At 39.9% G+C, this 60,948-nt stretch overlaps 3 protein-coding genes and 1 non-coding gene across 5 annotated transcripts in view; 2 read left to right on the top strand and 2 right to left on the bottom strand.

Moving 5' to 3' along the window:
* The first annotated feature begins 15,656 nt into the window (after nt 1-15,656).
* On the top strand, nt 15,657-15,781 carry LOC131250457 (U6atac minor spliceosomal RNA). Its single transcript, XR_009173383.1, has one exon. It is a non-coding gene; the product is annotated as a U6atac minor spliceosomal RNA (small nuclear RNA).
* A 4,145-nt stretch (nt 15,782-19,926) lies between these two features.
* On the bottom strand, nt 19,927-30,885 carry LOC131248161 (uncharacterized). Of its 2 annotated transcripts, XM_058248249.1 has the most exons (8): nt 30,676-30,885; nt 29,457-29,589; nt 23,291-23,373; nt 23,097-23,175; nt 22,899-23,008; nt 22,008-22,072; nt 20,972-21,063; nt 19,927-20,239 (listed from the first exon to the last, which is right to left on the bottom strand). In XM_058248249.1, exons 1-8 carry the CDS (start codon nt 30,772-30,774, stop codon nt 20,163-20,165), a joined length of 738 nt encoding a protein of 245 aa, XP_058104232.1. In that variant the 5' UTR covers nt 30,775-30,885; the 3' UTR covers nt 19,927-20,162. The 2 variants fall into 2 exon arrangements, with proteins under 2 accessions (XP_058104232.1, XP_058104233.1); XM_058248250.1 differs by lacking the exon at nt 20,972-21,063 and having other exon boundaries at nt 30,676-30,880.
* A 24,079-nt stretch (nt 30,886-54,964) lies between these two features.
* LOC131248160 (glycine cleavage system H protein, mitochondrial-like) lies at nt 54,965-58,713 on the top strand. Its single transcript, XM_058248248.1, has 4 exons — nt 54,965-55,171; nt 56,374-56,462; nt 57,512-57,682; nt 58,308-58,713. Exons 1-4 carry the CDS (start codon nt 55,063-55,065, stop codon nt 58,434-58,436), a joined length of 498 nt encoding a protein of 165 aa, XP_058104231.1. The 5' UTR covers nt 54,965-55,062; the 3' UTR covers nt 58,437-58,713.
* A 2,179-nt stretch (nt 58,714-60,892) lies between these two features.
* The window catches only part of LOC131248159 (ent-kaurenoic acid oxidase 2-like), a 7,716-nt gene continuing 7,660 nt past the window's right edge, over nt 60,893-60,948 (bottom strand). Inside the window, exon 8 of the mRNA XM_058248247.1 lies at nt 60,893-60,948. This exon is cut by the window's right edge and continues 316 nt beyond it. The gene's annotated coding sequence lies outside the window, so the exon portion shown is untranslated.

The raw sequence follows: 60,948 nt of genomic DNA, 5'->3' as shown, positions 1-60,948 counted from the left end.
AGCATCGCATTCATGTCATATGAAATATTTAATATTTTGATTCATGTTTTGGAATTTCAGAAAGTACTTTTATTATTTATTCGTTTGATATAAATCTAGAAATTTCATATTTGGTTGGATAAGATCCCACGAGCGGTTGTGCTCATACCCAAAATAACAGTGTTTCAGGGCATCAGAGTTTAGTCAAGGGCAAAGTGGAGTGAAGATCCAATCATCAATTTACTTATCTTTTATTTGTACCGATGGAAAAAAAATGTATAATAGGAATTTAGAAGTGAGTTTAGGCTGTAATAGTTAAAGATTGTATTTGATGAATATTGTTTTAATTAAGTGTGGTTGTGAATGTTTAAAATTGAATCATGACCTGAGATTCGGACCTGGGTCTAGCCAACTCGAGTACCGAATTTCAGAGCGTGACAATATGATTTTAGTGCTCGGTCCAAAAAAACGATTCAAATCCGAAGCTCAGGTGGGCAGTAGTGCACATTGAACCCATGCCCTTCAAATCGTCATTTTTTTTGGGGTTAGTTTGTTACGGCACACCCATGTCAGTACACACACTCCATGTTAGCCACCCCCTTCAAATCGTCATTGGGCCACTACAAAATTAGATAAAGGACAATTACCAGTGTTACGTTTAGCCCACTGTAAATGGCATTCTAATTGGCTAGAAATATTATTTTAATGGTATATATGTGGCCTGAAAATATTAAAACTGAACTATATATTGATAGTTTCAACCATAGTAATAAGCCACATATCCACATTTTCATGTCGTGGGACCCACCTTTATATTGAATCTGCTTGGGTTTTGGGACACGGCCTAAAATGTGGTGGTGAAAATGGTAGATGGTTTATATTTACAACAATCATAACCGTGGTTGCTAGAAAACTTCACTAGTCAAGCTTGTGTGACATATAGGTGTGAGATGGTCTTGCCTTATTATGTTGAGGTGTTAAAATCCCTTGATATACATTAATACACCATACTTTGAAAGCTTGCTTTTGAAATAAATAGTTATTTGACATGGTATTAGAGAAGAAGGTCCTATATTTGAATATGGAGAGCAGCAAATATGCCTTGCTAATATATTATTTTCTCATGGGGGTCCTGAAAATCAAGAATATCCCTTCACCCTTATCAGTATGTTCCCGTACAAAATAGTTGTTTGGCATATCATATTGTCCGAGGTATCCACCATTTTTTTCATATGATTTTAAAGCTTGGGCTAAAAAGTAATATAGATCTAAAGCTTAGGTGGCCCACATGAATGATTTTAAAGCTTGGGCTAAAAAGTAATCTAGATTAAAACTCAGGTGACCCACATGAATGATTTTAGAGCTTGGGCTAAAAAGTAATCAAAATCTAAAGCTCACGTGACCCACATAACAGATAACGGTTGATACTAAAGCCATGCCTCTCAAGTCTTCGTGGTGTCACAAAAATTTTAAATTAATAACAAAAACTGATGGTTGCGTAGGAGATACATTCTAAACAATTAAAAATGACATTTCAACCATTTGAATAGCCTAAAAGCATTAAAAATGGACTATCAATAGTCATATTGGTTGTATGCAATAACCCATTTTTGTCTTATCATGGGACTCACATGTGCACTAGATCCACCTGAATTTGGACCCATGCCCTAAAAATGAGACAGTGACAATGGTGGATGGTCCAAATTTACCATAAGTATCATGAAAGTCTACCCTGGACTCATTTCTTCGACCTTTCAAAGGATATGTTAATTAAAAGAAAAATTTTCCAGTTGAAAAGAGAAGGATAATTTCTTCAATACGTAAGTACTCTAGTCAAAGCGTATAGCAAGCTCATGAAAAGGTGTTTTAGTACTAACGGTGTAAATCAAAAAGTAATTTTCAAAATATAATTTAAAAGTAATAAAATTTCAATTCATAAATTAAAATTCACATAAATGAAGTCCAGTCATTTCACACTAAGGGCCTGTTTGACCAGCTGCATTAAGTAGGCTTAAGGTGAATGGAATTGTAAAAATTACAATAAATGCATATATAATGTATTGTTACTGAATTAAGCTTATCTCATGTTATCTAAAACTATGTTTGGAATGTATGCATTAAAAAATAAATTCGTGAGATTTACTTTTAAATTGCATTTGGATTAAACTTGGATGAAGCAAAAATCGATCATTAATAGGATTACTAATTTCATCTCATACTTTTTAAGACAAGACTCATTTTTCAAAATTTACAAAAATCTTATCTCACTCCTTCCAAACATGTCATTTCAAGTTTTAAAGTGAGATTAGTAATGCAATCTCATTTAATACAACTTAATAGGACTTTCCAAACAGCCAAAGGTGTGCCACACACATCAAGACAAACAAATGGTTAGAAAAGAGTTCTAACTGCCTATTTACATTGTAAACTGTGGCCCACTTGAGTTTTAACCATTATCATTTCCAACCGTAAAGAAGGCTCGAATGAAATCAACGAAGGAAAAGCGTATAATTAAATAGTAAAAAGCAAGGTTAGTTTAGTTTTATTTCTCCCCAAACCGAGTCGGGAATGTTGAAAAGACATCTCTTTTAAATGTAGAGTTGGCTAATTCAACGCGCGTGTGGGAGTCTGCCCATCTTCACGCAGGCACAATTGCCAATATGGAATACTTGTACGAGATCTGATCTTTCCAGTAGGTCACTGCTTATATCATATGTTATAAAGGCGAGGCGATTTCATACATCACGCAGGACATAGCATACGAGAAAAAACGAACGGCTAAGAAATTTTGTTAATCGTCAGATTTCTTTTTATATTGTGACCCAAATGAGAAGTTAAACCGTTTAATTTTTTATGACGGAGATCTAAGAGTTATTTCCAACCAGACGAAAAGCTCAGATTTTGTACACGTATTCCATATTTACACGTGTACCTGCATGTGCATGAGCGGGATCTGCACGGGCGTGGAATAAGCAACTTTTAAAAAACGACAACGTGAATGGCCTATGATGATTTGGAGGCCTTATCTTATCTCCCTACTGTTGGCCGTACGCTTTGTGTCCATCTGTCGACGGACCAATGTATCACCGTTCATCGTCACTTGGGAAATGCCAAGGAAATTCGCACATGAGAAGAGATGAACCGCACATGTGTGTAAGATCCAGACGGCTTGTCAGGTGGGTACCCACAGTAAATGTGCGCTGGCTAAAAAATCTAGCTCTTCCATTCATCAGATGGCCCACACATGTAGGTTGAATGCAGAGCGCAGGATCTGTGACAACCCATTCATCTGATACACGGCTGGCCTCCAATATGAGATCCCTGGTCAGATTCATATACTTGGTATGTTCGTAGTGAGTCCCATTTCAACGTCTCGATCTCTCACACGCATATCATATAGGTACGTGCGTTACGAAGTGGTTCATCGTCCGCTCCTCGCGCGAATCGGCCGCGTAGATTCTAAATAGATGATCTACGAGCCGCCCCAACATCGTAAGCAAAAAGACAAAAGCCATTCATTCCGAGGGATGCGGATTGCGTGGGCCACCGAGATGGCCCCATCGAGTACGTACTCTGCCTAACTCCTTTCAAACGCGCGCTGATTGCGCGGTGAACCCAACACCACGCAGTTCCTTGGTGTGGAGATTCTGTGGGGCCCACCGTGATGTATGTGTTTTATCCACGCCGTCCATCGGTTTTTCCACCTTATTTTAGGAACAAGCCCAAAATTAAAGTATATATAAAGCTCACGTGGACTGTGGGAATTGAACACCTGCCGTTGAAAACTTTTCATAGGGCACAGAAGTTTCGTATAAGATGATATTTGTTTTTTCCCTTCATACATGTCTGTGTAACCTTACGAACAGGTTGGATGGCAAATACACTTTCTTACCTTTCCTATGGAGATTTCAACAGTGGACGTCACAATCCCCACTGTTTTCTGTGGTGTGGTCCACCTGAGCTTTGAATATACTTCGATTTTGGGCGAATAACAAAAAATGAGCTGGAAAAATGGATGGAGGCCGTGGATGAAACACTTACACCACGGTAGGCCCCCCATAGTGTTCACACCAAGGAGGTACGTGGTGTTGGGTTCACCACACAGTCTGCGACCCAACCAAACATGATTTACATGGGCATCTGAAGTGGGAGCGGATTAGGTGTTGCCCCGGCCTCACCCAAGACAATGCAGCCCTCACCGTGGAGTCCACCTTGATATATATCTCTTATATCCACACCGTCCACCTGTTTTTTCAGTTCATTTTAGGCCATCGGATCAAAACCGAAGTAGATCCAAATCTCGGGTGTACCATGTTATAAGAAACGGTAGTGATTGAACGCTCTACCATTAAAAACTTCCTAGGGCCCACCGTAAGGTTTTAATAACATTTATTTGTCATCCAACCTATTTATTACCTGTTGATAAGGTCACATAAACCTGGATGAAGAGATAAAACAAATAACTGCTTGATCCAAAATTTTTGTGGCCAATTAATGGTCAATCATCACTGTTTCCCATGGTATGGTCCACCTGAGGATTGGATCTGCTTCATGTTTTGGCTCATGGCCTAAAATGATCTGGAAAAACGGATGGACGGCGTGGATATATAATACATATATTAAGGTGGACCCCACGGTAAGGACCGCCGTCTTGTGTGCGGCCCCTAATTAGCCCCCAATCCCCATCTCAAGTGACGGGTCTGTGCTTGTTTTTCAGGACCCGTGAAACACGCGTGGAAATATTTCATGGCAGGAGGTTGGCGTGTAGGAAACTTGCCCACCACACGTGCAATTATCACACACGAGTATGAGATCCATGCTCTCCATCTAGTTGGTTATAATGAATACATCTCTTGCTTCAAAAATTCATTCTGTTCCGCTTCTCATATGGGCCACATCTTCCTGATTAAACCGACGGTTAAAAGGGATTTTTTAACCGCTCTGTTGGCTTTAATGCTGTGATCCATCTGATGAGTGGAACTGCCTGATATTTAGGCCAGACGATGGGATCCGATCAGGCACGTATGCAATCATAGCACATGTGCTTGCGTGTGGATGGGAAGCGCTCACGCGCGTAGGCCTCGCAAACAAACCTCGTTTAACGTTACATCTCATCACATTAGAGCTGCGACGAATCCAATTCTCGGTAATTTATCGGCTCGGGAATATTTTGCCTTTAAAAAATTACGGATTTTCTAGGAAGATCTTATCGGAAAATCTCGCAAAAATTAAAATAATAGAAATATTTATCATAAAGCAATAAATACTTGCTTAATTCTAATATATAATTACAAAATGAATTAGTTATAATTATAAATTTTTACATTAATGTCAAGATATTTTCACAATAAAATTATCAAAGATTGACTGTATTTTGAAAAATGCCGCTGTTATTGTGATAATATCATTCATTTGATTTATAACAATAGTATCGTGGGAATTTTTATAACAATAATACCGTGGGAAAATAACAGTGTTTCAGAGCATCAGAGTTTAGTCAAGGGCAAAGTGGAGTGAAGATCCAATCATCAATTTACTTATCTTTTATTTGTACCGATGGAAAAAAAATGTATAATAGGAATTTAGAAGTGAGTTTAGGCTGTAATAGTTAAAGATTGTATTTGATGAATATTGTTTATTGTAATGAGTTTTAATTAAGTGTGGTTGTGAATGTTTAAAATTGAATCATGACCTGAGATTCGGACCTGGGTCTAGCCAACTCGAGTACCGAATTTCAGAGCGTGACAATATGAGTTTAGTGCTCTGTCCAAAAAACGATTCAAATCCGAAGCTCAGGTGAGCAGTAGTGCACATTGAACCCATGCCCTTCAAATCGTCATTTTTTTTGGGGTTAGTTTGTTACGGCACACCCATGTCAGTACACACACTCCATGTTAGCCACCCCCTTCAAATAGTCATTGGCCACTACAAAATTAGATAAAGGACAAATACCAGTGTTACGTTTAGCCCACTGCAAATGGCATTCTAAATGGCTAGAAATATTATTTTAATGGTATATATGTGGCCTGAAAATATTAAAACTGAACTATATATTGATAGTTTCAACCATAGTAATAAGCCACATATCCACACTTTCATGTCGTGGGACCCACCTTTATATTGAATCTGCTTGGGTTTTGGGACACGGCCTAAAATGTGGTGGTGAAAATGGTAGATGGTTTATATTTACAACAATCATAACCGTGGTTACTAGAAAACTTCACTAGTCAAGCTTGTGTGACATATAGGTGTGAGATGGTCTTGCCTTATTATGTTGAGGTGTTAAAATCCCTTGATATATATTAATACACCACACTTTGAAAGCTTGCTTTTGGAGTAAATAGTTGTTTGACATGGTATTAGAGAAGAAGGTCTTATGTTTGAATATGGAGAGCAACAAATATGCCTTGCTAATATATTATTCTCTCATGGGGGTCTTGAAAATCAGGAATATCCCTTCACACTTATCAGTATGTTCCCGTACAAAATAATTGTTTGGCATATCATATTGTCCAAGGTATCCACCATTTTTTTCATATGATTTTAAAGCTTGGGCTAAAAAATAATATAGATCTAAAGCTCAGGTGGCCCACATGAATGATTTTAAAGCTTGGGCTAAAAAGTAATCTAGATTAAAACTTAGGTGACCCACATGAATGATTTTAGAGCTTGGGCTAAAAAGTAATCAAAATCTAAAGCTCACGTGACCCACATGACAGATAACAGTCGATACTAAAGCCATGCCTCTCAAGTCTTCGTGGTGCCATAAAAATTTTAAATTAATAACAAAAACTGATGGTTGCGTAGGAGATACATTCTAAACAATTAAAAATGACATTTCAACCATTTGAATGGCCTAAAAGCATTAAAAATGGACTATTAATAGTCTTATTGGTTGTATGCAATAACCCATTTTTGTCTTATCATGGGACTCACATGTGCACTAGATCCACCTGAATTTGGACCCATGCCCTAAAAATGAGATAGTGACAATGGTGGATGGTCCAAATTTACCATAAGTATTATGAAAGTCTACCCTGGACTCATTTCTTCGACCTTACAAAGGATATGTTAATTAAAAGAAAAATTTTCCAGTTGAAAAGAGAAGGATAATTTCTTCAATACGTAAGTACTCTGGTCAAAGCGTATAGCAAGCTCATGAAAAGGTGTTTTAGTACTAACGGTGTAAATAAAAAAGTAATTTTCAGAATATAATTTAAAAGTAATAAAATTTCTATTCATAAATTAAAATTCACATAAATGAAGTCCAGTCATTTCACACTAAGGGCCTGTTTGACCAATTGCATTAAGTAGGCTTAAGGTGAATGGAATTGTAAAAATTACAATAAATGCATATATAATGTATTGTTACTGAATTAAGTTTATCTCATGTTTTCTAAAACTATGTTTGGAATGTATGCATTAAAAAATAAATTCGTGAGATTTACTTTTAAATTACATTTGGATTAAACTTGGATGAAGCAAAAATCGATCATTGGTAGGATTAATAATTTCATCTCATACTTTCTAAGACAAGACTCATTTTTCAAAATTTACAAAAATCTTATCTCACTCCTTCCAAACATGTCATTTCAAATTTTAAAGTGAGATTAGTAATGCAATCTCATTTAATACAACTTAATACGACTTTCCAAACAAGCCAAAGGTGTGCCACACACATCAAGACAAACAAATGCTTAGAAAAGAGTTCTAACTGCTTATTTACTTTGTAAACTGTGGCCCACTTGAGTTTTAACCATTACCATTTCCAACCGTAAAGAAGGCTCGAATGAAATCAACGAAGGAAAAGCGTATAATTAAATAGTAAAAAGCAAGGTTAGTTTAGTTTTATTTCTCCCCAAACCGAGTCGGGAATGTTGAAAAGACATCTCTTTTAAATGCAGAGTTGGCTAATTCAACGCGCGCGTGGGAGTCTGCCCATCTTCACGCAGGCACAATTGCCAATATGGAATACTTGTACGAGATCTGATCTTTCCAGTAGGTCACTGCTTATATCATATGGTATAAAGGCGAGGTGATTTCATACATCACGCAGGACATAGCATACGAGAAAAAACGAACGGCTAAGAAATTTTGTTAACCGTCAGATTTCTTTTTATATTGTGACCCAAATGAGAAGTTAAACCGTTTAATTTTTTATGAGGGAGATCTAAGAGTTATTTCCAACCAGACGAAAAGCTCAGATTTTGTATACGTGTTCCATATTTACACGTGTACCTGCATGTGCATGAGCTGGATCTGCACGCGCGTGGAATAAGCAACTTTTAAAAAACGACAACTTGAATGGCCTATGATGATTTGGAGGCCTTATCTTATCTCCCTACGGTTCGCCGTACGCTTTGTGTCCGTCTGTCGACGGCCCAATGTATAACCGTTCATCGTCACTTGGGAAATGCCAAGAAGATTCGCACATGAGAAGAGATGAACCGCACACATGTGTAAGATCCAGACGGCTTGTCAGGTGGGTACCCACAGTAAATATGCGTTGGCTAAAAAATATAGCTCTTCCATCCCTCAGGTGGCCCACACATGTAGGTTGAATGCAGAGCGCAGGATCTGTGACAACCCATTCATCTGATACACGGCTGGCCTCCAATATGAGATGCCTGGTCAGATTCATATACTTGGTATGTTCGTAGTGAGTCCCACTTCAACGTCTAGATCTCTCACACGCATGTCATATTGGTACGTGCGTTACGTAGTGGTTCATCGTCCGCTCCTCGCGCGAATCGGCTGCGTAGATTCTTAATAGATGATCTACGAGCCGCCCCAACATCGTAAGCAAAAAGACAAAAGCCATTCATTCCGAGGGATGCGGATTGCGTGGGCCACCGAGATGGCCCCATCGAGAACGTACTCCGCCTAACTCCTTTCAAACGCGCGCTGATTGCGCGGTGAACTCAACACCACACAGTTCCTTGGTGTGGAGATTCTGTGGGGCCCACCGTGATGTATGTGTTTTATCCACGCCGTCCATCGGTTTTTCCAGCTTATTTTAGGAACAAGCCCAAAAATTGAAGTATATACAAAGCTCACGTGGACTGTGGGAATTGAACACCTGCCATTGAAAACTTTTCACAGGGTACAGAAGTTTTGGATCAAGATGATATTTGTTTTTTCCCTATATCCATGTCTGTGTTAACTTATGAACATGTTGGATGGCAAATACACTTTCCTACCTTCCCTAGAAAAATTTCAACGGTGGACGTCACAATCCCCAATGTTTTCTGTGGTGTGGTCTACCTGAGCTTTGAATATGCTTCGATGGGCGAATAACAAAAAATGATCTGGAAAGACGGATGGAGGCTGTGGATGAAACAATCACATCACATCACGGTAGGCCCCACATAGTGTTCACACCAAGGAGGTACGTAGTGTTGGGTTCACCACGCAGTCTGCGACCCAACCAAGCATGATTTCCATGGGCATCTGAAGTGGGAGCGGATTAGGTGCGGCCCCGACCTCACCCAAGACAATGCGGCCCCACCGTGGAGTCCACCTTGATGTATGTCCTTTATATCCACACCGTCCACCTGTTTTTTCAGTTCATTTTAGGCCATTGACAAAACCGAAGTAGATCCAAATCTCGGGTGTACCATGTTATAAGAAGCGGTAGTGATTGAACTCTCTACCATTAAAAACCTCCTAAGCCCATCGTAAGGTTTTAATAACGTTTATTTGTCATCCAACCTATTTATTACCTGTTGATAAGGTCACATAAACCTGAATGAAGAGATAAAACAAATATCTGCTTGATCCAAAATTTTTGTGGCCAATATAAGTCAATCATTACTGTTTCCTATGGTATGATCCACCTGAGGATTGGATCTGCTTCATTTTTTGGCTCATAGCCTTAAATGATCTGGAAAAACAGAGGGACGGCGTGGATATATAATACATATATTAAGGTGGACCCCACGGTAAGGACCGCCGTCTTGTGTGCGGCCCCTAATTAGCCCCCAATCCCCATCTCAAGTGACGGGTCTGTGCTTGTTTTTCAGGACCCGTGAAACACGCGTGGAAATATTTCATGGCAGGAGGTTGGCGTGTGGGAACCTTGCCCACCACACGTGCAATTATCACACACGAGTATGAGATCCATGCTCTCCATCTAGTTGGGCATAATGAATACATCTCTTGCTTCAAAAACTCAGTCTGTTCCGCTCCTCATATGGGCACATCTTACTGATTAAACCGACGGTTAAAACCGATTTTTTAACCGCTCTGTTGGTTTTAATGCTGTGATCCATCTGATGAGTGGAACTGCCTGATATTTAGGCCAGACGATGAGATCCAATCAGGCACGTATGCAATCATACCACATGTGCTTGCGTGTAGATGGGAAGCGATCACGCGCGTAGGCCTAGGAGACAAACCTCGTCTAACGTTACATCTCATCACATTAGAGCTGCGACGAAACCAATTCTCGGTAATTTATCGGCTCGGGAATATTTTGCCTTTAAAAAATTAACGATTTTCTAGGAAGATATTATCGGAAAATCTCGCAAAAATTAAAATATTAGAAATATTTATCATAAAGTAATAAATACTTGTTTAATTCTAATATATAATTACAAAATGAATAGGTTATAATTATAAATTTTTACATTAATGTCAAGATATTTTCACAATAAAATTATCAAAGATTAACTGTATTTTGAAAAATGCCGCTGTTATTGTGATAATATCATTCATTTGATTTATAACAATAATATCGTGGGAATTTTTATAACAATAATACCGTGGGAATTTTTGCCGTACTGTTGTCAAGGCTTTCAACTAGTTGTTCTCTATGAGTCAAGGCTTTTAACTAGCCGTCGTATATAATTAATTTAACATTTTTCATCCTTCACATAAGAATGATTTATCAAATAACAAGTTATATTGATAACTTTGATTTATAAATTTTGTTTAAACTTAGTTGAATTTAACATACTCCTAGCATGATCAATAATGGTGAGCCCCGCATGAATGGTATATGATGGACAATCTACATCAAAGGTACGTGTGTTCTTAGTGTGTTCTTATTGATAGACAATTAATAATGGTGACCCTACATGATGGATGATCCACATCAAGGTGGGCCCCACGTGATGGACAATCCACATCAAAGGTCAGCTCTAATGATGAGTAGCTCATATCCAAGGTGAGCACTGAATTTTGATCAGCTCTAATGATGAGTAGCCCATATTCAAGGTGAGCACCGAATGATGGACGATCCATAATAGAGGTGGTGCCCACATGCTGGACAATCCACGTAAAGGGTGGGCTCCACTTGATGGGCGATGGATATTGAAGTGGGCCTCACATGATGGACAATAATAACATTGATGGTGGGCCTCACATGATGGATGACCAACATCAAATGTAGGCCCTACATAATGGATAGTACACATTAAAACGTAGCATCTAATGATGAGTTGCCCACATTCAAGATGAGCCCCGCATGATGGATGGTGTGTATCAAAGTTGGGGCCCACACAATGAATAGTCCACGTTAAAGTTGTCCCTACATGGTGGATGGTAGATGGGAGGAGGACCAAATACACTCGAGAGATAAATACCCGTGTGATGTGAGAAACCAAATATGCTTTTCTATTTTTTTCAAAAGACTTATATGCTAATTAAGTAGAAACTGGGACATAAATAATTTTTCTAAAGTAACTTACCATCCAAACACCCCTTTAATTGACAAATAATTGAAGGTTGAAATATTTCAATGTAAGAGTTCATCTAAAAAACGGTTATCAACAGGGTGGCCCATCTTGTAAATGGCTTAGATCATTGAGATACCTTTCCAAGATTAAGATCAACGGGAGCTATCTTCTTATAATACTTCAAAATGTATTCTACCAGGATTGCAAAGAACTTTGATACTCCACCCCGTGATGCATGATACACATGCACTTAGAAATTGCATCTGCACTTAAATCAGCTTATTTCTTTACCTTGCCATGGATTGGTGGACATTTATGTACAGTTAAAAATAAAAATATTCAATGGTCCTATTTCAACAAATAAGATTATAAACTACAGGTATAAGATTTTTCAACTAATCTGATTTTGGGACCGTGACTTAACAATATTAAGTTCTACAATCTATTCCGTTTAATTTGATTTAATATGCACCACGTGTACAATTTCTTAGTGCCTGAGTATCATCTACCACCCTCTGCTGGAGTATCAAAGTTGGTCTCTTCCAGGAAGCAGCAAACCTCTCATCTCCCTCCCTTTTCCACTACGAATGCATGTACCTCTCCCTACATCATGCATGTCTCTGTCAAGTACATCCCTGATAAAGATCTTATTGTGGGGCCCACACGCTCTCACTAAAGATTCACGGTTCATATGGAATGCATGAGTCATGCAATCCCTTTCTTTCCATTCCACACACGGTTTAATCCCTTTCTTTCCATGCCACACACGGTTTGTACGCTTTTACACGTCGCCTTGAGGTGCCATGCATCACTGCTGGCACATTCTCCCCGACATGCGCGTTGGATCTTTTCAGACGAGCCTGCGTCAGCCGTCAGGGGTCGAAAGGCGATTTGTATGATACATAGCGGGAGTCTTTACACAGTGTATGCCGGCTTTCAATTCCAACAAATAGGGGCCATGTTTCAGTAATCCAGACCATTTGTCTGTCGTGTCCAACTGTAGAAGGAACGATATCATGCCCAAAACATCTCAAGTTGAGGATCCTTACGATCAATCTTGGGACTTTTTTTATTGAATGGGAGCCTGTTGATTTATTTTAGGCCTATTTTTAATGGTTGCAATTGAATTATTGAAAAGATCCTGGTGGCATAGTTCATCCATGGTCTGGATTTAGAAGCATGGGTCCATCCAGATTCCACGCCCTAGTTTGAATGGTGGCATAGTTCATCACATGAGGCATTGCTGCGCGTCCATACGGACCATCCAGATGGTGGGTCCCATCATGAGTGCGGCATATATCTAAAACTATACTGATTAAGTAATCCAAACGATCAAATTGATGCTATCAAATGGATGATTATAAGTAAAATAGTGAGTGGTTCAAATTCCAACATGAGTGCCTGTGTGGTGTGGGTGTGTGTAAAAAAAGAAAATTTATTTTATAAGTGGTCCAATTTCAAAGGAAATTCAAATCTTTGTTATCATGGTCTCCGTGCAATTTTTGGATCATTCTCGGTGGTTTACACGGACTGAGCTACCTCGGTTAGCACGACTCGGCTTGAAAAAGCCCGATTCAACTCGGTTGCTGATTTTTTGTGATAAAAAATGAGTTCAAACTGAGTTCGAGCAGCCCCAGCTCAACTCGACTCAGATTGAATCTAGCTCGAATCAAGTTCAGATCGAACCAGTTTGGTGACTCGATTACTTTGCATTGATGTTGCTCACCAAACTGTTTGATAAAATGACTCAACCAAATGTGGTGGGTGGCAAGGAAGGATTTGACGTTAAACAAATACCTTTTTTCTCTCTTTTTTTTTTAAAAAAAATTTTTTATGTTACTTAGAAGGTGTTTGATAAAACACCTGTAAAACCATTGCATCTGTTTTACAAATAATGATATTGTGAAGTTGCAGTTCAGGTGTTTGTGGAAATGCCTCGATGATGAACTCCGCTCGATCTTTGCTCGAACGCGGCCCGAGCTCTTGACCCAAACTGAGCCGAGCTGGCTAGTTAAGCTCAAGGACCGAGCCGAGCCAAGTTCGAGCCAAGTCGAACTGAGGCCAGCTTAACTCGGTTCGACTCGACGTACACCCCTAATCATTCTTTACCCATTGGGAAGTGGATTGGCTGGTGCACCACACACTAGCTACATAGCTGGTATATTGATGTTAGCAAGTTCTGTGGGTCTAATCATGACGTATGTCTTATATCCAAACTGTCCATCCATATGGCGAGCTTGTCTTAAAGCCTGAGACAAAAAATAAGATAGATCTAACTATCAACTGGACCACAATGAAAAAAGCAGTGGGATTGAACATCTACAATTGAAAACCTTTTGGGCTTCACAGAAGTTTTAGATCAATATAAAATTTGTTTTTCCTCTTCATACATGTCTTTGTGACGTTATGAACAATTTGAATGGAAAATAAACATTATGGTGGGCCCTACAAAATTTTTAATGGTAAAAATCATTATCTCTGCTACTATTTGTGGTGTGGTCTAATTGATCTTTGGATATGATTTATTTTTTTTCATAGAACTCTAAAGCTATCTCAAAAAATAGATGAACAGTGTAGATATAATAAATACATCATTGTGGGTCCCATGTAACATTGATCTCCTTTGAACCGTTCGTACAACTCGGAGCTCCAGGAGCGTCAGCGCTCGTGGAGATTAAAGTTACATGGCATCTAAAATGATGAATTTATTATATCCACACCGTTCATCTACTTTTTTAGATTATTTTAGAGATGATCCAAGAATAATAATCATATACAAATCTCAAATTGACCACACCACGGATAGCAGTGGGATAATGATTTCCACCGTTAAAATATTCGTAGGGCCCACAATAACGTTTATTTCCCATCAAATCTGTTCATAAGGTCACAAGCACCTCGATGAATAGGAAAAGAAAATATCATGTTGATCCAAAACTTCTGTGACCCCAAAAGGATTTCAATAGTAGACGTTCAATCTCCCGCTGCCTTTTGCTTTGTGGTCCACTTGATCTTTAGATCTTTCTTATTTTTCGTCCCAAGCCTTACATAGAGCTCGCCAAGTGGATGGACGGTCTGGATATATATAATATATACCTCACGATGGGAGCCACAGAACTTGCTGACGTCAATACAGCAGCTCCAATCCGTTTCCAGTTCGAGCTTTCATTTTGTGCGGACCCACCATTCAGTGATTCAAACCAATGATAGTGATGGTCCTCACAGTCGATGACCTATTTATTAAAAATCTTCTAGATTGGAGAATTCATATCATAATAGAGGAGCGTATCAAATTAACGGTCAGATCATTAAAACGTGGCCCCATTAGTATAAACAGGAGACCCGAACGGAAGGCACAAACCATCCACGCGTGCGTTGTATTAAAACTCACATTCAGTGCGCATCTGTATCCGGGAGTAACTACATCATTCTCCACCTAAGGATTAAGTGGGGCCCACGATTTGAAGATCACTACCATTGGTATAATGGACCACGTCCTGGATAAGCCATGCCCTCAAAATCTCTCCGTAAGAAAATCGTAGCCATTCAAAGATTGGCCATCGTTTTGAGATGAATGTGGACGGTTGCTGCGTGTGTGAGGGTTACGATTACCCCAACGGAGAGACGGTTCCGGGCACCGCCTATCCACTGTAAGACCCACCATATCAACAGTCCGGATGGCCAAACCATGTCCCCGGATGCTATGATAATCGGGTGTCGGGTCGGGTATTGTATCTCCAATCCAACTCATACGTACCAGAGTCCTGGACTTACCTCAGAAGGGTTAAACTCGTATGAAAGCAATGAATAGCCATTCAACTTAGACGAGTGGCAGGACTAATGAAATGGGTCTACTTGACTTTCAGGTCAGTTCACATGGTTGGTGGGACCCCCACCTGATGGACGGTTCATGTGGGTGCTAGTCATAACAAAAGTCCCACATCGGTAGTTTGCTGGAATATAGCTGCTTTTATATAGGATGTTTCGGCGTAATTGATTGTGTTCGTTGAAAGGAGAGACGGTTGGCATCTCCCCTGACAGGGACGGGAACAGCTTTCGGGCTTTCCTGTTACCACACATCCGGTTAAGGCTTCCCACTTCGGTGGATCTTACCCCAATTTTTTTTCTTTTTTCGATCCTGGCCGTCCATCCGTCCAAAATATCGATACAGGCAATCCAATTTGTGGGCAATATGCACTTCATCCAGGCAGTCCTAATCATGTAAAAAAAAAGAAAAAGAAAAAGAATCCAGGCCATCCAATTACCTCTTCCTTATCGTATTAAAGCTGTGTAAATCATGTAATATAATCCCATATTTCTTATTACAGTATGAGAGCATCACGGTTAGATCCTTTTTTTAAAAATGGGCCTTTCATTTTCTTCAGTTTGTTGAGGCCAAGGGCAAATGAATGGTTAAAATTGAATGGACCATTAACAATTCTAAAGTTATTACATGGATCCTAAACTTGGTGGATTTAAAATTGGGTTTTAATCTTATTCTAAGGCTGCTAAGATGAACGGTCTGGATTGCTGAACAATGTCCCCTCTTGTACGTAAAGGATTTCATTGGATCGATAATCCTATAATTTCTGGCTCCAACTGAACCCACACATGCTAGAATCAAAACCGTAGCCAACGAGGAGAGGTAGACGTGTATGAAAAGCAAAGAACAGTTTGGAAAGGGTTGTGAATGCTACACATTCAATATTAGACATGTGGCAGCCCTGATGAATGGGATCCACTTGATTTTTGGGTCAGGTCACCTCCATGAAGGGAGTAGGACGCCTACCTGATGGACGGTTTTGTGGGGCATTGGCAAAATTCCTAGAATGCAAGTCCAACAAGCCCTTTCATTTCATTCTCATGAAAGTAGCTAATTAGAGTGCCTTTGGTCCTGCTGGATGGAGCAACTTAGTCTCACATAGCTAAACCAATGAAGTCTTTGGCCATTTTATATGAGTATTAAGAGAAAGATAAGCTGCGTTAGCTGAAAATAGAGGTGTTTTTTTTTTTTTTTTGTATCCCTTCATCAGGATAGGAGTTTGCAAGCTTATCCATGCTATGGCCTTCATTGTAGGGCCAACTTCATGCGAGCTTCAGGTCCGGACATCCACCCTCCATTGAAACCTTCCAGGGCCAGGGAGATGTGGCTTAGATATCCAGCTACATCCATTGAATGAGGTGAGGATACCCACTAAATTGATGGCCCCGCCTGAGTTCTTGAATGAAGAGACCCACTAAATTGATGGCCCCACCTGAGTTCTTGAATGAGGAGACCCGCTAAATTGATGGCAGGGCGTTGAGTCTAGTTAGAGACTAGACGCAGAATCTAGCTATCATTCTAAATGAATTCTTCTTTTTGCCTTGTGTCTAAATACTTGTTATTTCATTAATACAATTGCAATATACCTCTTAAAAAAGAATAAAGATAAACACATAGATAAAAATGACTAAACGATGCCAATTTCATTAATTGAATATGTAACCCATTACAATTGATAAAGTATTGAAAGTAACTTGGAGAAATAAGCAATCGAGAGATAAATACCTAACTCATCTGTCAGAATATATGATTGAGGTGAATGGTCAATAGGAGATGTGACCGGATAGGTGCGATCGCCTGAGTAAGAACGCAATTAATTAGGATCCAATAACTTAGGGTTGTGAACATTTAATATAATCTTACGGTACTATAGCACTGGACAATGTACAGTAGTAATTTATAATAAAGGTAGGCTAGGTTATGCGAAGATAAAAGATGATAAATGAAAGAAAAAAAAATGAAATTAGATAGATGTGTTTGATGTGGGGCCTTGAGCTCTTTTTCGCATACTCTTTTTATAGCTTGTCGAGACAACACTGCCCTCATTGGATTTTCTTACTGATCCTGCATTTTCTCTCATTTACGACATGCATTTTGAATAGGAAGGACTCCGAATAGATTCGGAACTGCTGACTTCTCAGATCTTCTTCTCATAGCTGATCACCTCACGAAGATCTTTGTGGCCTACTAATCGAATTTGGGATCATTAAGGGGAACCTTTATCACCAACCCTAGACCTTAAATCAATCATGATCATGCATCTAGTTGTCCCAATTAAACCGCATCCTACATTTAACCTCCACTCTATGATTGTTTGGGGTACTGAAGAGATTAGATGGACTGGATCCACCTAATATTAATCTGTTATCAAAGATGGGTCTATCTCTTCACATTAATAACAGAATGTGTTTGCTGAGGGCATACATATATTCAGGCCCCAGTATAGTTTTCGTGAGTACCAAACCTGTAACATCAACACTTGACTGTTTTCCATTGGTCCACATTAGGGCACCAAAAACGGGGGTAAGCACTAAGCATGTGACCCATGGTTCATTTTTTAAAAAAAAAGAAAAAGAAGGAAGTCGGAACAAGTTGGCCTCATTCATAAGTTTAAGATCAGGATTTTTGCACCAGGGCTTGTCCCTGGTTGTATGAATGAATGGAAAGTCCAAATTATGATTAGGCAGCCCATGTATCCCTCAAAAGCTTTGGGAATGTTTAAGAAGGTGGGAGAGAGTCGGTTTAAGACTCTTCTTTTTCTCTCCCTTGGAAGCGAGCCGTATCTCAGCTGTGAAAGTGATCCAACGGCTCAGCTTGGAGATCGCATAAAGAGTATATGCCATCTGGGTGGCAGGAGAGTGCTAGTACGAGCGCGCGAACACACATGTATGTGTATATATATGTATGTTCTAAAACCTAATCACATTCTACACCCAAAAGGAGGAGAAAAAGAAGAAAGTAACCAGACAAATTGCAGTAAAGTTGTCCTAGGGAATTTATTCTTTTTTAAGTGGAACTTTGCTAATTCCACATGCGCACCACCCCACCATTCCGCATTCTACTATTATGTGCCCATATGGAATACAAACCATTTCACACCTCCCTCAATAACAGCCAGTCAAGTCCTTTGTCAGGCCCTACTCGATTTCCGGGCTCGGGTCGGCTGGCATTTCAGGCTAAGAAAACTGGGCCGGGTGTGTAGATGTCAAGCTAGTCCACCCATCAGGTGGCCCACGAAAGAATTCACACTTCACGAGGTCTTGCCGATGGTCTACATTCAACTACAGGCATGGCATACTAGCTGAGTGTGTAGTCGGATCCACCTCACGCACCTTGGCAGTTTGGCATACCAGCTGAGTGTGCAGGGACTAGCAAAAGCCCCACTGCCGAGGATTGGACGGCACAGCCTCGGGCCACACTAGATTCTAGTCTTTGTTGGGGGGGATCAAGTGCTGTCTTAAGGGCAGAAAAAAGGCCCACACAAGATTATTCCCACCATGAAAGGTTTGTTGTGTCAAATCGCTTTATCTTTTCCGAGAGAAACGATTCACCATGAAAGGTCTCACAAACATGTGCAAGTGGTTTTGCTAGAATACATTGGAACGTATTTCGGTAGGGTATGTTGTCACGTTAGATCTGGGACATTTCGCAATGATCCAAACCGTTTATATTAATGGCCTAACCTTGGACGGAAGATATCATAAACATAAAACTATTAAAACCTCTTTCATCAGAATGTTTCAACTGGTTAATCATTTCACTCTTTTCCTTTGAATATGGACTGGTCTGCTTAGCTGAAGCAATTTCAATATAAGAGGCTTAGACCCATCATATGAACGGTTTAGGTCACTGAAAATGATCCTGATCCGTTGGCTGATGTCCCAACGTATCCTTTACGAGCAAAATATATGAATGGTTTTCCAAGTCTCATGCATTGATTAGCAAGCTTACGAGCAGTGAAAATGAGAGCAATGATCCAGTAACAGTTTAACATCTTATTCCAGTGCAAATTCCTCAATGGGACCCACCTACCTTCACTGATGACTGTTCAGTAGACGGGGTCCACAGTGTATTGTACGCGGCCAAAATCACCATGACCCAACGATCAAATCCATCCATTTGATGGCATGCAAAGTGACTGATGAGAGAAATGGTTTATGCCAGATTTGATCGTCTGATTGGAACAACTTTTCAGGTCACATGCAATCTACCGTCAACCCCTCATATCTTATGGTCAATCAAACTGTAGGTGGGCCCACCTGGATACTGCATATTGATTTGCACCTTAATCAAGGAAAGTAAAATTGGTTTTGTATCATTTACCAATGAAATGGACACCTACTTTACGAAAAAGCAAATGCATCCATCAGTTGCAACTACACGATTCCTTTACAGTTATGAGAGAGAGAGAGAGAGAGAGAGAGAGAGAGAGAGCAACACCACATGTGAAAAAACACCCATGTCCGGTCTATATTTCCCTCAAATCTTACAGAAAAAGACTTGCAATTTTACATTGGACCGATTCACGTAAATGCGTTGTGTGAAACGGTAGAAACAAGTAAAAAAGAAGAAAAAGATGCCTTTCAAGAAGGCGCACAACAGGCAGATAATCCAAGACTGTCATTGTTTTATGCACAAGCCAGCTATCAACTATGATTAGACTGATCAAAGCTGACCCGCCCTTATGTCCCTATCAAGACGATCCGCATTGAGTGTGCCGGGAAGCTCTCTGAAATCATCATTGAAGATCGAATATGCGCTGCATGTACAGAAAAAAGAGGTCTTCAGCGATATTCACACAGAGTACAAGTACAGGGGCATTCACTTTCTTATTTTCTACTTACAGAGCAGATCAAAATTCAAATTTACTTGGCACTTGTGCTGTTCTGCATAAAAGGATAACAAGATTTCTGCTAAACCCGTGGCACCTCCCCACATGTGCACCTTTTACGCATGAGAACACGTGCCATATGTTGGGGTATTTGAGCTGTGCATCAGGTGGGACCCTGTGTGTAGATGAACTGGCAGAAAAATCAGGCTGGCCTGTGCATCCAGCAGGCCACTTGTGTATGTTAAATGTGAATGGTAGGAAATTTTAAATCGTAGGTGTATCCACCTCATGCATTGGCCTATTCTGTTTTTTTTTTTCTTGGACTCTCTCCACACTGTGGGGCCCACATGATGCACGGCTCTGATGTCTATACGTGTGTTGGTTCAGGCCAAGAGGAAAGAGAAAGGTCAGACCATGAAAAGAGTATGAAGAGCAAGAATCAACATTAGCATCAGAAAGTTAATCAAAGTATCCTAACTGTTCGCACAGACGAGTACTTCATTGAGTCCCTGTCAGTAATGAGGCAATGAAGGATTCAGTACCATTTAGTAAGATCCAGTGACCCAGAAATCCCCAACACACAATCGCTTCTATCAAGAATTTGCCACATCATTTCGCAGGCATCAATTTTCTTCTACATGCTCAAGGGTTGCATATTACCTGATGGCGTTAGCCTATCGCATCGAGTTATGCCCAGCCCTCGAGAAATGTCATAGGCATCACCCCAGATCCACATCATCGCAAGAAATATTCTAGTCAACATTGCCCACCGAAACATGGAAAGAAAATAGTGGGCATGAGCATTCCCACTCCACCAAATGTAAGAAGCTATATGAATGTTCATTCTCCACCTATTAGCAATATGTGAATGAAGCAAGTATTTAGAACTGTCTAAAACCTAAGCCTCCAGCTATTATCGCATTTTTTGAAAGAATCGCTGCAAGATTCATCCTGTTTCAGTCTGTTTAGGCCCTTACAACCATATTCAAACCAATATGAACTATCCAAATCATGGGCCTTGTTGTAGATTGAACATTCATGATTTCTAATTACTGCACTTTTATTTGTCAAATTTGAACCACTGGAAACTTTTTCATTTTATCCATTCATTTGATAGCTAACAATCTGCATCAGGATCACCCATTCACTATAATTTCTGGGACATGACCCATCTTTAATAGACCTAATGATTTTGATGGTTTGGATTGAGGTACGCATGACACCCATATAACAACATTGTGCATATGGATAGATAATCATACTCTAGCAGACTGCCATATAATTTCCTTTACCTTGTACTTTCCCGAGGCATATGTCTAATTACCAAAATACCCCATATACCCTCTATTTATATCTTTGTTTCCAAGGTTACTTGTCCTTTTGAATCATTGGGGGAAACTCTTGCACCCACAATTCTCGTTATAGATAGCATAGATAAACATTTGTGGATTCACAAGTGACAGTGTGTATGCATATTTCCAAATTTTCTTAGTTCTGCAAGAAAGCATTCATAAACTCTGACTACGAGAGATTCCACTAGGAAAACAGAATGTTGAAATTGGATTATTCATTAAAATAAAAAAAAAAAATTTTAAAAAAACAGAAAAGTAAAAAAATCTGAGTCAAGGAGAGTGTACAGTACACGTATATGCTAATTTACTTCCCCTGATGTGATGGGATACTGAGAGATTTGTACCTGGTATCACCTTGTCGCCGCTGTCCAAGATTTGTTAGTATAATAGCAAACCCGGTCCCAAGAATCTGCATAGAAGATCAAACAGTAGCAAGCAAATAAGCCCCAAAACTTGAATGCCTTTTTCTGGAAACATGATTATGTAAGACTGTTAAGGTTACATTTAGCTGTTCTCACTTTTGAAGCTAGATGAGCTGTGCTCTGCCCAGATTACAAGTGGACAAGAACCTTCTATTTCAATCACGATTCAGGTGGAGAGTTGGAAAACTGAAACAAACACAGCATGTTTTCAGTCTTCCATACCCCCTAATAAGGCTGCAACCTGTGTTTGGTCACCAGAACCCGACTGACCCAACCTGAGTTCAGGTCGGTTGTCAAGGTCTCAGGTTGGGTAAGGGTTGGAAAACTCCAACACAAATTGAAATGAGGTTCAGTACGGGTTGAGAAAATCCGGGCTGAGTTAGGCCAGGTTGGGAATAATCACATGTATAGTTGGATCAGGTGACCCAGATCAGGTCAGGTTGGGTCAGTTTAGACTTTAGAGTTGAGTACAGAGGAATTCAGGTTGAGAACCACAGGAAGGTATTCGGATCATGTTGGGTAGTGGGTTGGGTCCTCTTGAGGTTGGGTTGGGCTAGGATTGACCGTTAACCTGACCCAACCCGCCCTACCCCCTAAATGCTAAGTATACTTAATGATCACCAAGGAAGCCCTGCCATCCGTGGTTTGATAGCATTTATGTAAACCCGTTGCCACAAGGCCTGACACGAACCAGACCCAGTACTGTGGCTGTTCCTTAACGACAACAACTAGGTTGCAAATTTGCATATTCACCAATTTAAATGGATATAATAAAATTGTAAAATAGAAGTCAAGGAAACGAAGTCTACTCACAAAAATTGGTCCTAAATCCAATCTGTGAGCAACAGGTGCCAGCATAAACCATAGAGCAATTACTGCCCATGCCTTTAGACTGATAGAGAAAATTGCCATCAACAGCATATCTATCAATGGTAATGGGAACAAAAAAAAAAGAGTCAAGATCCACAATAATCTAGGAGCACAAGTACAAAATTCAAAGTGGATGCCTACCAGGGAGCCTCATTTTTTCTTGGAGAAAAGAGAAAAGCCTCCTCTTCCACTGACTTGCTGACTGGGGAATACGGAACTTCTGAACATACACAAAAAGTGGAATATGTAAAACTCAGATATAATGGAAATTTCTGTTAATTAATCAAGGTTAAAGTACAGATTCAATTCAATGAAACAACTCAATCCATCCTAACCAGATCATCGTCATCGTCATCGTCGTAGCCATCTCGAATACTTTTAGCGGGTGGCTTTGGTGCGACAGCTACCATCAGCGAATCTGGAAAATGCAATGAGATTATGTCTTGTGAATTAAAAAACGACGATCACACCACAAAATCTTCCATAATAAGTTCACCACCAAGATTTTCTACAAAAACTATGGCTGTGCTTAGAAATTCCAGGATCCAAGGCCAGCACGACTAGCTAGGATCAAATTTGAATTGAGACATGTTCAGGACTTTCCCATATGTATCTCACTAGTAGTTTAGGGCACAACAACGTGGGAAAATGAAAGCCCTCTTAATGTGGGTTCCACTTATGTGATGCCCCTAATGCTAAGCCCATGTTGTCAGCTGTGAAGTCCACCAACTGTGATTTGGTGGTACATCCAAATACGGCCTACATGTGCTCATACAAATGAAGTTTCTTAAAGAGTTTGAACCTGAAATGAAATGGCATATAACACAAATGAAACTTCTTATTCCTTTCTTTTTTGATAACAAAATTAATTTTATTGAGCAAAGTCCAAAGGTGAAAGAAGTACAAGAATTCATTAAGATAATGGATAGGAAGACCTGATACACAGAAGAGCCCCTTCTGAAGTATCCGCCATAGAGTTAGCTTCCCCATGAATATGCTGAAAAGAGATGTCCAATGAGCTTGTTTGGAGCTTTATGGAGTTGGATATGAAAACTAATTCCCAATGCAGATCGCATTTCCCTGACACCCAAGCACTAGCACTAGTGAATCACCCTCAACCATCACTGATCCTTGTAGGTGTATGATGTCAACAAAGATTTCAGTCTCTATTTCGAAAGCCATGAATTCTGCCCTATTTTTCCAGAGCCAACCGGTCTTTTGAATGTAAACATAAAATTAATATCATCTCAGTTGTCTCTCACGACTCCAACCCTCGGTACCCATGTTACCTCCAGAACTTTTTTGAATAGAGACAGATTTTATTGAATCAAAGATTAGAGAAGTACAAGATTAAACGCAGGCCAGAAAGCAACCCTGTCACCAGTCATCACTACCTTGAGACCAACAAGCTGGTGCACACAAGAAACCAAAAGGAACAACAACCAAAAAAATCTAAACATAGTCCACATTTTAGAAGAAAAATCCACCCAACTAGAGATACCCCATGGCTACCCTCCCCTGCCATTCCTTCAAGATATCCTCGAAGAAGCAACCCTGAAATTCAATTCTAGATATAGAGCATCCTGTTAACATAAGGTTGATACCCTTCTTGTTGTGCCATTCGATCAACTTTCAAAGGCTCTTCTATTTCTGTCACCACCAACTCCACAATGCAATAGGAGATCATCTTCCACAAAATGCTTCTTCTCCCGGAAGAGACCCACTTTCCAGCCACAAATGACATCTCGGACAGAACCATTTCATGACTCCAGATGTCCCCCACAACATCAAAATGGAGAACAAATGGTCAAACCTTTCTTCGTAATTTCAAAATATAAACCAATGATCAGTAAGGACCCACCTGCGCTTCTTCATATTATCCATGATGAGAACCTTATTAGGGATTGGCTTTGGGCCTTTCTTGCGCAGCTTAGGTGGAGGGTGAATAAGGCCTCCTTTGGGGGGGGGTGGTGCGCGACAGTTTCAGGTATTGGTGCAACCCAGTTATCGAGTCAATGAGATCTCGATATCCAAATTGCAAAAAAAAAGAAAAAGAAAAAGGTATATCCACAAGAACAATGGAGTAGAAAGGGAGAGAACTTTATTGATATCAACCAACTTCTCTAACAAAAACTTTAAGAAAACTCATACTTAGAAAAATATTCGAATGCCTAACTCCTACACCACCACCCACTTTTATAAATTCTAAATGAATCTTTAACTACCCGCCCCCCCAAAAATAAATAAATAAATAAATAAATAAGAAGGATTGATTTCAAATCAATCACAATCACTCACAATCACAATTTATTACAAACCAATCTAATCTTATGGGTCTGAGTGGGATGGGCCCTACAATAGGCCATGGGCCTGCATTGGTTGGACAATTTCTATGCGGTGTAGGCCTCCTAAAAAGTAACAGAGTAATGCAAAGATTTCCTCGGGCTAGACAGAGAACGGCCCTCGAGTGCAAAGGCAAAAAGGAGCTTGACTACAAGACCCACCCATCGAGTAGGGAGATGCAACCCAAGCTAAAGTGTGCACTCTCGGCAAAAAAAGGGGTTTGTCATGCCATTGCACATTTGGACTACACAATGGTCTCCAAATAGAGAATGTGCATTATTGATTTGGCTGCGAATATAGCCCATTTGGGGAGTAAATCTAGATTTTTATGTCCTTAACATACGGGTTGATACAGTGCTTGGTGCATCGATGACATCAGCTGATATAATGGTCGATACTCTCAGTGTTGCAATTCATAGGTGGGCGATAAGAAACAAGGGCATAAAACAAAACAAAAACAAAAAAAATATCAACAGTATTATTGTCAATACATGCCAATATATTGTGATATCGAATTTATTGCAATTATATCTAAAGTGGTTCTATTGTTTAAAATGCCTAATATCAATTGATAGATATTTCGCAAGTATTGACAAAAACAGTGTACACCACCAAAAAATCTCGAAAACTCGAAAAAGGGACAATGTTTGGGGGAATCTGTTCCTAGTGGGTTTTAAGAGCTCCACTTGAGTTTTTAACAACTTTTTGAAATTATGTTGGGTAGACATGCATTCCTGTCAGCAAATCCTACACTTGTGGACATGGCCCAAATATAATACAAATGTTAAAATAGAAAACAATAAGTTCTCACGGAATGTTGTCATTATTCATATGTAAAAAGTGCCAATAAATAAATAATGACAAAAACCTCAAAAATTAATTGTTCATATGTGAAAAACAACAACAAAAAAAAAAAAAAAAAAAAAAAAAAAAAAAAAAAAAAAACCACACCTAAAGAACAGAATTTATTTCCAAGCTTCACTTTAGGCTCACGGGATAGACAAACTAAACATTAAGCTTTGTTTTTAGTAATTATTTCTAACTCGCTCTAATGTAAGATAAATGCTATAGAACTTGGACGCGGATACATGTGTCATTGATTGATACAATTACATGGTGTCGAAGATGGTGACTTTTAAAAGTAAGATTCTCCAATACATTAGAAAAAATATTAAAATAGTAAAATTAATTTTCTCATAATCTTAAAATAAAAATAATAATAATAATAATAATTCTCATAGAATATTTTCATTATTAAATATTAATACGTAAAAAAGTTCCAATAAATAAATACTAATAATAATAAACCTAAAATTTAATTGTTCACGTGTGAAATATATATATATATATATATATATATATATATATATATATATATAAAACTAATCCTAAAATAGTCTTTCCTAGAGATATGTCCAGGAGTGTGGGATACTCAAACAAGGACACATGTTAACACAATACAGTTTCAAAAAATCCCAGTGTACTTGTCATATAGGATATTATATCAGAATCAAAGTTTGAATACAAAAGAAGATTTCACTCATGCGCATTTGCTTGATATTAACTTTAAAATGATAAAGGTTCCTTCCAAAATTAATGCATCAATAGTCATAGTTACAAGAATGAAAAAACAGTTTTTCAAAAACCCAATGTTCAAACTCACTCTCAATAATGCAATAAAACCTTCCTCATGGAGATAAAAGGCCAATCAACAAAAAGATTAAAATGGGTGAATACCCAACAGTTCATTTAGATGCTTAGTTTTACTTGATAATTAAATACAAAGGAAATGACCAAAATGGAGGTGGGGCCATCTTAATTCACAACAATGAGCAAAACCCTTATAGCAATTCCTTGGTTTCAAGTTGGAGCTAATTCAATTCAAACCATACAAAGTGGGTTAATGGGGATACTAGTGTTATGTGCCCTGAAAAGCCAATATGGATCTCGTCTATTGATAAATGATTATATTCACCACTGATATTGATAATCAAGTCCATCGATCACGATGGCCATGGGTCCTATGTGGACATGTCATTAATGCCATAATTAATAAGTAGGCCTACCTCAAGCATATACGTGTATATGGGCTCCAGGAGAGGGTTTCCTCTATTGTCCTCGAGAACTTGAGTTTGGAAACAATGGTCATTGGCCAAGGGAGAGTTGTGTTCCATGGATCTCAATGCGTTGTTATTCCATGACCATCCAACAGGTTTTAGGACAAGCCTGTAGTTACTCATATGTGGTCATCCTATGCGAGGGGACCGATGATGAGTCAGGTGGAAAGTCTCCACTGTTAGCCTCAGCTATGAGTTGGTGCCTTTACCCTACCCCACATAGGAGTGTGAGTGTTCACGATATGGCATCTGGTAATTAGACCTATTGGATACTTTCAAATCTCTCATGTCTAGACTAGATCAACCAGTGTATGTATCAGCTTTGATTGGTTCTTAGATATGAGGACATATGGGGAGTTCAAGTTTCCAATGCAATGTTCTTTGACTCGCTTTACGAAATCAATTTTAGCGGTGAGTGTGGTTTGATTCATGCATTAGGATATGGTTGAGGTCCCTATGATCCAACATGGGATCCACTTGTTGCATAAGACCATTCTATGGCTTAGATTTTATTGATTGGACCATCCATCCAGGTTTTTTTTTTTTTTTGGGGGGGGGCTGTACCTTTTCGTATTGATTATGGATGAGTTAATGATGCATTTGCTGGAATTCATAAGAATGGAGAGATTGAGAAGGATGTTGCCCATAAAACTCAATCTGGGTGGAAGAAATGAAGATGTGCCTCTAGAGTTTTATGCAATCGTTGTGTACCGGTCAAAATGAAAAGAAATTTTCATAGGATAGCTATAAGACCAGCCATGCTTTACGGAACAAAATGTTGGGCAGTTAAGGAAATACACATTAATGCAGTTAAGGAAATACATGTTAATAAGATGAGTTTAGCTAAAATGGGGATGTTAAGATGGATGAGTGGCAAGACGAGGAAGGATAGACATCAAGGGAACCACCAATAGGCAATAAGACGAGGAGAATAGACTTAAATGAACTTTTTTTTAAAATAAATTTGAGAGAGACTTAAATGGTTTGGTCGTGTGCAACAGAGACCAAGAACTATGTCGGTTATGAGTTAGTTGGTGCAAGTTGAAGGCTCTAAAAGAGTAAGGGGAAGGCTCAAAAGGACGTGGATGGAGGTAGTAAGAAGAGACTTGTTGACCCATGGTCTAACTGAAAGTATGGCTCTTAATGGAGTGGAATTACGAAATAGGACTCATGTAGTCAACCCCAATTAATTGGGACAATGCTTACATGATGTTGATGATGACGATCTTTTGTTTTAACTGTAAAAAGTGTTTTAACCACACTTGATGGATATTAGATGGTTGAGATTTTATGGTCCACCACTTGATTTGCATAGGTATTGGATCAAGGGTGAATGGCCATGATTAGTTGAAGAATTTGGTCAATTTAGGTACATGGATAGGCAAGATCATAGAATTAAATGTAGTTGAGCATGCCAAAGTTTGTAGGATGGTCAAGAACCATAAGTGATGTCTCTCCCTGAACCCTACTCCTCCTTTACAAATAAAATCATATGCCAGAGGGAGATACAGAAAGCCTTGGATGCCTATACCCCTTGGGTGTCACCACCTAGAGATAATCTCATCTCATTTCCTCTCCTCCTCCACAGACACACGTTTGCATGTGTGGGGACCCCCTTGGACAGCTCCCCTTGCACATCCCTCACCCTACTTCAGTGTTTGTGTGTTGGCTCTAATCATTCTCCTCCATCAAGGAAAAATTGGGGAGAGACTTTCTAGTTTGGAGGATCAGCACTAACTCTAATTATTATTATTATTATTATTATTATTATTATATAGCATTGACCAAGAGGTAGATTCTAACCATAGAATTTTTTATTTACATAGAAACTTGATAATATCTAAATGGGATCACTAGAACTAGGATTACTAAAATCTGGATTTTCTAAAATTTTCCATCTTTTTCTTTTTGAAATATTTTTTTCCACTTTATTTAATTAAATAATTGCAATTCAATTCAATCCAGCATCCAAATGCCTAATGAAATAAATAAATAAAAGATTGCATTCGGTGGCTACAATTCGGGACAAAATATGCAATACCTCCACTTTTTAGTCTAACGTACATTTCGTCCCCATATTTCATGTCGCACAACACTTCCCCTTTCAAGACAAGCTTCAAATGTTCCACCGGTAGCCGTCTATCCGCAGCAATACGTTTTCTCAATTCATGCACCTGATTGTGGTACAAAAAGAAGCACAACTTATAGCATTTTCCTATGGGAAATCATCTTTATATCAAAAGAACTTCAACAAATATGAATGTTATAATAAACATAGAATAGCAAATTTGTGCCCCATGGCACAGGAGCTCATACTCCCACATTGTGTCTCGTACCACCAGCACATGTATGATTATCCAAGCCACACATCACATGGGTGGCCCTACCTTCAACTGTCCAGACACCAAAAATTGCCTTGATCTAATGACCTTGACTACCCCAATCAATGCACATTTCCCGTTTAATGCGAACCATTTCTAAATTTGGCCTTCTACTTTCCATTGGGATGCCTCCAATTTAATGGTTAGAATCATCTGGCAACAATGATTATTGTGCCCACCATGGTTGAAACCATTAAATGAACAGCTGAAAATTGTCCATCTCTCCCACGTCTATGCTAAGATATTGGAAGACGGAATTCCCCTGCCTCTAACAGGTACGATATTGTGAGGAAGTATATGATCTACAACCCAAAGACATGCACAGCATATTAGGTTTTCAGCTTGTACAACGGTGTCCACAGTTCACCAATCCACACCGTTGATCTGATTACCCCAGCCGTGGAGGAACCATTCCCCAAAAATCGCCTTGTTGAACGATTCTAATCCTTCAATTGTCATCCTCCAAATAGAATTTCCACATTCAACTGGAAAGGGACCAAAGCTCAACGGCTGAAATCAACCAATCCGGGAGATTTTCGGAGCGCCTTCAATCTGCCACGGGACCCAGGAAACCAGCGGTCTGAATCATTGAGCTGTGAGCCCCACCAAACACCAAACCCCAGGATCATACAATCCCTCCAGAATTGATGCCCTAGGACATGCGCAAAATCACAAGATAAAGAGATTGTTTTGAGATGAATATCGTAATTTCAGTAAGCGAAAGGGAAAGACGATGAGATTGCGAACTGCAATCGCCCTAGAAATCGAGCTATTCTAATCGGTTTTTGGAGAGCTCCTGATCCAATCTACAGACAAAAAAAGGGTACGAGAAGGAGAAGGAAAGGAGAAAGATGAGAGGGGTAACAGTGGAAAACTTACTTTGATGTGAGAAGGGAGACGAAGACGAGAGGGCGGAGCAGGTCCGATGGTTTTCAGAGTAATCTCCACCTCTTCTCCTTCTACTTCTCTCTCCGCCATTTCTCTAACGCTGCAATGGAGATTGCTTGAGAAATCAGGAGTCCTCGACTCCGCCCTCCTTTCGACGGAAGACTTTCTTAACTTTATCCCCGACCGAGGATCCGATTAGCATTCGTCAAGTTTTCAGTTCGGACACGTGACTTCGTTAGCCCGGTTCTGAGTGGGCCTCAGTAGTGACCCCTCCACTACCGACGTCGGTGATGGAAAAGGTCCGTGGGCCCACTATGATTTTTATGTTTTTATCTACGCCGTCCATCCATTTTTTTTCATTTCATTTTATAGCATGACAAAAAAATGAGGCAGATCCAAATCTAATGTGGACAACACCACAGGAAACAGTGGTGATTGAAACTCGCCGTTGAAAACTGCCTATGTAATGTTTATTTGCCATCCAACGTATTGACTGGAGAACTGGGTGAATGGAAAACACAAATATTAGGTTGATCCCAAAAATTTTGTAACGGTGGGAGATCAATCACCACTGTTTCGTGTGATTTGGCTTACTTAAAATAGACGGACATCATGATAAGCCACATAAACCATACCGGAACCAAGAGCTTTACCGGTGCACCGGGTCACTTCGGGCTCGTTTTGATACCACAGTATAAGTTAGTTTTTCCACTTACAGCGATAGATAAGTAACTTACCTGAGATAAGTAGGTTTGATTTATGATCAATTATAAATAAATTTTTTATATTTAAAGTTAATAACTTTAGTGTAATAAGCTGAAATCAAAATAAGTTACTTAAGCCTTAAATAGCTTAAGTAACTTATGATCCAAACGCCCCCAGGAATCCCAATAAGGCTAGTTCTTGAGGCCCATTGGGGTGTTGATCTCCCCAATACCAACTAGCTTGGAAGTAGAATAGTTTAGCAGGCCCACAATGATATATATGTTTTATCCGTGTTGTACATCTATTTTTTCAACTCATTTAAGACATGAACCCAAAAATTGAATTAGATCCAAAGCGAATTAGATCCAAAGCTCAAGCATTCACTACAAGAAATAGTGGGGATAGGATGTTTATACTTAAAACTTCTAAAAGGCCGTAGAAATTTTAGATCAAGCTAATATTTGTGTTTTCCCATCAGGCACTATGTGAAAAATGGGGGAAAAAAAACGACCGTAAAATTCGATGATGACTACTGTCGAATACATTTTTAGTTCTTCGATGGCAAATGTTGATGATAATTTGAAATTGGATATAAAAGCCCTCATTCTACCTCTCACCCTCTCTCTCTCTTTGATGGCAAATGTCGATGATAATTTGAAATTGGGTATAAAAGCCCTCATTCTACCTCTCACCCTCTCCCCTTCCATTTGAACCCTAACCCTAGAAGGTCAGCATTGCATCTCTCTCTCTCTCTCTCTCTCTCTCTCTCTCACAACACTCTGTCCGCATTCTCTTCTTCTCGGCTTACTCCCTCTCTCAGTGCTCTCTGGACTGCGGTAAGCCCTAACCCTAGCAGGTGCGAACCACTATAATGTATGTGGGGTCTATTTTAGACCCCATTATGATGTTAAATTAACTTGTTTATTGTTGCTAAAAATTTAAGCATGTTTAATTATATATGTAATATGTCTATTATTTTGGATTTCATATAATCTGTACACTATTTTGGAGTTCATGTAATTTATACACTATTTTGAATTTCACATAATTTATCCACCATTAGATTTTATGTAATTTGTACACTATTTTGGAATTCATGTAATTTGTCCACTTTTGAATTTCATATAATCTATCCACTTTTTTTATTTAATATAATCTATCCACTATTTTAGATTTCATGTAATTTATACATTATTTTGGATTTCATGTAATTTGTACAATGTTTTGGAGTTCATATAATATGTACACTATTTTAGAGTTCATGTAATTTGTACATTATTTTGGATTTCATGTAATCTATACACTATTTTGGAGTTCAAGTAATTTGTTCACATTTGGATTTCATGTAATATGTATAATATTTTGGAGTTCGTGTAATTTGTCCACTTTTTGATTTTATGTAATCCATCCACTTTTATATTTAGTGTAATATGTTCACTATTTTTGGATTTTTATGTAATTTGTACATTATTTTGAATTTCATGTAATATGTACACTATTTTGAATTTCATGTAATATGTCTAATTTAGACATGCACAAATCGTACATTCTATATATTTATTGTTGTTAACAAATTATGCATTTTAGCTACATATTTCAACCTACAAATCATGAAATTTTATTCTAATTAATTGCTTTGAGTTCTAAGGTGCAAAAAATTAGCCGCATCAGAAACTCAGGTGGACCATACCATCTGAAAACATGAAAAATCATATCTAAAATATCTAAAAGCACTTAGTGGGGCCTACCTAAGTTTTGGAATGGCCTAAAATTTTGTGTGACCCCTCATCTAAGTGGGTCACATGTTAGTGCACCGATTTGAACGCCTTGCTTATCAATCATGTGAGTCCGTGTGTCATGTAGTCAGTTAAGCCCTTGGAAATTAAAGACTGAAGACACAAGTGGACATGAAGCATCAAGGAACAAAGAATTATATGAGGTGCCTTGGTGACCCTAACATTGACTCAAAACAACCTCATAACCTCTAGATGATCCTAACCTTAATAAATATGTTTTGTTGATCATACATTAGTCTTATAAGCTTCATTGGAACATGATAAGTAAGGTTAAAAGATGTGCGAAACTACTATGAAATCGTATGCCCAAAATATCAATTTTTGTGGAGTTCTCAGTCCCATTGAGCGATCATTAATCCCATCGAGTGATTCTCAATTGGTCTTGATTAATCGAGCTCGACCGATCAAAGGTGCCTAGAAATATCCAACAACAAATTGATAAAATTCTGAAATTTCTTGATGCCATCAAACCAATCTTCGATTAAATCGAATGGGAGTTCGATCAATCGATCGAACCAACCGTTTTCTAACCCTTTTTTCCGTTGAAAATTGGTTCCTTTATATAGGGCATACGAGCCTTGGGCATTGTGATAGATTTTTTATGCAATGAAGCATAGGTAATTCCATGTTCATATTCTCACCCTAAGTCTCTAAATTAATGAGTTTTAAGTCATCTTCTTTAAGATTAGCAGTTTAATGAAGATTCCAACCTTTACCTTAAAGATAAGCTTTAACTTCACCATCACAACTGTATTGATATACCCTTTGTCTAAATCTTCTAGAAAACTCATATAGGTAAATCCCCTATAAATTATAACATTTCATTAGCTATAGGAAATTCACCCAACCTCCCATCACCTTAGTCACTTCAAATGAGTACTTTATGTAAGGTGTTTGATCTTAGAGTTAAAACATTGGCAAAGCATCGACTTTAATGATCGGGAGAACAATATGGGAGCTGATTGAAGTACAAGAAAGTATTAATCAAGCAACCCGAGACGGCATATCAGTGGGGTTCAATCCGACAAGTGAGTTGTCATTTAGTGGGTTCATATATACTCATTTCTTGTGTAGGATTGAGTGTAAGAGTTTGATTTTCAAATTCAACTACGTTCTTGTGTAGGACCTAAATCAAGCCCTTGTGTATGACTAGCCTATAGAAAATCATATAAGCCTCTTGTGAGAGCCTACGACGGGAGTATACATTGGGTAGGTCCTTGTGCATAATCGCAATCCTTGTATAGGACTGCAGTCCTTGTGTTGGGCTATAAAAGTTAAAAGTGAACATGATTTTAAACCTCCGATAGTAAAATTCGGTACACTCATGGGTTGAGTGCATCCGCTAAGAGTGGAGTAAGAAAATTGAATCACTATACATGCTTATTTTTTTGAATTGTTATTTGAACACTTGTTTAATTATGCTTATGTGTTTGATTGATGAATTATATGTATGCATGATTAAATAAATGTTTGGAGTTGATAGATACCACATCCCTCACACACATGTACACTATCATTTATATACTAGTTGCTTCTTTAGCATATCATTTGTAGTATATGTGATTGGACCCATTAATGGCTTAAAAACTTTAGTGTTAAATTGTTTTACTTAGCTTGAATGGAATATTAATATAAGTTAGCCAATTGTGTTTTAATTGGCTAAAAATTTATTTAATCCTAATCACCCCCTATAGCACATAACCTTCATTTTATAGCTTCTATAAGCTTTCGCGCATAGCCGTGGTATCCTGCACCACACACAATTTCATTACACACAATGTATGGGCTAGATGTCAAAACTGCATCTCAATGAGCCCTATATATAATATGAAAGGTTTTAATGAGCGAGCACCCACTCTCAACCGTTGCTCATGGTGTGGCCCACCTAAGTCATGAATTGGCTTTTTTTTCCATGGCTCATCATTGAAGGTTGCATCTGTCCATTTTGGACAACATTATTGGACTTTAGATCTGTCCGGTTTTTTTTTTTTTTTTTTTTTTAATCTCTAAATTAACCATAAAACTAACCCATTTAATGGACTTTAGGGTTTTGATTTTGGATTTAGGGTTTAAGTTTTAGGGTAGGGTTTAGAGTTTATGGTTTGTAATTTATGGTTTAAGGTTGGGATTGAGGTTTTCAGTTTTGTAATTTAAGGCAAAGGTTTACAAATTAGGTTTATATTTTACTTACATATTTATATTTGAAATGATGATGTACGGAGTAATCAACTAATATATATATATATATATATATATATATATATAGTTTAATGCTCAACTACGCACCAGTTCGCACGGAACTCATGCGAACTTTTTTGAAAACTCATCATACGTGATGTGACTCCCAAATCTGAATGGTCAAATGAAGCAACACCTCATTAAACCTCCTGGGCCCAATTTTTACTTTGATCCAAAACTTTTGGTAGGCCATGAAAAATGAAAACAGTTTCCTTCCTTTATTTACATTTCTCTTTATTATGGCCCACCAAAATTTTATATAGGGTGAAAATTTGTCCCTTGGGATTTGATGAGATTCCGCATCACATGAACCATTCGGATTAGACTCCCATAAGACGTGTGCAAAGGTGCACAAGTGCATAGGTGCGCAAGTGAGCATGACTCTCTCTCTCTACACACACTAGTAAGTAGTAGATATCATAAGGTTATTTAGTTCATGCTTGTGAAAATTTACAAATGAGCATGTTCTACTTTTGAAGGCTATGTATAAATCCATATGCTTTGGCCATCTGTTGACCCATTTTTAAGAGCGTTACTTACTTGGTGGTATGCAAACAGGTAGTAGTAAGGGTTTGTGTCACCTAATCTAAGTTCCTTACTGATCTAGTAGGGACCATAGCGCTTTTCAACCGACTAGCTACTATTTGCGTCACCTAATTCTAGTCCCTTACTGATTTGGTGGGCCATAGCGTAATAGGACATCAATTGCAATGTGAACCCTACACCACATAGCTCTAGGGTTTGAAGAGTTTGTGATTCCCTCTGTGATGTATTTGTTTTATCCACCTTGTCCATCCATTTTCCAGCTTATTTTAAGGTATGAGCTCAAAATTAAAGCACATCCAAAGCTTAAGTGGACCGCACCATAGAATATAGTGAGGATAATGGAATCCACCGTTGAAATCTGTCTGGTACCCACTGTGATGTTTATTCGTAATCCAGCTCAGGACAAGGGAAAATATAAATATCCACTTGATCCAAACTTCTGCGCCCCCAAGAAGTTTCTAACAGTAGGCATTCAATTCCCCCTATTTCCAGGTGTGTGGTCCACTTGAGCTTTGGATATACTTCAACTTTAGGCTATGATCCAAAATGAGCTGGCAAAACAGATCGACGGTGTGGATAAAACACACATCACACTGGCCCATCTGTGTCCATGCCCGGCCTGATGGGAGGAACTATGCATAAAAAATACTAACGGTCTAGATCAGTTCAAAAAAACAGCCTAGCGGTCTAGATCATCCCATCAGACCTTCAACTAGATCATGCTCACAGATGGTCTAGATCATCCCCATCACACCTTTGACAGGTGAACTTGATCAAAACAGGCCAAGGGATCTAGATCCTATAGGAGAATCCTAGCCCTTTGGCGGGTGAACCAGAAATAGATGGTTAAAAGCGAACTGTGGACACCCAACATGGTCCACCATGGTGTATGTCCCATATATCAATGGTCTAGATCACTGAAACACCACCCCACTGATACAAGTGAAAAAAAAAAGTGGACGGTGCAGATCTCTAAACCACCCCAATGAAGCACTTTCAACCATCCAATATATGTTTATCCAACGGATGGTGAGAAGTAGTGAGTGGTCCAAATTGCAAGGCAAGATCATATGTTAAATATCATGTTCTCAATGTAATCTTCGACCGTGCTGATCTATCCAAAGTTGGGTACTTGATTTTGAATGGTTTGGATTGTAGTAAAATTAGACCATGCATACCGTTGAAGTGTCACCTCCATTTTTTAAATGGCTATATTAAATTTCTGCTAGTGGTTATGTAAACGTTGGTCATTGTTCCACTGTACAAATGGACGGTGTTGATAAAATAAATGGATATTATCTTAGGAATAATGGTCATTATAAATACAAGTATTTTGTTAGATATGGTAATTCTTTTCATTAGGGGTGAGAATGGGCCGGAGCGATCATTAGACCTTAGATCCAAACCGTCCATGTTTTGTATGACAATGATAGGATAAAAATCTTCCTATAGCTAATGTGATTTCTTTCAAGTAGTCTTATAAGAAGTGGGGCGAAGCCAATGGACGATCCAGAATGCCGATGCATTTAAAACAATGAGCGAACTAAGATCATTACGGTCTAGTGAAGTAGGGTGACAATTTATTTTGGGGTGCGTTTGGTTGCAAAATTTTCATGAAATGTCATTACATTTGTAAACATTGTGAAATTTCATAATATTTGCTGCAACCAAACGCTTAAAAATTTCTTTAACATTCGTGTACAATCCACCCTGGGAAAAGCAAAACTAAAAGAAAACAAGAAAGCTATCCTACACGCATTTTTAGCCGGCACCCATACACATCGTCACATGTGCGAATATAGTACCCACGTGAAACATCAGAGCCATCCATCAGACCGAACCCACTCTATAGAAGCCTTGGACGAAATCAGCTTGCAGAAAAAGTGGACGGCTAAAACAAGATTTCGGGTAACCATCCATTTTCTGCCGTCTACTCTTGCTTATATTACGAGTGGTCTGGCCTGATTTTTCTTGCAGGGCATTACCCGGCGGATCCGACATGATGGACGGCTCTGATGTTCCAAACGTATGCGAAGTTGTCACAAGCGGAGTTTTAAATTGGTGGTGGCTTAACGGTGGCGGATCAGGTGAGACCCCGGATTCACCCAAGACGGTGCATCCCTTACCATGGGGCCCATCTTGATGTATGTGTTATGTATCCACTCGGTCCATTCGTTTCTAAAGATCATTTTAGGGAAATATACAAAAAATTAATCAAATCCAATTATCAGGTGGACCATACCATAGGAAACAGTGGTGATTGAACATCCTACCATTAAAAACTCATGGGGGAGAATCATAATGTTTCCGTATGTTTATTTTCCATAAAATATGTTGATGAGGTCATATAAGCCTGGATGAAGGAAAATAAAAAAATATCACCTTGATCCATAACTTTTATGGCCCATTAATGGTCGATCACCACTGTTTCCTAAGTTATAGTCCACTTGATAATTGGATCTACTTCATTTTTTGCATAATGCACTAAAATTATCTTCAAAAACAGATGGACGGAGTGGATGCAGAATACATACGTCAAGGTGTCCCCCACGATAATGGCCGCACCATCTTGGATGAGGTGGGTGTCTTACCTAATCTGCTCCCAGCTTACGCGCATTGGTAAAATGCACACATATCGTCCAGCTCTCAGTTTATTGAAGAAATACACCCCGTTACACCCTAGTTAAATGAGAGAGAGAGAGAGAGAGAGAGAGAGAGATGGTCATGGCCCAGACAATAGAGGGTCTTGAGCAGCTGTGTGATGACCAGGTTTTGGCTTCTTTAAGTGAAACATGGACGTTCCCCGCATCAGATTCGCTCTCTTCTCCTCTTTCTTGAATCGAATTCCACATGCATTGCAAAGTGACTGATCCAAAATTTCCACTTTTTCATGTTCAGTTAAAACATTTAAAAAATAATATATATATCTGTAAATGCTAACAACCACGAACCATCAAAACCAAGTTGAATTTAATATAATCACGGATATTAATTTCCATGATTTTATGTTCTTAGATGATGATCTGAAGCGTTCATGTTGTGGATTCTATGCTACATGGGCCATTGCAAGAAGCATTTGTTCAACAGATGATTGTGTATGAAGATGAATTTGGAACATCGAAAAGTAAAATTTTGATGGCTCATATACAAATCCAGTAGCCAAAGGTCAGGATCATCAATGGCGTGTATTTATAAGATCATAGCTTCTACATGCTATCTAGAAACCAGAACATGAATGGTTCTGATCATAATCTAAGATGCCCCACCAACGTGTCCCTTGTGTAAAGCATCCCGGCCATGAAAAGGGTGGGCCAGACCCCGGAGAGTACCTGCACAAAATCAAGCTCTAATTCACTCATCAGATGGGTGACACTGTTAAAATCAAATCTCTGGGTGATCTTCTTGGTGTGGCCCACCTTTAGCAAGGCCGCATATGTGATCATTTCTCATTTCAAATGAGCCTGAAAGTTCCTGAATGTGTAATGTTTGGAGTACTTGCCTTTGCACCATTGGGCCCGTTTCTCCATAGGGGCGTTTGCGTCGTACCACACATCAAACACCTCCTTACGAAGATCTCTGCATGGCCACCTTTTTTCCAGCCCATGGATTTCACGTCGACATCTGTACTCGCAGAAGAAGAGAAACCCAGAGAAAGGGTGCAATCCACAGCACTAGAACTCTCGTCTTCAGAGCATTTTCCTACTCGCTGTAGCAGGTCTCGCTCTTCAAGCTGACATATCTCTCTACAACTTCCACTGAGAGGGAAGAACTCCATTGCAGAGAGAGAAAGAGAGAGAGAGAGAGAGAGAGAGGCTTATTTGAAGGGAATGGATTGAGAGATGGAACCGACTTTGTTGCAACCGTTGTTGTGGGAAGCCATGGAACAAAAAACACCGTGGGGCCCACCGTAATCCCATTTAATTTCACATCCACTCCGTTCATCATTTGCACCAGCTCATGTTATTGTATTCTACCAAAAATCATTCAGATCCAAAACTCAAGTGGGCCACACCACAGGGAAGATAGGGGATGTAGAAGCCTACCATTGAAACGTTCCGAGGGCCCACTGTGATGTTTATAAGCTATCCAAACCGTTAATAAGATGAGTCGAACTAAGATGAACTTAAAAGCTAAAGATCAGTCTGACCCTAAACTTTGGTAGACCCTAAGAAGGTTTCAATGGTCAGGTCCCATTCCCACTTTTACTAGTTTTGTGGTCCCATTGAGTTTTAGATCGGCCAAACCTTTGGGTTCACGTCCTAACGTGAGCAGCCTGAAATGATGGACGGAGTAAATCTTACACGCACATCACGGTGGGCCCCACAGACCTTTTGTGGTACGGCCTCCAGTCCCCAAGGAGGGCCTACAAATAGCATGTTTTGCCTAGTCGCGAGTTAGGATCACCAACATGTGTTTCTTAATGGGGCCCACATGAAATGATGGCCTGTGATCAGAACCATCCATGTTGTGGACACTCTTTTAGACAAGCTACATGAAGAAAGCTATACTGAATAGATGTTACTAACCATCGTATATACATCTGAATTTGGATCACTGAAAAGAAATATCCAATGGCTCATAACTAGTTCCACAAATCAGTTGTCAGTACGATCCTTTCATGGTGAAAGTCAGACCATAGCACAGTTACACTAGCCCCAGAGGGTGGGCGATTCCGATCATATGACCATATCTGCATTTGGGCCGCACGATGCGACGGATGCATGGTGAAACATTGTCGCGACAGGTAAAACGAACTCGGTGCAAAATACGAGACGGTTTGCAGCTGCAGCATTGCATGGGAAAGGATCAAAGAGGGACGCGGATTGCGTACTGACTGTCAGTAGCGAGGTGACTACTGACAGTGATCTGTGGGTCCCATAGTGATGTATCTATCCAATCCAAACCTTCCATACATTTTTATGAACTATTTTATATGACGGAAATAAAAATTAGGCATATCTAATTCTTATATGGACCACACCACAGGAAAGAATGGTGATTGAAAAATCACCATTACAAACTTCTTAAGAGCCACAAAAGTTTTATATTAAGATAATATTTATTTTTTCTCTTCATCCATGTTTCCGTGACCTAATCAACAGGTTGGATGATAAATAGACATTACAGAGAGTCCTATGAAGTTTTCAATGGTGGGCATTTAATCGCCACTGTTTTCTTATGGTGTGGTCGACTCAAGATTTGGATCTCCCTCATTTTTTATGGTCTTACCCTATAATGATCCAAAAAAATAGATAGACGGCTTGATAAAACACATATACATGACGATGGGGACCACAGATCACTGTCAGTAGCCACCTCGCTACTGAAGCTGTCAGTACGCAGTCCGCGTCCGTCAAAGATGACCGGAATCGTCAAGAGCTCCCCGTTTTACGCAGAGCGTAAAACACCCCATGATCTGGGCCCCACCATATTGTATATGTAAAATCTACTCCGTCCGTCAGGTTCTATCCTTGATTCTACTTCCTTAAGAAGAAAAACCATCCAAATAAACAACTGAGGTTAGCCACACTATAAGGAACAATGGGGTGAGATTCCAACCACAGGTTTGTGTGCCGGGCTACTATAATTTGTAGCTTTCATCAGAACTGTTAATCATGTGTAATTCACTATTATGAAGAAAATTTTGTAAAAATTATTCTGATTCAAAAATCAGGCGGGCCACACTGAGTAAAATCAGAGGTTTTATGAGCAGTTATACGTTGTTCCCATTTTTGTGGGCAATATGAGTTTTATATCCGAATTATATTTTACATTTACGGTTAAAAAAATGTTTCTCACCCGATGGACGGAGAGGATTTACATATACGACATTTTGGAGCCCACATATCTTAGGTGTTTTACGCGCTGCCTAAAAAGTTGTCGTAGGGGATTCCGGTCCATTCAAAGACAGAGTGCCTTTGCCACGTGGCGTTGCAGACGTTGGAGGGTCCCAGGTTTCCAAAGCTCGGATGAATGATGATGATTCTCTGCGGCTTTTGCAGTATCAATGTAACGCTGGGTTGGGTTGGATCGGCCGTTTCACGTAATCATTAATGACTTGGATTCTTCTCCTCAATCCCTTCTCTGCTTTGCTAATCTTACACGCTTTCATGGCCTGGCCCCTTGCTTGTAGTACATCCAATCCGTTGATAAGGTGTGGTCCACGATTTAGATGACATGGGTCGAACATCAGGTCAGTCCACTTATCTGGTGGTCCAGATCTTATGAAACGAATGAACTGCTAACCATGCGTTGCTTTCCTGCAAAAGAAAAGAAAAAACTCCCTTCAATAAAAGTTTAGAAAGGAACAGATTGTAGATCCCAGTGTTGATGGGCCACAGTGAAAAACGTGCAGCAGTTGGTAAATGATGGAGGGTTGGGATATGATTGATAGGTCTGACCTTTGGACATCATGGGCATTCAGGAAGGGTAACTTGATGAACGGCCAGGATCACCAACCGTTAATTTTATTTGGGGATGAGCGTCTTATCCACCTGAACTGGGAGACGGATTGGCTACTCTACTCCCCCCCCGACACTAGCCCCGGGGCTGATGGTCGGTGCTCTGTGGGCCCCACCATGACGGATGAAACGTCATGTTTCATCCATTCCGTTCAACGATTTTTACAGATCATTTTAGGGCTTGATAAAAAAAAATGATATGGATATAAATCTCAACTAGACCACACCAAAGGAAAAGAATAATAATGATTGGATATCCGCCATTAAAATCCTCCTAAGGGCCAATCTGTTGATTAGGTCATAAAGACCCAGATGAAGGGAAAAAATAAATATCAGCTTGATCCAAAACTTTTATGCCCCCAAAACGTTTTTAATGGTCAACATTCATTCAACACTGTTTCCTTTAATGTGGTCCACTTGAGAATGATATATATCTCATTTTTCCTTCTATACCATAAAATGATCTATAAAAATAGATGGACGGAATGGATGAAACACTTAAATCATGGTGGGGCCCCCAAAGCACCGAAGCCAATGGCTGTTGGCAGGGGGAGTAGCCAATCCGTTTCCCCTGAACTGAGCTGATGCGTCGATTGCGTGAATGTCTTCTTGAAAATGTCCACCAGGGTTAGTGGATGGACTGTCTCACATGCAGCCATTTGTTATGATCGGAACCGTCCATCAGGTGGCCACACTGATGAACTGCCTAAAGTCCAAAGATCATGATTCTGATCACTGGAGATATACTATCCCAGAGAATGGGTTCGGCTAAAACTGGCCCACCATTCCAACGGGCCCCAAGGCCCACCATTTTGTGATTTCTGGACGGATATATATTGACTGGACGAACCAGCATGAAGGACGGTTCTCACCTCCGACGCGATTGAAGGAAAACGTTCTTTCTCTTGCTTATCCTTCTGAACTTGTCGTGAATGCGAAGAGCGAGTGTTTGACCGTTGTTTGAACATTGACTTCTGGGCCGTTTCTTCTCGAGCCCAACGCCACGTCATCTTCCGGGCTTGGGATCAGGGCCGTGCATTCGATCTTATTTCGTAGCACGCGAACTGAAGGACGACATTACCGAGTAAAAACTACCCAGCGTTCGAGAAAATCAGTTCAAAATCTACCGCATTCTGCAATGGTGTTTGGACGTTTGGCAGCCCTTTATCGGACCGGATTCTTTTTTGGGGCCCACCATGCTGTAAATGTGAAATCAATCCGTCAATCACGTGCACTCCTCAATATTAGGCACTGAGGCCAAAAATCAGCCAGATCCAATACTCATGTGGGACACACCACAAGGCAAAAAGGGGATGGGATGCCAACCATTGGTTTATCGTGTGTTGCCATTATGTGTGCATCATTAATCAAAACCGTTCATCATATGTGACTCACAATGATGAAAGGAAGATTAAAAATCATCCTTCTAAAAAAAATACAAGTGGGCCACAACGAATGCATTTGTTATTTTTAGAAGAAATATTTCCCATTAGTGTGACCCAGACAATGTCTAATTCGGTCTGATTTTTTCTGTGTAAAATAAATATATGGGTCATCACCTGATGGACGGAGTGGATTGCATATATGCAACATGGTGGACACCAAAAGAGCTTGGGGGTTTTTACTGCAACATAAAACAAGTGCCGTATACAATTCCAGTGACCCTTTTATCCACCTTTTCATTCAAGGATCGTTGATCGAGCACTTGCAAGTGTACTCATTTGCCAGTTGGCACACTTACCAACGTGCAAGATCCCAGACGCTCGTCGGGTGAGAGAGACGACGTCGATCTCGGGGCCCAAGTCAAGCTGGCGAGCCACAGGTCGTGCGAGAGTAATGGACGGTTAAAAATTTGACACGTGATTGAATGTACTTGTGGCCCATCAGATGAGCACAGAGTCGTGATTTCTGCGAGTTAATTGATGCTCGGGCAGTGTGTGATGCTAGATATACAGGCGCTCGAAAATTGTACACCGGCGCACATGAACTCAAATTAAACCGAGTAAGCTGTGGAGCCGACTGCCGTTAGGAGTTCGGGCTAGAGGTGTACACGAGTTGATCCCAGCCGAGCTTTGCTCATCTTGGCTCAACTCGGCTAGCAAGATACCTCAACTTAAACCTAGTTCGACTCGGTCATCAAGCTTATATTGACAGCTTGGCTTGACTCGGCTTGGTCAGCAACTCGGTCTAGTTCAAGCCGAGTTTGAGTTCAAGTTTTCGAGCTACTTCGAGTTCAAAAACTCGGCTCACAGGTGGCGTCCGACCATCTGAGTGTATCAAAGTCACATGTCCAGTGCCCAAGTGGGGTCTGACCGTCCGATTGGGCCATAGCCACCAGGCCAATGATCGAGTGGGGTTCGCTAATTGGATAGACACTGCTCGCCACTCACCACACCCCAGGCGGAGACAATGTGATGAGATGAGGAGAGGAGTATATGAGAGTACTTTTCAGTTGCCGGTCATCCAGGCAGACACTGGAGAATGGAGAAAGAGGAGAGGAATGAAAGTAGTCGCTGGTCGGGTGCTGGAGAACGACGAGAAAGAGAGGAGAGTATAGTGGTCGTCGATCGCCGTTCGGGCGCTGAAGAACGGCGAGAGAGAATAAGTGGGGTTAGAGTTTTTAGGGTTGGGCAAACGATTGATAGTGGGCACTGGGGTTACGATTTTTTGAAAAAACATATTTTGGCCAATCGGGTATATTATATATACCCGGTCAAAAAAATTGATTCGAGTTGATCTGAGTCAGGTTCAAGCTCAAGACCGAGTCAAGTCGAGTCGAGTTCGGTTCCGCTCGGACTCGACTTGAAATGTTTCGAACTCAATAAAACTGGCTCAACTCGGCTCAAACACAGTTTCATTCCGAGTCAAATCGTTGAATCAATTCGAACGATCTAACTGAGCTAATTTGACTCGTGTACACCTCTATTTAGGTTACAGTCCCAGATGGGAATCGTGGAGCGACCGTAACCTTTGATTCATGGACACTTATTCGTTGAAATAGGACCGTTGGATATTTTTCATATTTGTTGTCCAATGATTGTCCATTGTTCTGGTCGTCAAATGGTCAGAGCAAGCATAAATTTTGTTTCTTGATACATCTAGTGGACCTATGATTTGGATGGTTTAATTCAAATTACTTACCTGCTCAGCATGCAACTCTATTGAGGAGCATGTATCATGGGGGCCACAGATTGGGTGCTATCTCTATCCCTAGTTAGGAATGGACAGGGGATCTGAGGTGCCATCGGGTTTTATCCACACCGTCCATCCATTTATCCATATCATTTTAGGGTACAGGCCCAAAAAATAGGCAATTCCAACTCTTAAGTGGATTACACGGTGGGATTAAAAACTCACCGTTTAAAGCTGTTTGGAGGTCATGAAAGTTTTGGATCAAGCTGATATTTATGTTTTCCATTCATCCAGGTATGTGTGATCTTATGAATTGCTTGGATGGAAATTAACTATCACGATGGCCCTTAAAAAGGTTTCAATGGTGACTGTCATGATCACCCTGCTTACTTTAGCGCGGTTCACTTTAGCCTAAGTATCTGCCTCATTTTTGGACTCATACCCTAAAATAATATTTAAAAATGGATGGACAGTGAGGATAAAATGCTTACATTACAGTGGCCCCTCAAAACCCCAATTTGTTCCTAGCTAGGGACGGGTGGGTAGTACCCAATTGGTGCTGGGCTCAGTAATGGTGGGGTTTGGGCGGGTCTAACATAAGACCCAAGGTTTGAGGCCTACATGGGCTGATGGCAATAGGCCAGGATTAAGCCCAAGTCCAAAAATTGTTTGAGCCCAAACCAACCTGACCTAACTATGAGTTGATAAAAATTCATATTTCTTATTTGACTTTTCCTAATCTATGGGTTGGTCAAGGGAGCCACACAGACAAGAAGAAATAAAAAAATTAAAAATAAAACCAATGGCTGGCATTCAAGATGGATGGGTTGCATGAGAATAACATATTTAAAAGATATGACATTGTAGACATTGAAAATCGGCGCCCACGCTGATTTGAAACGTTATGGATTTGGTGGTGGGGGATTAGGCTGATTTGTGAATGTTGGAGTCGCTACTAGCCAATAAAACTCAGAATCCCGCAGTTGGCTAGAACCTGCGGAATATGTAAGGTTGGAGAAATCCGAAGACTTTCCTACCTTAGAGTGACTCCTGATCTGCGATCCAGGATTCCGGGTAAGGGACCTCGGTTACAAAGAGGGAAGGGGTTAGGTACCCTCTCTGCCCGTACAAATGTACGATCTTTACTTAGTGTAGTAAAACAATCTCAAGAGATGATGATGATGCTATGCTCATGATGGGACTAGTCACACATGGATTTCTGATGTAACAAGATCCGAGATTTCGGCAGGCCATAGAGCATACGTCCGACAATGTTTCTAGAAGGCGAATGTGATGATGCTTATGCAAAGAGGTAAGAAAAATGGACTAAATCACTAGGAATTTCTGATGTGACAGGATCCGCTGTACGGCAAGTCACAGAGCATACGTTCACTAGAAGCAGGGAGGTTGAGAAGGGAGTAGATGTCATGTGAATACTTGTAAGATGATGGATCTTTGGCTTGATTCTTAAATAGGCTAAGACATAGACTGAACCATGATCAATTTGGGTTAGGCCTATGGATTAGATGGGTTGAAAGGAGGGCTAGGGGGTGGTTGGAAAAATCAGAACTTTGAGGGTTTGGGAGCTCCCTCCCTTTCCCTCACTCTCTTCTTCAATCACTCTCTTTCTCTCTCTCTCTCTCTCACTCTCTTAGTTGTTGTATTGTGATGTCTGGAAATGAGAAGAGGAGAGGGCTATTTATAGCCTTCTCCAATGGTTGAATGGTAAATAATGGGTTTGAGAGGGTTAAAAGCTGAGGTGGCAAGTGGTGGTTGGTGGAGAGGAGAGAGATGTCACATGGCATGCTCTCATTGGTTAATGGGGTTGGTAAAAGGGTAAATAAGCTCGGATTGAGGGGTAATTCCAGGAGAAAGTTGACTTTTGGATGCTGGGACAACTGTCCACACGAGGGCCGCGAGCGGTGGTAGTCGAAGTACCGCAGGCGGCAGTCAGATTGCCGCCCGAGCCTGGTTCGGGCCAGATTCGCGGGTGTGGGTTTCGTGTGGTGCTCTGGTTTGAGTTCCTGGGACTCAGAGTGGTGGATTTAAGTATGGTTAGAGGATTCTGGCTAGGGTATAAGGTATAGGCGAGGCTGTATGTGTGTTGAACGGTTTGGATCAAGGTTTTGGGTCTCGGTTTTGAGACTTTTGGGTCCGGGTTAGGTTTAGGTCGGGATTAGGGTTTAGTTCAAGGTGTGATCATGGTTCTTGGCCTGTCTTAGCTTTTCCAAGATGTTAGCGTGAGTGGGGTGTCTACAGACAAGTACAAATGTAATCAAGTTAGGCTTGGTCGAGCTACAATGCTTGGGTCAAAGCTCAACTAGAGAATTATTAGGCCATGCACATTGTGGATGTTGGATCGTAGGCGAGTTATGCTCATGTGCTAATTGATATTTTAATATGGTAGAGAGAATGTTATATTTGACTAGAGTCGCCACTAGCTAATTAATTCATTCCCACAGTCGGCTAGACTCTATAGAAACGTCAGGAATGAAAGCCTAGGGATCTTAACCCTGTTACTGAAGATTTGTGGTAAGGCACCACGGTTAGAGAGATGGAAGGTATTAGGCACTCACTCTGCTCGTACAAATGTATAGTCTATACTTCACAAGATCTCATGAATTATTGAGGATTAAGATTAATTCTTGCGCACAAGTGATATAAAGTGTGTGCAATGCTATGTTAGATGCAATGCCTATTACAAGTTGCAATATCAGTTGGATAAATCCGCCTTAACTCTTCTACTTGCCGAAACAGCCAACCAATCAATCTAAATTTCTAATGGGCAGGTTCCAAGTATGTCAACAGGTCGTAGAGCATACGTTTGAACATATTGGGTACTGAGTGCTATGTATGTAGTGTAATGTATATAAAATTATGTATGTGATCATGCGTGTGATGCAGTGTTGAATGTGACACTTATGATAGGGTGTTGCCTTGGCTAGATAAATCTACCTTGACTCTTTCACTCGCAGAAGCATAAACTAATAAACTAAAGTTTATAATGAGTAGGGTCCGATTATATCGACAAGCCGCAAAGCATACATTCGTAATTGATTAGGTGCACAATGTTATGTGACGTAATGCAAATATACGAGGCAACAAAGGGTTGAGATGGTAATGTTTGTTGGATAATGCTAATGTGAGAATAGCTGAAGTTGACTGAATATTGGATGGTTGGATGGATGGGAGTGTCGCAAGGGTTGGATTGAACAGTTACGACTGAAGCTCCAGGTGCTCAGGTGGCTATAGGATTAGATGGACTAGGCTGACCTGGGCTGGACTCTTCATGTTACTCTCTCCTCTCCTTGGCAGAGGGATGGGATGGCTAAGATGGCTAAAGAGGTTTAAGAGATCTTCTTAGGATATTTTGGATTTTTTTGGAATTTTCTGATGCTTGACATGTGAATGAGATGAGGCTATTTATACCTTCCAAACCTGATTTTCTTATAATTTTTAAAAAGTTCAGTGCTTAAAATGGCTTAGATTGATGGGATTCAAGATTGCCATGTCACATGACTTGGATGATCAGATTAGTTGGTAAAAGTGTGATTTTAGGCCTAAGGGAGGGGTACAAAGAAAGGTATTTGCACATCTCCACACGATTGCACGTCACTTTAAGAAGACCTTCACATGCGTTGGAGACCCCTGCCAAGGCAGGGGCTTGACATGTGGCTGACAACGTGCCCAGGTCACATGTCTTCCCCTGTTTTGTCAGGAGGGTCTCGCACAAGTGTGGGGGAGCTCCAGCTCCTCTGGAGTCAAGTTCCTGCCCCTTCGGATCTTCTTATGGGTTTCAGGCTTGGGCTTAAATTTGGTCTGGCCTTATATTGGTTTTGGGCTAATTTTGACTAGGTGAGCTGACTTGGTGAGTCAACTCGATGAGTCGAGTTCCAAGTTTTTTGGTTTTAGGTCCCTAAGGTTTAGGCTTCTAGAGTTAAGCTGGTTAGGTTTGACTACTGAGTGGAGTTTAACTGGGTAGACTGAGTCAGGGTTCTTCGGGCTTAAGCCTATAGGGTTAAGGTTTGATTGCCTTGGTCCAAGTCAATTAGCTTGTCAACCTAGGGTGGGGTGTCTATACACATAAGGCCTAAGCCCAACTCACAGGCCAAGTTAGTAGGTTCAAGCCTAGCCTGAAGCTTGGTGGATCTCTTCATGTCACATGGGCTACTTGACCCATTGTCAAATGCTAATTGGGTACAACTCATGCTGTCTCTAGCTAAGAACGGACAATGGCTTTGGTGGGATACCATAATGTACACAATGGGGGTTAAAACATCTACCATTGAAAACCTTTCGAGGGCCACGTGGAAGTTTTGGATCAAGTTGATTTGTTTTTTCCTATCATTTAGATTACATGACCTTATGAATAGATTGGATGGCAATTAACCATCATGGTGGGCCCTAGGAAGGTTTTAACCAGGTTGTCATCATCACCTTTGCTTTCTGGGGTGTGGTTCATTTGAGCCTTGGATTTGCCTAGTTTTTTTTTTTTTAGCTTGTACCCTAAAATGATATAACAAAATGGATGGATGGTGTGGATAAAACTCATACATCACCATGGCCTCTCAAAAGGCCCTATCTGTTCCTAGGTAGGGACGTGCAATAAAAGTCAGATGCTTGTTACCATCTTCTTCTTCTTCTTCTTCTTCTTCTTTTTTTGAATCTTACGTTCCATTGCAATTGGATCATAAATTTGGAATTTTGGATGTAAAATATTTGATTCTACATTGAAATATATTTACCAAGATTTAAAACACTTGGCTTCTGTTCTGATACCATGTCAAATAATCACTTTCTCTAAAAGCTAAAGCTAGAGTCCACTCATACCTATAACGATAGTGTTGAAACACACTCTACAGGCTGCTGAGCCATGACTTCGGTCATTAAGATCCCCACCATTATGATGATGTCTCAAAAAATTGGTCGTACAATTGGTGCAGGGATGAACGTGATGAGGTCGATCACCTCCTTCCTCAAGGATAACTACTTCGAATCCACGGAGCTTCTCTGGACTCCTCATAGAGACTTCTCGAATCGATGACAAAAGCAAACAAGAAAAATATAAATAAATTATAATAAATTCAGAGTTTGATTGATAAATGAAATAAATGAGTTCACAACCCTTTAAATAGGGATATCAAGCAATGAGAGAGAAATTATAACTAAAACTCCTCGAATTCGCAAACTTACTATTTATAAACGTTCGTGATGTCTACTAGTGCACAAGGTTTTCGGCTAAAAATAGTAAGTGTTCTATTTGGCTTCACTAAGATGTTCTCCTAATTATTCTAAGCTCTTTCATGTTGGGGCGTAACTCCTAAAGCCCAACAGATGAAGAGTTATAATCAAACTAAAACTTACTATTTATAGTAAAAACGAAATTAAAATAGGGAAACGACGGTCGATCTGGCGGTATTTCACAAATCCGGCTTGTGCAACCTGGCATAACAAGGTTGGGTGGCTAAAGTAGCTTGGTCTACTCAAAAATCATATATTTTACGTTTGATAACTCATTTCGGATTGCGAGATACGCCTGATCTAAGGTCCGACAGCCCGGATCACTTCTGTCGTCAATCGGGCCTTTTCTGATCCATCTTGGACATGAAAGTGTCCACGACCCGCTCTACATCAACAATACAATTAGGACAGCCATTGGCTCATATAATGGTTGGATTTATTTTTATTTTTATTGTGGGCATCGCAGTGCCATACGTACATTGCAGTGTCCCCACTGGCAACGTCTGTAGAATAAGCTATTCTTACAATTGGATAGGATTTGGTATGAATTTTTAAGGTTAAAATTGGAAACAAAATTCTAAAGTCGAGAAAGCATGGGTTGCAACATAAACATCAGCTGTTGGCAATCTGCTTCCCAATTTAGGTACTGGGCACGTCTGACCTGGGTTTTGAAGGACCTCCCTTTGCTCCATTTGCTAGCAATGAAGGGAAGCCGATTGCGTACTTAGTAAACTTTCTGGAGCCCACCATGATTTATTTATTTTATCCACTCCGTCTATCCATTTTATTAGATAATTTGAGGGCTTATTCTTAAAAAATAATTATATTTAAAGCTTAAATGGACCACACCACAGGAAATAGTGTGAATTGAACATCTACCATTGAAAGATTCTTAGAGGCCACAAGAGTTTTGGATTAAGCTAATATTTGTGTTTTCCCTAGGTCTTGTGATCTTATGAATAGGTTGGATGACAAATAAACATCATTGTGGACCCTAGGAGGGTTTTCGATGAATGAAATCATTATTCCCATGGTTTCCTATGGTGTGGTCCACTTGACCTTTGGATATGCTTCAATTTTGGAATCAATCCGCAAAATGAGTTGCAAAAACAGATGGACGGTGTGGATAAACCACATACATTCATAGTGGGACCAACAAAGTTTACTCATCACGATAAAAGCGTACTCATTACATATCACATTCTACCTTGAAGCTGTTTCCAAAGAAGAGGTTAAAAAACACTTAAGAAAGTGTAAAACAATGGCTTTCTCTAAAAGCTCGGACATTAGAAGGTGGCATATTAATGAACATTAAGGGATCATAACACTCTCCCACACAAGTGGAATAGAACTCTGCATGGGAACATATTAGGGTAGGGTGGAGGGACACTCACAGCTCACACTATAAACGGCCCTTTGTGGGAGAATATACTCTAGTAGTATATTTGCTACTTTCAGAATTTGAACACTTAACATTCTACTCTGATATTATATCAAACAATTACTTTATCTAAAAGCTCGAGCCATTAGAAGATGGTGTATGATGTATTAATGCATATTAAGGGACCTTAACAAAAAATTCCATGCCATGCGTCAAGTGCCGCCCACCGTCGATGTATCTCGTCCTTAAAAAATAGGCAGATCGCTCATATAGTGGACCACATTCATGAGAAAAATGTATGCTTAGAAAAAGGACGATTAATGGACTATATTCACTATTCAATGAGCATTTGTGCCCCCAATGGAACATTGGACCATCTTAATTCAACACGTTGTTACTTCCATTTCAATCTCGGTCACGTGATTAGTGTGGGCGCGCCGGTATTGAATGTACGGCTCAATTCAAACTAAACAACTACGACCCCAAGTGCCAAGATAGCCGAATACACTTAAAAATCGACCGTATATGATTGAGATCTAATAAGAATGGTCGCCTATTCAGTCACTTGCATGACGTTGCTTAGGATAATTAGGCAATAGTCGGAGGGTGGAGTTTGTCTTTTGAAATGGGTCACATCTCGGCCTTCTGTACGAAAGGACTTTTTCTCTTTAGTACAGATCAAATAAAAAAAATGAAATTCTTATAGTCGGCCGCGGAGAATAACTGCAGAACGCTTTTCTAGATAGAGAATTTTGCTTGATACTCGAACTGAATTCAACATATGAATATAGACTTGAATTACAGTTAAAGTTAACAATTATGATTACCACTATAAATTACACTAAGGAATACAAATGGTAGATAAAGTTAAAGGATAACACTTAGGAATATAAATGACAAATAATTGAAAGATAATTTTGATTTGGTTTTGTTAGTGCGAGACGATTTGCTTTGCTGAACTCCATTGATATTTATAATCTTAAATTGAGTCTCTGGATGCTTTTAACATTCTAATGATTATTATAATTATTTCAGCATTACTAAACCACTGAAATCTTTTCCTTTCTTAGCTTGCTATATATACGGATAATTACTCTAAACCTCCTTGCTGGCTTGACCATGTTATGCTTGATTTACTTCACATGCATATCTGCAAAATCCTTCCTGATTATCTCAACAGATTTTCAATACACGTGAAACATTACAACATGCCTGTTGAATCCAGTAGTTGGTCTTTTCTTAGTGTTTCGTTTCTTACTGGAAGCCAATTTTTATAATGAATATATGTCAGACATACCTAGTTGAGTTAACTAGGCAATTTTAGAGTAGACGCGTGGATTTCCAGCCAAAGCCTTTTGGCAGGAACTTCCTAAGATGAGAAGTTCGGTGGGGCGCAATGATGTTTGTGGGAAATCCACCTATTTCATTCCTGATCATGTTAGGACATGGGCTAAACTAACCAAATCCAAAACTCAAGTGGCCTGTACGAGAGAGGATTGAACGTCCACCATTGCAACATGCCTGGGGCCATAGAAATTTTGAATCAAGCTATTTTTGTGTCTGTTTTCAGTTCATTCTATTAGGAATGACCTTATGAACAGTGTAGATGGTATATAAACATCATGACGAACCCTAGGGAGGTTTCAACGGTAAGAATTTACCTTCACACGTTTTCCTGACGTGCAGCCTACTTGAGTTTTGGATTTGGATAATTTTTGGGACCATGACCTAACATGATCCTGCAAAACTGATAAACGTGGTGGATTTCCCAAAAACATCACGGTGGCCCCACATAGCAGGCTTTGACAGGGAAATAATGGACCAGATTAATTAAACAAGCCCTCATCAGCTGAGCCGTAAAAAGTAAATGTTGGTCATTGTCTAATCGTCCACTTTACTCATGCACATGTGGCCCACCTCTAAGTTGAGATACCTTACTTTTGGGCCATCAAATTCATGTTGGTTAGGCCTATCTTAGCCTAAATCGTTGGGCATTCTGGCCCGACTTGCTTTGAGCTGACATATCAGGCTCATGGTCTGGGCCTAAAATAATTCCCCGTTAATTTGGAGCGGCACACCTAAGGATCTTACACAAGTGAGAAAGTGGGCCAGACATGGATCGAGTTCAGGAATCGGCTGGGTATAATCATCTCAGACCAAGCTGACTAGCCCGATCTGAGCTTGGCCTAGGTTTGGACCAGGCTCGGTCCACAAGATCTAGAGCTCATTGACAGCGCTATTGGTGGGCCGCACTTAATTCAACCCAATACTGGACGAGGTTAATTGAATTAACGCTCTCACATCTACGTTGAATCCAATAGCTGGTTGGGTTTTTCCTAACCGTCAATTTCTGTGGCACGTGTGGCCCACTTGATGAGTTGAGCTACCCGATTTTTGGGCGAGGGGATGAATGACACCAGGTTTTGTACATACATTCTAATGTAGTACGTTGGGGGTGTGGGAATCGGATCCAAACCATTGGTCTTATAGATTACACTCTAAATAATGGATCACGCCCACAAAAGAAAGAGATCAGGGCCTAACATGGGTGGCTAGGATCTTCTAGTATGGGGAATTTGGAAGCATGGTCAAGCCCGCGGTGGGTGACATGATAGTAAAGGTCGAGATCACAGAAGGTTGTGGGCCCCACCTGAAAAAGAGAAAACGAGCCGAGGATAGTGTGAGTTTCGTAGGAATGTGGATCTTAGAATATATAGGATGAGGCTTTCAATGTCCACCAATCATCCATCATCAATCCATCCACGAGAGAAACCAACACCAAATAACGACCTATCTTCCTTTGTACCACAAACTTCAAAACCACAAGAGAAGGGAAAAAGAAAAGAAAAGGAAAGAAAAGAAAAGAAAAAGGGAAATAATGTCACTGAGAATGTGGGCATCTTCAACCGCAAATGCACTTAGAATTGCTTCTGGATCCAAAGCCAGTCTTTCTCCGACGTTTTCCATCTCTAGATGCTTCTCTACTGGTTCTCTCTCTCTCTCTCTCTCTCTCTCTCTCTCTCTCTCATTTGGGTCTCTTTTCTTCTTCATTCAAATGCGTTTTTTTTAGTTTTTAGCTCTCTCATTTGGGTATCTTTTCTTCTTCATTCAAATGGGTTTTATTTAGTTTTGTGCTATTTGGGTGCTTTTGTTCTTCTTTAATAAGTTAATATGAGCGCGCTCTCTCTCTCTCTCTCTCTCTCTCTCTCTCTCTCTCTCTCTCTCTCTCTCTCTCATGATTCAAAAGGGTTTTCTTTAGCTATTTGATATGTGGATTGTTTGGTTCTGCTTTGAAGTTAATATAAGCTCTGCTCTCATGTTAAACAAGGCTACCATAGATATATTAACCTTAAGTTTCAGTGGCACGATTCTTGTCAGTTATGTACAATATCCATAGTGATCATCTAGTGGGCCCCACTGTCTATGGCCCATGGACTAAGAGTCCAGTTGGGCGGGCCTATCTAATGGCTTATTTTGAAGTTTAAAAAAAAAGAAAAAAAGACGGCCGCCTCATCGTAGGCTGATGCTCTTCCGATTGGAGTTGTATGTAGGATATGCTTCATTTTCGAGTCATGGCCCACATATGCTGGGGCCTGCTGGATGAGCGCTATGGATCTTGTACACATCTCAATAACATGTAGGGAGAGTTGTGTGCAATTAACATTCTTCCTTTGTCTAATGGCATTTTAGTTAATAGTAATAGAAATCTTGATCTCTAATACATAATAATGAGTTCATGTTTAAGTGATGTTAACTAAAATAAGATCAACTCATTTTTATCGCGAATGGTAGCTACGGATTTATCTCTAGATAGTGGGCCAGGCTGGCTCAGTCCCACCTAGCTCTGTGCTGGATTTGGTTTGGGCCTTGAGGTCAGCACGGCAGACCTGGGCATGATTCTTCATGCCTGTTTACTAGATGGGTAGGCATGGTTTTGAGTGTGCATAAAGACTTGGAAAGACAGCCCATCTTGGACTGGATTATTTGACGTAATGGCCTGGCCAAGCTTGCCGTGATGGTTTTAGCTAGCGGGCTGGGCTTGGGCTAGCCCAGGCCCATACAGACGCAGTTATTTTACAACCCCGTTCTAAGATAAATCACCCAAGTTAAATAGAAGAGATGTGTTCTGAGAATAGTGAATTGCAGTCATCCATCTATTCAATGGTTTTTTCTCTTCTTTTTTTGGCAGTTTTAGATGGGTTGAAGTATTGTTCCTCCCATGAATGGGTGAAGCATGAAGGCTCAGTGGCTACAGTTGGCATCACAGACCATGCTCAGGTACATAATATGAGTAGGCTCTTTCAGATTGGAGATGTATGTATAGCTGTAATATACCATAGATAGCTATATGAAAGGACTGATGATAATGATATTTGCCACAAACAAAATTTGAAACGTGGCATGAAAATTCATGATCCAGGCCATTCATCTGGTGGACTGCTACATGAATGGGACACGGTATAAAATTTTCACTCATCAGATTGCTTTAATAATCTGGTCAGTGACACATGGATGGTGGAAAGAAATGCTGGCAATGATCATGCTTGAATACTAAGGAAATCAAAACTTGACCATTTCCTCTTTATTCAGATTAACAATTGCAATTTGATTCAACAGTGTATCCAAACACATGCTATAAATCTGATTTGGATGTGCAAGTGAATTGAATTGAGAACATCCATTTTCATCAAGTAGATATGGCAAGAATTATGATGCTTGTTAGGGCATTTGGGCTCCTTGGAGAAGTATCCATCTGGAAATGGAATCTGTAAGTACAGCATAACTCCCGCATTTGGAAACTAATTTCAGAATTTGTGCTGTCTTTTTATCCTGGCGAGAGGCCGGCTTAAAAATTCGAGGAAATAGCACAGTAGAATTCCGGACAGTTCTTTCCCGTACCCAAACACATTTCCGGATCCCAATACCCAAACATGACCAACCAAATCTCTTTCTTGGGAATTTTGTTTCCTGTGAAAAAAAATCTTTAGGTTCTTTCAAATTCCAGGCAGCCAAACAATCACCTAGTATTTGAAAGAAGAAGTGGCCCTCAAACTGCAGTTACATTTATTTATAGTCCAACTCGTAATGCTTCTGCAATCTAGAGCCCAAAACTTAAATTTGAATGCTACGGAAATTACTAGGCTATTTCCTCTTTCTTCGGTTAATAGTTGCAATTTTTTTTTTTAATTTTTTTTTAAAATTTTAATAATGCATTCAAACACATGTTAGATATCTGGTTATGATGCCTTGAATGAGAAAGATCACATATTCTTAAATATGCAACCAATTTCCTAAAACCTATATTGATCTGTTGGATTGTCGGACAGCACCATCTTGGAGAGGTTGTGTTTGTGGAGCTGCCGGAAGCTGGTGGTTCGATTTCCAAAGGTGGCAGCTTCGGAGCCGTGGAGAGTGTGAAAGCAACCAGTGATGTTAACTCCCCTGTTTCAGGCGAGATTGTCGAGGTCAATACAAAGCTAAGTGAATCACCTGGTCTGGTAATTCCATTTCTCAGACCCCACGTTAAAAATTTTTACATTTCTGCCTCTCTGAAGTTGAGATAGGCTTTGAAAATGAAATCTCAAATTGATTGACATAGGTTTTATTTATTTATTTTTATTTATTTATTTATTTTTTATAAGGTTGTGTTTGGCTGCATAGCTGAATTGAATTGCAATACTTAAGTTCCATGAAGTGGCATGACCAAATGCAATTTACCTTCCCCAGTATTTGTATCAAGGAACTAAGATTCATTGAGGTTACACTACAATTAGGTTGAAAGGAATGTAATTGCAATTTGAGCAATACTTCCTCATTATGAATGCCAAGGAATGTAACTACGATTCCATTGTTTCCTTTCTATTGAACTAATTAACGCAATGCAATTCAGTAGTGCATCCAAACGCAGCCTAAAGAAAGACCATAGTACTGAGTCAACTCCAAATCATAATCCCATGATTTTGCAGAAAAGTGACCTAAATTTACTAAAAATTCTGAAAATCAATGAGCAAATCATTCAACTTTCTCTTCACGCAGCCCATTTGATCGGTCTTTTAATTTGGATCACGATTAGAATTTTTTATATTGCCTTGAAAAGATTTATTTTTCTTCTTCTTTGTTCAGATCAATTCAAGCCCATATGAGGAGGGATGGTTGATCAGGGTCCGTCCGAGCAGCCCATCAGAATTGGATTCCTTAATGGGTTCGAAGGAATATACGAAATTCTGCGAGGAGGAAGATGCTGCTCATTAGGCAGGAATATGTTCTAGAGGTTCTAGTCACACTAACTGGTTTTGGGCCTCTCCCTATGTTGAAAATCTCAGCCAATTGAGACTGTAAGGATTACTGAGTATTTCCTTGCTTAAATTAAAATGTCAGTCAATCCTTCTTTTCTTTTGTTTTTCTCAGTTACTGCCCTCCTCGCCCTCACTCCTTTTGTTTTGGATAGCAGAAGCTTCAAGTGTAATAAATAACTACTACAAATCTGTTCACCTTCATGTAATTAAAGTCACATCTCTCTCTCTCTCTCTCTCTCTCTCTCTCTCTCTCTCTCTCTCTCTCCATTTTTTTTGGATGTTGTTAAAGTCCCTTAATATACGTTGATACACCATCCTCTAACGGCTCTGGCTTTTAGAGCAAGTGGTTGTTTGACATGGTACCAGAGAGGAAGGTCTTGTGTTTGGATCCCGAGATCAACAAATATGCCTCGGTAATATATTTTCCCACGGGGGGCCAAGTCCGGCCTATATATGGTGTGAGTGTCCCTCCAGCTTTGTCCAGTATGTTCCCGTGCGGAGTTCCACCCCACACGTGCAGGAGAGTGCGGCTTGAGCTTTTAGAGCAAGTGGTTGTTTGACAGATGTCATTTACCTTGTTTTGTTTTAGTTTACTCTTTTATACATATTTTCAGACCTGGCCTAGCAGATCACCCAAACATTCATATGAGTTTGAAGAGGAAGCATAAAGAAAAATGCGAGGAAGTCTGTGTTTCAACTCAAGCATCTGAGGTAGATGTTCTACTAAGGTCCGCCATAACAAAAGCTACCTATTCAGAAATTGGGCTGAATGGCCCCTTGGCTCCACTACAAATGAACTTCCTCTAAAATACAAACTAAATTTAGGGAACAGTTGAAATCTGGCAAACGACACTGATTGGAGGGAGCATAGCCTGGAAATCAGACTGATTGGATGACCCCAGGTCCTAACCATCCAATTTGGGACCATCTATTGTGCAATTAAAATGAACATGATTAGGGGTCCTGATGCAAGGGGCATCTGGGTCAAGATTGTCACAACTGCTCATCTTTCTATGGCCTGTGGACCATTCACAATCCTAGAATCACTGGGGAATGCGAGTAAGACATCATATTCGATCCTGGTGTACGACAATAGGCTTAGAATGGCTGGCAATGATTCTATTTCCACCACATGGTGTCGCCTCTTTTTCACTCCCATTGCTTTGCTTTGGTGGTTTGCTTGAGCTCAAGGGTACTCAAAGATCAGTGATCATGCCAATACAATAGGCTTCCCTATCTCAATCTGGCCGCCCATACGTGGTTCACAAGGACCCGTATGGACTGCATCAGGTCCAAATTCAACATGTGAAATTGGATGCAAGGACCCATATGGACTGCATCAGGTCCAAATTCAACATGTGAAATTGGATGCTTATGATTGCCTATTTGTTCTTCTTCTTCTTCTTCTTCTTTTTTTTTCTATGCTCCATCTGCAATGCGTACCATGATTTGGTCAGTCTATATCTGTGTGCATGTATGCCATTTTATGGTGAATAAGTTTCAGCTTGAGCAAGGATAGAACTTGGACATATGAATTAATACCTCATACAAGCTTACTGAAATCCTCACTGTTCATGTAGGTTTGTACTAAATTCCTCTCCTATCAAAACAAAGCGTTGCATGTAATTTCTGCATTAAATTCTTACCATCCATGGTATCAAACAAGAGCTGGCCCACCTACAACATCTCAATCTCAACATTTTTTGTTGTATGACACAATAGTTTTGCTAAGGTGCAGTCTAGGGCATGACCATATTAGCATGCAAGTCATGTTGGTAATCATGTATTAGTGAATTCCCAACTATTTTGTACATTCAACTACTCAAGCATGACCTTTCATGCATAAAGAGTGCTTTGTGATTAGAGGTTTTCCTTGCAACTGCCCCTCTATAACCCTACCTTGCTTGCCGCCCTTTGGGCATACATGTAATGGTTGGGCCAGTAGTCAATACTGGGTGGAACATATGGGCATGTGAATGGTGTCAATGTGATCCTATGGCAGAGCTGGTCCGTAGAGTCCACGCCAAAGAATAAGGTTGATGTCTGGCGGGCAGTCTATCATAAAACCTTTGCCAATCTACAATTTGATAGCCAACCCTAAATTGTTGGGAGAAGATGAAGACGACAACCACAGCCACAACGATTCTGCAGGCACTTTTTACATTAAAGAAATTCTTTAAATATAGCATAAGTAGCCCTTAGTGGATAATTATATCTTCATTCATAAAACATCATATGTTGATTCTTCAAACCATAAACATAGAAATGCACACAGTTGCAGATAGATAGGTGCCTGCACTTGCTTTGTGACAGCTCTAATACGTTGTTCTTCTCTCCTCCATGCATCCATCATAATCTAGTTCTTCATTCTAACAAGACATAGACTCTATTTGGCGATACATGCACTGATGGTTCAAAAGGAAACACATATATAAACATACAAAATGTATATGTATGGAGTACATGTG

This window comes from Magnolia sinica, chromosome 6 (genome assembly GCF_029962835.1).
Source record: "Magnolia sinica isolate HGM2019 chromosome 6, MsV1, whole genome shotgun sequence".
NCBI classification, from domain to species: domain Eukaryota; kingdom Viridiplantae; phylum Streptophyta; class Magnoliopsida; order Magnoliales; family Magnoliaceae; genus Magnolia; species Magnolia sinica.
This window is presented reverse-complemented; position numbering and strand designations above follow the sequence as displayed.

Bases quoted from the DNA above. Each gene is read 5' to 3' on its own strand.
- LOC131248161 (XM_058248249.1), bottom strand. From the start codon at position 30,774: ATGGCGGAGAGAGAAGTAGAAGGAGAAGAGGTGGAGATTACTCTGAAA. The intron at 21,064-22,007 runs GTACAAATCTCT...AATGTTGACTAG, and splicing joins CGGCGACAAGGTGATACCAG to AATATTTCTTGCGATGATGT. The intron at 20,240-20,971 runs GTAATATGCAAC...CTGTACATGCAG, and splicing joins CGATAGGCTAACGCCATCAG to CGCATATTCGATCTTCAATG.
- LOC131248160 (XM_058248248.1), top strand. From the start codon at position 55,063: ATGTCACTGAGAATGTGGGCATCTTCAACCGCAAATGCACTTAGAATT. The intron at 55,172-56,373 runs GTTCTCTCTCTC...TTTTTTTGGCAG, and splicing joins CTCTAGATGCTTCTCTACTG to TTTTAGATGGGTTGAAGTAT. The intron at 56,463-57,511 runs GTACATAATATG...ATTGTCGGACAG, and splicing joins GCATCACAGACCATGCTCAG to CACCATCTTGGAGAGGTTGT.